At 42.9% G+C, this 72,089-nt stretch overlaps 3 protein-coding genes across 4 annotated transcripts; 1 reads left to right on the top strand and 2 right to left on the bottom strand.

Annotated features, from left to right (window-relative positions):
* Positions 1–25,093: 25,093 nt before the first annotated feature.
* On the top strand, positions 25,094–31,066 carry ptger4b (prostaglandin E receptor 4 (subtype EP4) b). The gene is made up of 2 exons (XM_083794159.1): positions 25,094–26,265; positions 29,252–31,066. The coding sequence occupies exons 1-2, from the start codon at positions 25,465–25,467 to the stop codon at positions 29,828–29,830; spliced, it is 1,380 nt and encodes a 459-aa protein (XP_083650285.1). The 5' UTR covers positions 25,094–25,464; the 3' UTR covers positions 29,831–31,066.
* Positions 31,067–34,197: 3,131 nt separating this feature from the next.
* Positions 34,198–50,821, bottom strand: ttc33 (tetratricopeptide repeat domain 33). The gene is made up of 5 exons (XM_083793472.1): positions 50,753–50,821; positions 49,209–49,453; positions 45,001–45,082; positions 41,813–41,944; positions 34,198–36,805 (listed from the first exon to the last, which is right to left on the bottom strand). Exons 2-5 carry the CDS (start codon positions 49,451–49,453, stop codon positions 36,443–36,445), a joined length of 822 nt encoding a protein of 273 aa, XP_083649598.1. The 5' UTR covers positions 50,753–50,821; the 3' UTR covers positions 34,198–36,442.
* A 2,485-nt stretch (positions 50,822–53,306) lies between these two features.
* prkaa1 (protein kinase, AMP-activated, alpha 1 catalytic subunit) lies at positions 53,307–71,830 on the bottom strand. Of its 2 annotated transcripts, XM_083794133.1 has the most exons (10): positions 71,691–71,830; positions 68,228–68,369; positions 65,991–66,084; positions 62,523–62,667; positions 60,971–61,058; positions 60,115–60,339; positions 59,320–59,833; positions 58,084–58,210; positions 57,571–57,705; positions 53,307–57,540 (listed from the first exon to the last, which is right to left on the bottom strand). In XM_083794133.1, the coding sequence occupies exons 1-10, from the start codon at positions 71,788–71,790 to the stop codon at positions 57,335–57,337; spliced, it is 1,776 nt and encodes a 591-aa protein (XP_083650259.1). In that variant the 5' UTR covers positions 71,791–71,830; the 3' UTR covers positions 53,307–57,334. The 2 variants fall into 2 exon arrangements, with proteins under 2 accessions (XP_083650259.1, XP_083650258.1); XM_083794132.1 differs by having other exon boundaries at positions 53,307–57,705.
* Positions 71,831–72,089: the final 259 nt, after the last annotated feature.

Genomic DNA, 72,089 nt, shown 5'->3' with positions numbered 1-72,089 from the left:
TATCAGCACAGAAGGGCTGCAACTATCCATTTTCTTAGCAATTATTATTGATAACTCTATAGTATATTTCAACTGTTAACGAGATTACACTTAAGACGGAGGGTGAAGGCGAGATTTATTGCAGATAGATTGATTACAGTATGGAGCTGGGATTGAGTGAATGGACAGAACTTGTGACTGATGCATGATAAACAGAATGATGAGGAGGAGACATGGTGAAGGAGCTTTGGCGTGAGCCCCGTGGGGACGGGCCGGAGCCTCGGCTCGAATCCTGCCTGGCGAAGGCAGGGGGGCTCTTAAGCCTGCCCCCCAAAAGGAATTAAAGAGTACACGCCTGGAGGAATGGTGCAAACTTCTGGAGGAAGGAGTAAATTAAGGTTTACCTAGAAGGGACTATACAAACGATGTTGGCGAGATTCCCTCGACGAGCCGGGGCCTTTAGCGAGAAGGGATCCATGGGAGAGTGAGGAAGGCCCCGCGCCATTGGAGCCTCACGATGGCTGGTGCTGCCGACATGGGAGCCTTCGCGGAAGGGGCTCGTGGGAGAATGGTTAGTAGGTATGGTTGGTAGGCGAACAGCCCGATGGTTAGCGAGCCTCTGGATGGTTAGCCGGAAATCGTTTGCCGGCTGAGTCTGTTGGGATGAGAGTAAGGTTGATTAGCATGGCATGAATGAAACGTGAATGGAATGATTATTTAGCAGGCGTAGGAGCAGGCGTCCTCTCGACAGAGGGTTGCGCAAGAAGGCAATTTCGCCTGACGGAACAGGGGAGCTCCCGGCGGAGAAGGCCGACGAGGCCGGAGGACGGGCGTAGGAGCGGGCGACCTCTCGGCAGAGGGTTGCGAGATGGAGGCAATGAGTGAGAAGTTGTTTCACCTGATGAGACGGGGAACTCCCGACGGAGGAGGCCAGCGAGGCCGGAGGACGGGACGGGCGGCGTTTGGTAGGAGAGAGTGAGCGTCCGCGCTAGTGGGCGCCATGGACTTCTGGGCATCAGGCACAGATGCGGCAGAGGGTCTGACGTAGGAGAGGTAGGCAGAGGACGACCCGCGGCCCATAGATTGCAGGGTGAGGGCAGGAACGCCACTGGCAGCAGCGGTGGTGGCAGCTCCGATTCTCGGGGAGTGGTTGGAGCAGTGGTCAGGAGGGAGACCACGTCTTACGAGCAGTGAGCGGAGATGGGAGGCGAACTCTCTACGTCGACCTCAGACGAGCCCTCCAACGACGTCTCCAGTCATCTCGGTTCTTCGTACATCTGGCCAGCTCCTTTGTGCTTTCCGCACCGGTATCTTTCTTTAGTGCGTCCACGTAGGTAGGTGTGGGACGTCCTCTCGATCGACGCCTGTGCGTTGGTTCCCGCGGTGCGGCCTTGGCCGGGAGTTCTTGATGGAGGTGGCAGTGACCAGCTAGTCTCATTCTCCTCACTGCTATCTTCTCTGTTATACTTGGTAATGCCCCGTACGGACGCTTGTTGGTGATGTGCTCATCCTGGTTGATGTTAAGTACCACGCGTGACATTCTGGTGCAGCACCCGTCCAGGGATTTCTGTGGGGCTTGTGTAAGTGTCCAGCATTCACGGCCGAGGAGGAGGACGGTCTCCGCGGTAGCAGGGAAGAAACTGCTCTTAACATGGAGGGGGAGGAGCACAGAGGAGAGGTACCCGACCACCCGACACGACCACCAGTCGTTGAAACGGACCACACGGTCAAGTGCCGGACTAGTAGACGCCATGGATCTCTGGGCATCGAGCGAGACCTGGGCGTCGTGTTGTTTGACGAACGCGGCAGACCCAAGGGGAATGGTTTGACGAACATAGGTTTCTTGGGCTATGGCTGACGCAGTGGACGTGGAACTGAAATTATTAATAATGTTATGACCGACTGCGGGAAACTATTCCGCTTGGAATTCCCCCCCAAAACTGAAGTGGGAGCGTAGCACGGTGGCCTGAGCTCTCCGAGCAACGGAGGCTGCGAATAGGTTATGGCTTAAGGTGAGTGGTTTGAGACGTTGAGTGGGTGGTTGCCTATGAGTTTAGACATTACGGCGCGGTTGAGACGTTGCGGTGCGTGGCTGTCGAGCTTAGCTGGTGCAGTGCATGGCTGCCGAAGAGTTTAGCTGTTGCAGTGCGTGGCTGCCGACTGAGTTTAGCTGCTGCAGTGCATGGCTGCTGATGGGATTACGTAGATTGCGGTGGATGGCTGAGGAGTTCAGCTCGGTGGGGGTCCGTGTTGAGAGAACCGGTGGACAAAGAGGCCTAGCCGAGAACCTGGCCTTCCCGGCATGCGTGAACGGTGCTCGTTTCCCTGATGATCGCCGAGCAGGTAGCTGGACAGGAGGAGCACAAGCATAGAGTTAGTATGGACGGACCGACGTGGCAGTTGGAGTGAGAGTAGAATCTTAAGACTTAATTGACGCTGGAGCAGGAGAAACAATGCAGTTGACGGGTGAGTAACAGAGAAAATCTTAATTAGGTACAGACTCGGTGAGCACGGTCTCGCCATCGAGAAGGTCGTCATAGGCGGACCTGAATCCTGAGAGAAGACCCCACTGCGCGCGAATGAAGTGGAAAGCGAGCTACGCTTCCTAACCATGTGTCCATTGTACCGAGACATCAGAGACACGTACTTCCCACGGATTACAACCGCGTGGAGATTGAGAACGTGACCCGTGGCGAAAACTCCCATATCTGCTGGGCGAGGTACGACAATGTGCACACGCGGCAGCAGATTTGAGATTTGCTGTGAAAGGAGAGGAATACCAGACGGAACACGACCACCCTGAAGACAAGCCATTTGTATGTTTCTGCACTATACCTGCATCGAGTTAGCGTGACTGTCGTGTTGAAAGCGGAAAGCGGAAAGCGGTCGGAGAGGGTGAGTGGAGTGATGCGTGCTGCGGTTTAGTCATGTCGTGACCATGAGAGATGACTGCCTGCGTAGCATTAACTGAAGCTGGGATGCGACGGACGTGTGAATGGCAAATCAAATCTCGCGTTTGAGTGAAATGTGATGAGTCCTAAATGAGCGATTTAGGGAGACAGCGGGAAGCCGCTCCGCGCACTTGAGCCGATTCCTTCCTTCTCTTTCTTTGTTGTCTCCACCAGCCGAAGGCATGGGGGAGAGTATGTTTTGCACTCCGTCCGTCCGTGTGTCCGTCCGTCCGTGTGTCCGTCCGTCCGTGAGCAGCTAATCTCGGCCACCGTTAACCCGGTCGATGCCAAATTTTGCACACACACTCCCTGGATGCCAACCATGAACCTCTGCCCCAAACTTTCCAGAACGGCCTGTTATAGCGCCACCAGGAGGCCGCTTTGTGCAAAACAAGTTTTTGCACAGTACACCTACAGATTGTGTCCAAACATCACGCAAATTGGTACACAGTCTCTCTAGAGCCATTCAACCAAACCGGTCTTTCAGATTTCTCAGACTCCATCCTGATTGGTTAAGATTGGCTTCCAAAATTCACAGGAGTGCTCAGTTTCAAACAAAATGCTGCAAATCATGAACACATCGCGTGATTTCCGTGAAATTGTGCACCCACATTCCCACTAGGCCGAGGACGAAATGCCACATGAACAATTTCAACTCAGCCTCAAGGTGGCGCTATAACTGGCCCAAAAGTGTTTTTACCTCTAACTGCACGGATCTGTGGATAACTTTGTATGCCAACTCCCTAGAGGCCAAGGAAAAACCTTTGCCTGGAATTTTTCACATCTGCTCTTTATAGCGCCACCAGGAGGCCCACATATGTAAAACACATTTTCTATTATTACTCCTTCACATTTTATCCAAATTTCACGCAAATCGGTAAACATGATCTCCATAGTCATGTGATCAAGACAGGTTTGTTTGATTTCTCATATTCCACGATTGGCTCCTACAGTTTTCAGGAGTAGCAAATGGCCACAACTCCTCAACGCAGCGTCCGATTGCGATGAAACTGTGCACGCATATTCCCACTAGGCTGAGGAAGAATCCTGGTGGAGACCTGTGCCGATTGGCACTTTATCTAGTTTTTCTCTTTTTCTTCTTCCCTTCTCCTTTTCTTTCCTCTTTTTCTTTTTTTTCTTTTTATTTTTGAGCAAATGGCAAAGTGATAATCACGCCCGTGAGAAGTGAGGGGCGCTGGTGAAAAAGGGCTAGCTCAAGTTGACTAGGTGATGGAGGGTCAAGTGAACGAACGGTGCCGGCATGAACAAAAAATGCCGTGAATGATAGGAGACGGAGTGGCGTAAAGAGGGACAATATGGCAAGCATTTTCCATTTTTACATTGACAGTTGTCAATGTAATAATGGAGCGTTCTTTCTTGGCCACTACAGAGCTACGAGCTCACGACGTGAGGGTCTAACGTCGATCAGGGGGTTAGACATAATATGAAAACCCGGAAATAAACCACAGCAAAATGTGACTTATTGAACTGATGGTGGGAGCTCCGACCTGTGAAGCTCACACGGCTTGTAGATCAGCTAATTCAACGTGTTCACGCTCGGCGGCGTCAACTCCGCGGGTGCGCAGGAGCAGAAGCACCCGCGGGCCACTGGCAAAATAATGAGCCAATATCAATATGCAGTATATGCACCCACTGTCCACTGAAAGGAGAAACACTTTCCTCGTACGTTAAAGGGTACGTCAATAAGCGACCGCCACAAAGCGACTGCTTTACTGTTTATCGTTGATCAAGGTACCAACCGAAAAACAGGACTACGATTACGATCACATCTCATTCTCACCACAATCCGCATGATTGAAGCATGAAATTGAGCAGTTGCAGATTGCCGTGGCAAGAATGAATGGGGCACCGAGTTGCCATGTTGGAGGAGACGAGCGGCCAGGTCCGCGAAAACAAGCCACAAAAACAAACTTGAATCATTATGAAAACAATCCGACAGCGTCAGATAGTTTACCATCATGTAAAACTGAGGGTGCTTCGAATGAACCGTGGGTTTAAACAACGGCGTTCACCCGGCAAGTGATTAAATAAAACAAGCCTGAGACGCTTATAATGAGCAGACATGGCAACATGCCTGACGGGCACCGGACATACTCAGAGTAGTCTAGTGATAGTGGCGACGCTAGTGTTGACTCCCGTGGCAACAATGGAATGCGGAAAATTATGTTTTGTGGCCACACCTTAGCACCGTTTTGAGGGCCTTCTGACTCAAAGGCTTTCAGGAAGAAACAAAGAATACACAGGGTAGACATATTTGCATTATAACCACACCTGGGGGTCTACAATCTTAACTCCATAGACACTACAAAACAGAAAAAGTACAAAACTATGGCAGCCCATCTTAAACTTTTGCACCCTGCCCTGGTAGTGAATGGCCGCATCTTGCAGCTCCAGTGCTGTGGTGTATTGTATTGAACCGAGACTAGTGGCTGACTAATGTTCCTCTCTGGTCCAAAGTAAATCTTCTGTCTGTAAATTTCTCCTTTGCAAGAGCACAGCAAGTACAATTCAGACAGATGAGTTGTCTTTTTTTTTCATTTGCACTCGTCTCCATCTCGCTCCTTTCTTTATTCTCTGCCGTAGCTTTTATGTGCATGGACTAGTAATATATTGTCAAAGCAGAGTCTATCCGTTTTTTTTTGTTTTTTTTTAAAGAACAGCTTATTTTTCACTCGTCATCAGTAAAGTATAAATTCTCCCATGAAAAACTCCAGAGTTTAAAATGCACTTGAGTAAATACTACTAAGTACTAAAGTATAAGTAAGTTTCTAATTGTAGCCTACCTAAAGTATCAAAAATAGAAAGTACTCATATGCAGAATGTCCCATTTCCCAAGTTGTACAGTATAAAAATCTTTTACATCCGCTATTTTAACATAGGAAGTATACCATTCATTGAAACAAAACAAAAACTAATTTCATGGTATATTTAAAAAAAGATTAGCCTATAGCGATGAGTTATATTACAAGTATGTTAGACTGCAAGTAATACATTGTGCATTAAACACAGTCTTATCTGTTGTCTCATGGCCGACGGGCAAGGTGGCAATTGTAGCATTCTTACTTACCCAACATCACCATACTCGTACTGAAGGTCAGAAGGTCACCTCTTAGATGTCTGCTCACCGCAACCATCTGGACAACAGCCATCATCTGGAATTCCCCCCCTGGAACTAATAATGGAATATCAAAATCAAAGATGGGTGTGTTTGAATCACCATGACAGCGAGGTGTGACATGCATTTTGTATTGCTGCCAAACACAATAGAAGGAGATATGCTGTATATTAGAGAAGAGTAGACCCTTAATTAACAGTGAGTGAGAACAGGTGAGAATGGGTGGATCCTTGTGCATAGGGGGAGGGTTGCTGAATGAATAGAATGGCAAAACTGCAAAAAAGTAATTTATTTAAACTTAGTAGTAACAAAATGAACGAAGCACAACTAAAGGAATATCGGTGTGGATAAACAGTAGGCATCAGTTGAGTGTCTGCAATGTATGGATGAGTGGAGTGTGGTGTTGCAGAAATGAAAATAAAGGCAGGAACCAGAGAGTTTGTCAGGTACCTCAGTGTTGTTATATAGCAGGAGGGTGAAATCACCCCTCAGCGTCTTCTGACAGAAATGGTCCGCCCATTCAGAGCCCATCCCCCTGCAGTCCAGAGTGCTACCCCAATCAGCCCCAGGTGAGAAAGATGACGGACGACCACTCTGTAAAGCACGCAGGACATGCATGTAGCCTCGGTCCCAGCCTTAATCATCTGGACATATAGCCTCGGTCCCAGCCTTAATCATCTGGACATGTAGCCTCGGTCCCAGCCTTAATCATCTGGACATGTAGCCTCGGTCCCAGCCTTAATCATCTGGACATATAGCCTCGGTCCTTAATCATCCTCATCAGCCTTAATCATCTGTGAAGAGAAAAAAAAGCCTGGTCACAATAAGGCAGAGACTGCATAGCCATTGTCGGGACGGAACATCCGTCAGATGTATTTCCCCTGGGTACGATATTGTTCGATCACAACACTTGAGCGGTACTTCCGCCACATTCCAACACTTCTATTTATGCACTCTACAGCGTAGGTCTTGTCCAGCGTGCTTTGGGACCTTATCAGTATAGCCCTTGTCGAGTGAATTCTCCATTCTGCATCTGTCAATCACTTCCCCTGATGTGATGATGTGAAAGACATCATTCCCAAACAGGCAACAAATCAATGTTGATCTTGTGACAATGAATTCCAATATATTTCTTTGAATGAATTAATATGCAGTATTTACAAACATGCATAAGCAGGGCTATCCTATCTAGAAGTTTTTCATCAGTAGGCAGAGAAAATAGTTAAGACAACAACCCTTTTTTTGGCTTATTATAGCTTGTGTTATGAAGACTGAACATTATACGGCAGTTGATTTTTAGTCCGGTTGACGGGTGGGAAATTTGGTATATATAGTCTTTTTTTATTGGCCTTGAAGCTTGTAGATGAGGCCAGAATACGCTCTGATTGAAGAATGGTTGCTGATACAACAAGTCAGGTTTTGCTGGGTAATGAGTGTGCAATAGAAATGCAAGAACCTGAGGCAACGTGCAGGGGAGAAAAGTGCAACTGGAATGAGTATGATTGAAGAGGCAGTTGGCATGCAGATTGGCCTGGACTTGTTGATTTGGACAACAGTGTTATTGTATCCTAGGCTAGCGCTGCTGCCTCCAAGTTGTGTTTTGATCCATTCTTTGTACACAGAATGATTGAGGGGCATGCCGACATTGAGGAAAGAGATGATAGCAAGTGTAAGTGGATATAATTAAGTGACAGACACAGAGAGAAAGAGAAAGAGCATCCTTTTGTACGTGTCTGAGTGCATCTGTAGGCTATGGAAGAGGAGCATGAAATTAATACTGTGTTATAATGTGTAGACAGGCTATTTTTTGTAGATTGTTGAGTGGCTATTTTTTGGTGTGTGACACCGTGGTATGAATCATATGCATCTTTGAGCAGGAGTGTCTGACAGCTGCTCAGTGGAATGCAACAGAATTGTACTCGATTGAAATGATAGTAGGCTACTGATTAGATCTCTGTTTGTGCGGTCTATTAAAGATGTTTCTCTGAAGTTTGGTTAGAACTCACTGGTTACTGTGAAAATATGTGTGTGCGTGTGCGTGTGTGCGCGCGTATGTGCGTGCACACAGATGTCTCATCGGGCTTCTTTTTCTTTAACGTTGCTTGAAAATGTATTGGTAGTAAGTAGTAACCCCCATCTAAACATGTTTTCTGCCAGATTTGCAATTTGCATTGTTATTATGTTTCAAAAACCTTCCAAATATTCCACATTTTATTTCAAGATTTTTTTTTTTAAATAGCAGATCTACAAGCTCACAAATCGTGTCATTGTGACGCGCTGTGAGCTTGTAGATTCATCATCACGGCACTGTGCTGTTCAGGAATGCATTAAAGAACACACAGGTGTGGTATTGTGGTATCTGCGAGGGATGCCAGGACACATGAGACCAATCCTTAAACTTTGCCTCTTCAAATATCTATATAAAAAAATAAAATAAACACATCATCTCATTTGTGAGAAGAGATGACAACTGTTGCTCAATTTTCTCACCGTTCTTTCATTCCTTTCAGGTAAGCTGGCTGTCTGTGCTGTGCTGCCATCACCATTTCATAACACCGACATGCAGCTTTGCCCATGCAGCCACGTGCAGTGTACCATGCGTGTACTACAGTATGTGTACCGTGCGTACACATACCGTGTACCGTGCGTATGCCGTGCATTACAGTGTACCGTGCGTGTATGATGTGGGTGTATGAAGCCTACACCCTACGGCCTCAAACACACATATCAAACGCATGTCCTGTGTTCTGTCTGTGTTTGATGGCCGCCTCAATGTGTATCCAATGGAAGTCACATGGTTTGACCAATCAATGTTTGACCAATCAATGTTTGACCAATCAATGTTTGACCAATCAATGTTTGATGGCAGTGTTCTGCCCATCAAACAAAAATGTTTGGTCAAACCATGAACAGAATACAGACCATGCGTTTGATACGTGTGTATGAGGTCTGTGGCCTAATGCATACTACACTGGGGGGGTCCTTGAAATTAATATGTTTGCGAATCCAACTGAGCTACTACACATGGCCAGAAGGGCAATACACATCAAGCTAAACTGTAACCTATATCCTAGTTTATTTCAGTATGATTCATGTACTGAATGCATCTCCCTAGGACATGATGGCTATATAACGTACACTACACCCCTCTCTCACTCTCACTCTCTCTGTCTCACACACACACACACACACACACACACACACACACACACACACACACACACACACAAACATATTGGGCAAGCTGAACGCCTTCTACTTGTTCTCCAAGCCCCCTGAGGGGGAAATAGTTTTGCAATTGTTGAGACTTGTTCCTCTAAAGCTTATGTTAAACTCAAACAACTGAAGGTGTAAAAAATAAAAACCCTGACGAGCATAATTAGAGCCATAAATGTCTCATCATCTCATCACCTTTACGAGTGTGTACATTTCGCGCAAAATGTTTAAGACCGCATGTTTAAAAATAACGTCCCGAAAAACACACTTGGAGATGTGTATGTTAGTGGCCATTCAATTACAAGAAGGAATGCCAGCACTCATTGAATGTCCTTTTTGAAAAAGGAGTATCTTTGAGCCTCGCATCTATAAGAATTCACCCTTCTAAATTGGAGTGTTGCAGGTTTTCTGATTCGGCAGTCTTTGTTTCTGTTAGTGGACATGCAAACACATGCACAATGCACATTGATTGCAAACACACGCATGTGAACACATGCACGTGTGTGCACGCACAACGCACGTAAATACACACACAGTTCCTACATTACAGTAGTAGTTGCTAACGGCCAAATAATGCAAGACTCTGCTTGAGAGGGAGGCCAGACACTAGACAGTTTCAAGACATGCTTGCATGGTTCCTCTTATCTCTGTTACTCACACACACACAGTGGCACGGGCACGCTTACAAACAAGTTTAGTGGCCCCAATGGAGGCAAAGATTAAAAGTCTGCTGTGATCATTTTAAACATGAAGCAGTGTGATAACGGCACTATCTTCCACCTACTGTACCACTGCCTACCATTGGGGCCCACTATAACTTCACTGCTGCTGGTGAACCATACAGTACACGTCAGTCAATCATTGCAGGCGCTGTTTATTTGCAGGTTTCTTTGCTTCTTTGTTTGTTTGTTATTAATGGGTGTGTGCTCCACAATCAAGGTTGGTTTGATTTGTATCAACTTAATTTTGGTTGCAAATTGCAATGTCAAACGCAGGACACGTACAGGATACACCTCCCGCCCTCCACAACACCTCACACATCGACACGTGGATCAGGGCCTTTTTTGTGCAGTGATATCGCTCCTCCTGCACCTCCTCAAAGTCTTGTAGAATTTCAGGCCAGTTGTCCTTCAGGCACTTTAAAGTTGAAGAACCAGGTCAGGCAGGAATGCATTCTCGGGTCCAAAGCAGTCAACCTTCTGGCTCGTTTTGACTATAAGGGTCAATGAAGGGACTTGCATACTTCAGCTAGGGGCATGCATTTCTCTACTAAACACATCTTGTTTACATCTTGAATACATACAAGGGTAACTCTAACCCTAATCCTTCTGTGATGGGTTTTTTTGTCCATAATTTCTTGTCATAACCAAAACCACCCCTGAAAGGGGAGATACAAAATAAACTCATAACAAAAAGTGAAAATAGCAGCACTTATACGTGTATCTGATTCGTTTCTATTTTAGAAACAAATTTAAAAAAATGATTAGAACTCAGAACACACAACCCTCTGATCCCATTAGCTCACGCAGCCAGTAGTAGTTTGTTTTAAGCCCGGTTCAAGGAGCAGTTGTCTTATTAGGCGACCACTCTTCCTCATAGCACTGCGCCCCGGGCCTCCATTGCTGGCGTCGATGTCCACAGTCCAGGACAAATGGTTTGTTTAGGTCAGGATACGCCAGAACCAATGCAGCGAACGCCTCCCGTATACTGATGATAGGCGATGCAGCGCGCCTCATTCCAAAGGAATGCGTGTCCCTCATGTATTAGCTGGTGAAAGGGGCCAGCAAACATCGCAAAGTCCTGTACAAACCTAGACATTTCAATCAAGACCATCGTAGATGTATTTTATTTGAATCTTTTACTTTTGTATGTCAAATTGATTAAAAAAAAAACATCTAGTCTTGAACTAGAGGCTAGTACTATTACTAGCCATAATAGGATGACAGGTCCAGGGAGCTGTGCAGATTTCTAAAGTTCCAGGGGACTGGTCAGTCTTTTACAGTGGCAACTTTAGTTGCGTCAGTCGTGACCATATGCCCCTACTCACACAACGTGACCCAGGAATGCCGGCTCTATGTGCAGGAGGTTACATTTCAGTGGAGATGGACGCCTGCCTGGCCAACAGCCTTGAACACTTCACTCAGGCCGGTCAGGCCAAGCCTCCAGGGATAGTTCGACCTGCTAGCATCCGCAGGGAAGACCCAGCGACCAGCGTGAGCTGAACCAGCTGGAGGCGGCTGCTATGTGGTGTTGTCATTGTTGTCAACAGCGGGTAAAAGTCTATCGTCACTGCTGGCTGGAAACCTTGTATGTCCACAATGGTTACTTTTCAGGAAATGGAAAAAAGAACCTGCGTTCCAGATCCAATATAGATCAGTGTTCATTTTGACAGCAAATTCTGATTCAGTCTTAGTCTTTTGAATAACATTCAATTTAGTCTTAGTCCTATATAGTCATCTGAAATTGTTTAGTCTTAGTCTTATAGTCGACTAAATATCAAAAACCTTAGTCTTTTAGTCTTGCACCAACTCCTTGTAACTGCCATTGGGAATAATGGTTTCATGAAACTACATGCAATCGTTTGGTTGCAGCAACTAGCAAGCAGTTGCATGGGAAATCATGGTGCGATTTCGGCCATAATCTTAGAATAGACTGATACACTGATAGTTATTAATCACAAGCTTTCCATTGATTCGATGTTTATGAAAACCCACCACATTCACTTTCACAGTTTCACTACACAAGCCTGTTTGTAGATCGGTACTTTGCTACTTTTGTTTGACACTGTAGTATCGCATTAATTTCAGAAGGAAACATGAAAAGGTCAGTAATCCATGCAGAAGCACCTGTTGTTGTCCTGTTTGTGCAGCAGAATGATACTGCTGGAGGTTCTAACATCCCTGTAGCTTCTGCTCCGCAACCGTCCTTCTGGCCAGTAGCAAAGGCAAATTGGACAGATGGTTTGAGTATCTCATGTTGGTCCAGCTTGGTCTAGTACACACAGTCCTTATAGTGGGCAGTGGACATGTAGAAGCCTCAAGGGACAGTAGGTCCCTCTGCATGCAGGGCAGTTTGCCTAAACCCCGGACTGATAACACGTAGTATGGGGATTTTGGGAATATCTGTGGGCAGGACACACGGATATGCTCTTGATTGAACAAAGGACGCAGTACCACCTACTCCTGTGCATGATGCAGCAATGCAGGATAACTGTGCTGAATTAATTTGTGCAGCTCTGCAGCAAAGGCTCCTCTGCTCTCCTTCTTTCTCCTCTCCATCTGGTAGACAGTTGTTCCCTGACTTCATCCTTGAAGGCAGGCCGGCCAAATGGCTGTTCCAGAGCTCCCACGAGGGTGCCATGCTGTTAGCTCAACCGTTTCCCCCGCTGGATGCCCATCAGTGTCTATGTGCCCGACCGTTACATACCATGCCAATGCAAGGTGAGCAGCTGTTTCGCTGTCGGACGAGCCGTTGAGTTGAGCCGCTGATTTAACCTGGACTGCACGGCAGGCGCCAATAGGCCAGCGATTCTCAACCTGTGGATGTTTTTGCTGTTGAACGGTGATTCAGCAATAGTTAGTCAATCTCAGAGAAGACCTACTCGTGGGTGTGACAACTGCAAAAATGTTGTTGGTTGTAAGATGAAAACCTCCACATGAACTTGCAGTTTCACAATGGATCCTCTCATTATCGGACACTATTGTCAGTGCCTTATCCTTTTGCCTAAACTTCTTTGACTTTTACTATTTTGAATATTTGATTATTTTACAATTGTTCAACTATAGCTGATCTACAATGACATGTGAGCTTGTAGATTGGCTATTTGAGCTATTTTCAAAATAGTAATACAAAAAAAAGAAAAGAAAAAAAAGTCAAGAAGTTTAGGGATGAGGGATAAGGCACAGGTGAAAATAGGGTCCATCTCTCTAGAACTCTGTATACAGCTGCTCAAACCAATGGGGCGAAAGAAATAAAATTGATGCTCTGTCCAAAGCACTGGAGAACGTTAAATTATTCTAGCCTACAGTTTTGACTGATTTATTCTCAAATACAGTATACTTCTTTATGATTTATTTATGTGCATATGAACAAACGTATAGGCCTATGCAATGTAATGAAAATGTGTGGGCAATGGGCATACATGTATGTATACTTACAGAATTTGAGCATTTGTATGGGTATTTATTATGCATCTCTTATCATTTTTCTCCTTTTTATCTGCATAGTTTGATGGAGCTTCCTTTGCTTGTGCCATTTAGGGTGCGGGAAGGGAGGAGGGGAAGCTTCCTTTAACCACGTAAACCCGTCTAGTACATTGGTTATCAAAGTGGTGTCTGGGGACGCCCAGGGGTCCTTGAGGGAGGGGTTCCATGGGATCAGCACTTTGGAAATGCTTTACATAGATTGTGCATTACATTCACACACTCACATTCATATACAGATGGCGGCGGAAACCATGCAAGGCACCAACCTGCACAATGGGAGCAATCCGATGCTATAAATCGGATTGGATAGGGATCTACAAGCTTACTGCGACCTTGTTGTACGTCTGATTTTTTTTTAAATATTTGAACAATATAGAAAATGTTTGGAACATTAAATCTTCTCTTCTGAGGGTCCCTCCTTGGCACAAAACCTTTTCGATTTAACCATACCCTGATGGAAAATGCTGTTTGACTTTTTTCACTTTTTCTTCTTCTTACTTTGTTCATTAGTTTACTAATTACTTTTACTGTCTTGTACTGTCTGTCTTTGTTTGTTTTATTTGTCTTGTTCTGACCTTGATTGGGGGGAGGGGGGATATTTACATACAGCAAAATGTACATGTATGTATGTTTATTCATTGCTGCATCAATATAAATATAAATAAAGTGTTTAAAGAATTTGGGGTCGATAGACACAAATGTTTTGAGACCCACTGCTCTAGTATCAGTGCAATGGATTTGGGTTACAGCTGTATTCACATCGCTGGACTGAGATGTTTTATCTGCATTTTTAGGTGACATCCTGCATTGCTATGATGAACATTGACTTCCTATTACAGGCCTATCTGTGGCCATCATTAATGATACATTCATTCAACAAAGCCACATACAGCATGCTTCTTTTCTTCTATCAGAGGGAGAGAGCACTATCATTGGATTGTTCCATTATGTCAAGAAATCATGGGGTCAACATGATATTTACAAGCATAAGTCACTATAAGAGTCAATCACATCTTGACAGGTTATTTTTATGTGAACAATGAATCAATTTCAGCACCAATGGTGTGTTGAACGTGAACTATTTATGATGATCTATCTTTCCAGTGAGGTCATAACTGTTATATTTTCAGACAAAGGGTTTGACTCCGACTCTCATCATCATCAAGCAGCTAGACATATATATCACTGTTTACATCTTCTAACATATTCTATTCAACCTTTAACCCCTACCACAATCACACTTAACCAGTGGCGTAAAATCAAGAAGTAATCTCTCTTTCCTGTCTGTCAATAAAGGCATGGAAAGCCGTGTGTGAGAACTACTGATTTAGAAGGCTTTTGAAGTATCGGTCTTGAAGTAAGGTATTAATGGGTTAAAGGATTTACTGATGATGAAATATAGGCAGGAAGTGTGACCAGCAAGGCTTTCCTCAGAAAACGACATGCTGTATATCACACCCTCCCACTCCCCACTCCCCCACAACAATCCTGATATTATCACCTTATCAGCATAACATCACACTGACTGTGCTGTAATCAATCCTCTTTATCTGTATAGGCTACAGGTTCAGACCAGAAACTATTTTTTTTTAACCAGAGAAACCCCCATACCAGGTTTGTGTTGTAAAAATGTTACAAAAATATGCCAAGAAAATATTTTTTCTCTCTTACTGGAAATGTTGCATGATTAATGCATTTTGCATCATTAAAACAAGAACAATTACTCAGTCATATTATACCAGCTGCAGCTCTCTCTCTCTCTCTCTCTCTCTCTCTCTCTCTCTCTCTCTCTCTCTCTCTCTCTCTCTCTCTCTCTCTCTCTCTCTCTCTCTCTCTCTCTCTCTCTCTCTCTCTCTCTCTCTCTCTCTCTCTCTCTCTCTCTCTCTCTCTCTCTCTCTCTCTCTCTCTCTCTCTCTCTCTCTCTCTCTCTCTCTCTCTCTCTCTCTCTCTCTCTCTCTCTCTCTCTCTCTCTCTCTCTCTCTCTCTCTCTCTCTCTCTCTCTCTCTCTCTCTTTCTCTCTCATTCATTCTGACCTCATACTCAGTAAAACAAATACAAGAACCGCTTGGGGCGAGTGCGTTTTGGAGAGAGCATTGCAGTTACCGCCCTGCAGCGCCCACATCAGCCCTCGTCTGAAACTGAACAGAAATGGTTCCATCTTAAAAAGAGCATTAATTAGGAGCCATTATATGAAAATATGTTGAAAATAGACAAAGTTGTCCTTCAACAACACACATGTTGTATGGGGGTGCATGACGCAACATAGAGATTCAGGTCCGCTGCCTAGTAAAAGCATATCCATTTGGGGTTCCTTGACATGAAAAAGTTTGAGAACCACTGCTGTAATGGACTCTGTTTATTTGTAGTGTTAGTAGGCCCTACAGATTGAAAGTCTGAGGCGTGTTTTATAGATTAATTCATTCCAGTGATTGAAAGGAGAGCAGGAAATGGAAAGGGGAAGATGCCTGTCATGCAGTGACTCACACTCGCTTGCATCTTGGAGATTTAGAACAAGAACAGCTAGTGTTTATCGTTTAACTATCTAAAGCACAGAACATTGTGTATAGTTATATGTACATCCGTAAATATTGCACCGTTACTAACAGATTACAGATCCATAGTAAAGGCACTAAGGCACAGAGATAAACAGAAAGAGACATTCACATACTTTGATTGATTGACTGACTGAAATTTGAATTGTGTACAGTAGTGCAGTCAAAGGGGGAGGGGGGGGCACTCTCTTACTTATTGCCGTCATGGGTAGGGTTGCCACCCGTCCCTTAAAATACAGAATCGTCCCTTATTTGAGAATTAAATGATGCGTCCCATATTGAATCAATAAGGAACGCAGTTTGCTAAATAGCCCCTACACGTCAACCGTGAATTTAACAATAATGAACAAAACAAAACACAGGAAATATTAAAGTCAGCACAATTGTTCTAGCGGGAGGTGCAAGGTGCTGTACTCTGTCGTCAACCCTAAGCCATTCCAGCCTGTCAAAGTGGGCAGGGGTGAGGTGGGTTCGGGGAGTGAGGCCAAGTAGTAGCCTGCCCAGTTTGTTTTGGGAAGTCTGGAGCCTTGTGTTAAGGGCCTTAGAGGTGCTGTGGTACCGTCCAGGAGGTGCATTCATAGTCGAAGAAAACATGTACAGGGGCTCCTGTTAGGGTCTTCAAGGTGTTTTTGTTGACCAGTGAGTAGATCCTGTAGGAATCTTGTTCTTTGGTTGACTTTTTTTATTACGTTGGTGGCCATTGTATCACCGGAAAGATTTGCCTCCAGGATGGAACCTAGGTAGGTAGGTAATTTCATCTTTTCGTGTTCTTCATGTTCAGTTCATTTTCAGTTCTTCATGACCCAAACATCTCCTGAGATCGATTCGGTATGGGACCTTATATTATTGATCATCTTATTTATCCGTGTGTTTACAAGATGTCATGTCAGTATAGTATTTATAATACCTGCCCAATAGCCCACATGATGTGGGGATAGGTTAGCCTGCTATTTCAGTAGACTATTATAGTTTATTGTTTAATAATGTTGAGTTTTTAAAGTCTAATATAAATATAAATCAATATAATTAAATATTGTGCCCATTTAAAGAACCACTCGGATCCACAATCAGAACTCTTTATGTTGTGGAAAACAAAATTCTACTTCAAAGGTTGTGGATAGCATACCATATACAATAAGTTGAAGGGAAACTTCAACTTATTGCTTCAACTTATTGCCGGCTTTGCCGCACACGCCTGCGCTGCCTGTCCGTTAGTTCAAGATCTCAAAGGTGGCAATTAACCCTAGTGATAATTACAGAAGAGCAGAAAGTACTGTAGAAGATTATAGCCAGTATAAGCTCACAATGTGACACTTTGAGTTTTTTGATCGGATAATTTTATCTACAAGAGCTTTGAGGGGGACAAATCAGCACACCAAAAGTATACTAGAGACCTGGGGGACCCCAGTCATCTAATGTATAGGCCTATAGGGTTTAAGTGGTTACATGATCCCTATAAGCACATTGTACATTTTCATCTTAGAATTCACATAACAGAGAAGAGAAGAGAAGAACATTGTAAAGACATTCTATTCTACCAAAGTGTGGGCATCCCCGCAGACTTCATTTAGTTAATGTGTTTGTATTGTGTCCTCTGGGGATAATGCATCAGGGAATGTGAGATCGCAGGCCTCGTCACATGACCTGAGTCATACCAAATGGAAGCGCGTCCATAAAGTGGGCTGGAGGACTGGGTCAGAATTAAAGGTCGCCGAGATTACAGATCCATAGTAAAGGCACTAAGGCACAGAGACAAACAGAAAGAGACATTCACATACTTTGATTGATTGACTGACTGAAATTTGAATTGTGTACAGTAGTGCAGTCAAAGGGGGAGGGGGGGGGCACTCTCTTACTTATTGCCGTCATGGGCTAGGGTTGCCACCCGTCCCTTAAAATACAGAATCGTCCCTTATTTGAGAATTAAATGATGCGTCCCATATTGAACCAATAAGGAACGCAGTTTGTTCCTTATTTTCCTAAATAGCCCCTACACGTCAACCGTGAATTTAACAATAATGAACAAAACAAAACACAGGAAATTTTAAAGTCAGCACAATTGTTCTAGCGGGAGGTGCAAGGTGCAAGGTGCTGTACTCTGTCGTCAACCCTAAGCCATTCCAGCCTGTCAAAGTGGGCAGGGGTGAGGTGGGTTCGGGGAGTGAGGCCAAGTAGTAGCCTGCCCAGTTTGTTTTGGGAAGTCTGGAGCCTTGTGTTAAGGGCCTTAGAGGTGCTGTGGTACCGTCCAGGAGGTGCATTCATAGTCGAAGAAAACATGTACAGGGGCTCCTGTTAGGGTCTTCAAGGTGTTTTTGTTGACCAGTGAGGAGATCCTGTAGGAATCTTGTTCTTTGGTTGACTTTTTTGATTACGTTGGTGGCCATTGTATCACCGGAAAGATTTGCCTCCAGGATGGAACCTAGGTAGGTAGGTAATTTCATCTTTTCGTGTTCTTCATGTTCAGTTCATTTTCAGTTCTTCATGACCCAAACATCTCCTGAGATCGATTCGGTATGGGACCTTATATTATTTATCATCTTATTTATCTGTGTTTTTACAAGATGTCATGTCAGTAGTATTTATAATACCTGCCCAATAGCCCACATGATGTGGGGATAGGTTAGCCTGCTATTTCAGTAGACTATTATAGTTTATTGTTTAATAATGTTGAGTTTTTAAAGTCTAATATAAATATAAATCAATATAATTAAATATTGTGCCCATTTAAAGAACCACTCGGATCCACAATCAGAACTCTGTATGTTGTGGAAAACAAAATTCTACTTCAAAAGTTGTGGATAGCATACATACCATATACAATAAGTTGAAGGGAAACTTCAACTTATTGCTTCAACTTATTGTTTCAACATTGTAAAGACATTCTATTCTACCAAAGTGTGGGCATCCCCGCAGACTTCATTTAGTTAATGTGTTTGTATTGTGTCCTCTGGGGATAATGCATCAGGGAATGTGAGATCACAGGCCTCGTCACATGACCTGAGTCATACCAAATGGAAGCGCGTCCATAAAGTGGGCTGGAGGACTGGGTCAGAATTAAAGGTCGCCGCTTACACCTCCCCGGGGATCCAAAACAATTCCTTTGGCTTTCCCAGACTGGAATATAACTTCTGCCGTGTTTTCTTGCTTGTAAAGTCAGCAAAGACGTCACATATCCATGATCATTTGCTAAAGTTTATTTTGGCCAGGTCTCAAACAGTGGGAATCAAATAGGTTGAATACATAATTAGAGTAAATAAACATGACATGGCTATTTTGTCTTGCATAAGCCTTTGAATGGCTGCAGACTTTGAATGGCTGCATTGTGTCACAAATTGTGACACAATGTGTCGCAATGCGACGCATTGTGAGCTAATTGTTGCTTCTGCTATTTTCAAAAGATTAGTACAGAATTGAAAACTTTAAATGGGACATTCTGCACAATGAGTACTTTTACTTTTGGTACTTGAAGTGTATTTTGAAGCCAATACTTTTACTCAAGTACATTTTGAATATGTCTGTATTGCAGTACTGATACTTTTACTTGCGTAAAACAATTCACAATCCACTGGAAAACATGTTAGTTTAAGGAAAACTACAGAAAAGTAATTTCCCTTCAAGTGCTCCTCTTTCCTCCCCTTCACCAAAGAATGACCCCTCTCAGTCCATCCAACAAGTGTTGTCACGTCTGCTTATTATAAGCGATTTTGGGCTTGTTTTTGTTAAGTTGCTTGTAAATACTGGTTGTTGCGTGTTGTGTTTTTTGGGGGGCTTGTTTCTCAAGTATAGCTGCTTATTTGGGCTTGTTTTTACATATGTTGTTTAAAGCAGTGGAGTGGTTCTCAAACATTTTCATCTCAAGGATCCAAAAATAACATTTTAAAACAGCTGATCTACAAGCTCACAACACATTGTTGAGCTTGTAAATCATGTGGCCTATATATATATCCTTTGGACTTGTTTTCATAGACCTGGTTGCTTATTTCTCTCTGGCAACACATGCATCCAACGTCTATCTGAATCTCAGTCCCACAGGGAAGGACAAGGGAGGACTCCCCCCGGCACCCGCCACCCCCACCCCCCGCCTGGACTGACATGACAGAGTAGATTCTGCAAGGCCTGCAGGGTCAAGAGCTGACATGATGAAAGAATCATTACACTAGTTCCCTAAAACAGCATTTCTTCAATCTATTCTGGATCAGGGCCCACTTGAAGATCTCGAAAGCTATCCCCACCCATTCGATCTGACCACCCATTCTAACCGAGCGGATTCGAGTGTTATCAACCCATATCAACCAGTAGATTACTTATCAAGCATTTCCAGTCTACTGGAGCGGAGACATTGTTGTTGTTGTTGTTGTTGTTGTCAGCCATTGCCCGACCCTAATTGCAGCCAGTAGGCTCCAGTAGAGCATATACTTGTTCCATTGCATGGTCTTGATGAGTAACCTACTGGTGATGATTATGGGTTGATAGCATTCGAAGCGGGTGTTCTGAATCTGACCATTTAACACGGCAGCCGAATGGCTTTAAAAACCTATTAGCTTTAAATGCAGCGAGGGCAGTATTATATCAGCCAAAATGGAACCAAATGTACCCGTAAGGGTCCATTTGGTGGTGTAGCAAGTGGTGTAGCAGTGGTGTAGCAGCAGTCATTGTTCTGACCTCCTGTTAGTCCGAACGATTACCAACACTATTCCAAACCCTAACCCTAACTAACCTGAGTCTTAACCGGCCACATAAGGGTCGGACTAAAGGGATGTCGGACTTTCGAGCTGAGCCAACATTGACAATAACAGCACCCCGACTCTGTATGACCAGAATAGAAATTAGTATCATCTGTAACACCTGAAGGGTGAAGGTGAAGGAAGTAGGGAAGGGGCCCATGCAAGTTCTTTCCAAAATGGCGTGTGTGCATAGAGCCAATTATCAACAGATATGTTGTGACCTCACCACCCCTGGCAGTTTCCATACCAACAGGAGTCCTCAGTATTTAACCATATGAACCCTAGCGTATAGCGTCTCTATCCTAGGCATGTCCCATTAGGCAAACATTCAGAAAGAAACGAAAAAAGTACATTATAATTATTTTGTGACAGCTCTGTCATCTGTCAGCATACGTCGCATTCCACGTTGGTGGGGTGGGGAGCTGCAAGATAAGGGATGGACAAGGAGAACATGGTCTTCTTAACCTCTTGAACTCTAGCATTCCTATTCTTGGGGGGGCGTTCCCCAAAATAAGCCGGCGAATGCCCGCCACCTTCCAGATTAACTCTCAAGGTGCATGGATCAAAATTTCATGAGGGGGAGAAAATAGCCAGCACACAATCAAATGATTCAAATCACACACTGAGGAAGACCTGTTTTTGTTGAAACCAAACAGGTTTTCAACAGTTTTCAACAGTTCTGCTTGTGTGTGGTCTATTCTTCTCACTCTCAAATACAGAGCCAACTGATCAACTTAGTATTAGTTTACCAATATGGAGGGTTTCAGAAAGTGGTTGGAATGGTTTAACATGGAATAAAATCATGGAATAAAATAATGTTAATCAACATTTTTTTCCTCACTCAACCCAGGCCACATATGTCCCTGGCTGTAGTCCACTTTAATGTTGAAATATTATTATGAAAACTATTATTTAACCACTTGAGCCTGATGAGCGGAATCCCTCAGGGGTCTGTACTGTACTTGGCCTGCTCCTTTTCCCCCCCTCTATAACACCAAACATGTTCTCCAAAACATAAGCTTGTGTGTATATAAGGCCGTTAACAAACCAGGAGTGATTTGTTTTTGTCATTCTATCTTCAACAACACAATGAACAAACAGTGTCAACTCCATGACTGATTAATTAACCTACATCAAAAGGTAGATCGCGATCCACCAGACCAGTAGATCACAAAGGCTAGGGTGGAACTTCACAACGTGTTGCAACGAGATGTGTTTTCTGTCTCTCACTGACCTGTGTGTGTGTGTGTGTGTGTGTGTGTGTGTGTGTGTGTGTGTGTGTGTGTGTGTGTGTGTGTGTGTGTGTGTGTGTGTGTGTGTGTGTGTGTGTGTGTGTGTGTGTGTGTGTGTGTGTGTGTGTGTGTGTGTGTGTGTGTGTGTGTGTGCGTGCGTGCGTGCGTGCGTGCGTGCGTGCGTGCGTGCGTGCGTGCGTGCGTGCGTGCGTGCGTGCGTGCGTGCGTGCGTGCGAGAGAGTATTGCAGCTGTTATTATGTTGATAACAAGGCAATGCTTTTCACTTCAAACAGTGTGACCAGATTTGGTTAGTGACTAATAATATAGCGTGAATGTCAAGTCAGCACAGACTGCTACACACAGACTGCTACACACAGCCCACAGTTGCATTATAGGCAACGTCCATTGACGGGAGAGGTCCCGGCTTCGGATCCTGGATGAGCCTCCTAAAAAATGTTACGACCTGGCTCGTAGACCATAACAAAAAGGAGGAACCGGCCATGTGCGGCGGGTTCATCAAGTGTATAAAATGATACTTTTTTACAGCATAAACTCAAACATAATAAGAAATGGTATAGTGTGCGTTCAGTGGATGGAATCAGAAATGTCAGCAATGTATGGATGTGCGGTAAATGTAGTGTAGTGATGAAAATGATGATGATGAATGATGAGATGATGATGAATGATGAAAAACCAAGGATAAAACTAAAGGCGAGCAAATGCTGCTGCCTGCTCCGCAGCTCTCATGGAAAGAGAGGAAGTTAGAGTGACTGCAGCTGGTCTCCTTTTAAATTAAGGACTTGGGAACATTGGCCAGGCCCAGGTGCTCCCATACCCACGGTCCACCTGATTGGAACCGTAATGCCCAGCCTGAGGTCATGTGGGTACTGGGTAGACAGACACACAGTGACAGACAGACAGACATGGGAATATACAAACACACAGGCCCTGACAGGCCAGGTCAAAGGGGATGCGACAGACAAGAGTGTACAAAGGAAACCAACCTGTAAGTTCACAGAGAAGATTGTGTGCAGACATTGCCTGTATTTAGGCCAGATGCTGGATTTCAAGGCATCACAACATCAAAGAGGAGGAAGGAACATCCGCAAACTTGTTTCTATAGCTCCAAAGAGACTTACTTTATTTGAACAAATCTGCAAAGTTTTGACCCTTTAGGTCTTCATCCGGCAAACTATTTGCCTGATGATTTGCCTCATTTGCCTGATGAAGACCTAAAGCAGGGGTGCCCAAAAAGGTAGATTGTGATCTACCTGTAGATCACAAAGGCTGTGCAGGTAGATCACATGACATGCCCCTAAGAAAATATATAATTTAAATATAAATATGTATTTATTTTGCCACCCACGCCACTTGAATTAAGGTGACTTGAGTGACATAAAAAGGTGCCTGTCAGACTTTGTTTTCAAGAGTGTTGCACACAGTCATCAGTAGCATTGTACAGTTATATATATATATACATATTTTTTAAAACCATGCCAGTTAAATTCCCTCCCCTCTATTCCTCAAGTGCGCCACTAAGTACAATTAAAAATAAAATCAGCCATGGGATAATACTGTTCTTTGGTGGGTAGATCTTGTTGAGCTCCTCATTTTGAAAGTAGCTCACAAGTCAAAAAGGTGTGGGTACCCTGGACCTAAAGGGTCGAAGGTTTTGTTGCAGATTTGTTTTGGAGTCTCTTTGGAGCTATAGAAACAAGTGTGCGGAATGCGGATGGTCCTTCCGCCTCTTTGAATCAACCTGTAAGGTCATTCTGCTCGTCCCCTGGCCCCCCTATAACCGGGCTTGGTGTGTTGGGAGACCCGTTGAGGGTCCATTTGGTTCCGTTTGTACACTCTCTGAGTTACAGACCTGTAAGGATCCATTTGAACCCCCTGGTGGTCCCCAGACCCATGCATGTTGACGACAACCAGTGTGCTAGATACAGTTCACAGCTAAACTGAAAATGGAAAATGGAAAAAAACTACTATCTACAGTTCCACTATTGAAAGATTACCATAAACTTCCACTGAATCACGTAAGCACTCGTTTTAGTTCACAAACAGGAACTTGTGGTCAACAAAAGGAGCTTGGTGTGCAGACGCAGTCATCTTAATCCGAGCTGCTAAACGGTTGCGGACGTGTGAAACGCGCGTGTGTGAACTTTTGCACTTTCATGTGACGCATATATGTCATTGTTTGACATATAGGCCTATACATTGTTTGACGTATATGATCATGATGTGGTTTGTCTGCTACACAATAACATGTTCTCACCCTCTTCTAAAGATTTTGCAATCATTTTTAGTAGTGGTTCAGAATGTCCTAGCTTCTGCAGGGTTCTAAAGGGGGTCAGTGTGTTTGGAGAGAATCCACATTAAAAGGTCCTCTGATCATTAACCCATTAAGACCTGAGGCCGATTCTACGAATGTCTTCTAAATCAGTATAGTTTATTAGTTCTCAAACCTTTGTCCAATCAAGGACCCCCAAAATGATGTTATAATATATTGGGCCGGCTGCGGACACCCCATCTGAAAATGTTTGTGTGCCAGGGGACTCCCAGAAGAGAAGATTTGTGTTAATAAATTGTACTGTATACAAAAATAGCAGGCCTACAAGCTCGCATTGTGGCAAGACGCGCTGTGAGCTTATCTGGTATGTTTTTATAGCCAATGCTAAATTCTAAAATGAGACAGATGCTTTCCTGGTTTGAATAACAACTGAAGCAATTTCTCAGTACAATTAGGCCTATGACATTTCTTTATTTTAATTTAAACCAAATCATCTTATCTCCGTATAGGTTCAGTCATTGCATGGGGTCCAGAGTAGACTCCAGTCCATGGTCTAATGATAGCCAATTTGGGAGACTGTGTCATCATGACAACGTTCTAAACCCTCTGTCCTAGATATTGATACGAACACACTGCAGGATATCTGTGACATGATGTACCTGTTGTTCAGTTGTTGCACAACATGGTGTCAATCGTGTCATTAAAAACAAGATACATAAACTACTCTTTCTTGTGCGAACGTGCGTATGTCCCCCAGCTTTCTGACGTGCGCTGTGCGCCCCTGTAGGTGCGTGGCTAGTGGCTACACCTACAAAAAGACCTGCTGCTTCAGCGAGCTGGAGAGAGGAGTGGCTCCTGCTTGCACACTCTCTGAAGAGCATGCACTACTAAACTACACTTCCCCTGTCACTTTCTGTTTGGATACAACAAGTGACGTGCTGCACTGCAAAGTGCAAAATGTATCAACTCATCAAGTGGGATTTGTAACGTTTTGTAACCAGCAAACTAATCGGAATTTGGAAGCTTTATCTCCGCGTAAAATGGAAACAGAGGAAGTATCATGGATTATTTGGGCATCGCTGGGTAAATTGGAGAAGCGGAGCGGGTAAACACGAATGGAGAAGAAAAGACCACGTTAACTTTTACCGATTGAATAGCCTATTAGGAGTGAATGTGAAATGGATGCAGCCACGAGCGACAAGGTGTTGGAAATGGCACGGTCGCGGCAGCCCACGGTGCCGGTGATCATGTTCATATTCGGGGTGGTGGGGAACGTCATCGCCATAGTCGTCCTGCGCGTCTCTCGAAAGGAACAGAAAGAGACCACTTTCTACACGCTGATTTGCGGCCTGGCGGTCACGGACCTCCTGGGCACGCTGCTGGCCAGCCCCGTGACCATCGCCACGTACATGAAGGGCGCCTGGCCCGGAGGCGAGCCGCTGTGCCAGTACTCCGGGTTCATCCTCATCTTCTTCTTCCTCGTCCAGCTCGGCATCATCTTCGCCATGTCGATCGAGCGCTACCTGGCCATAAACCACGCGTATTTCTACAACCAGTACGTGAACCAGAGACTCGGCGCGCTCACCCTGCTGGCCATCTACGTGTCGTGCGGGGTGTTCTGCGCGCTGCCCAGCATGGGCCTGGGTCAGGTGAGGAAGCAGTACCCTGGTACCTGGTGCTTCATCGACTGGCGGACCAACGACACGACGCACGCCGCCTTCAACCTGATGTACGCCGGGGTGAACTCGTTCCTGGTGCTGGCCACGGTCATATGCAACGTGATGGTGTGCGGGGCTCTCATACTGATGCACCGGCGCTTCATCCGCCGCACCTCCCTGGGCACCGACCAGAGGCGCGTAGCGGACCTGGGTGGGCGCAGACGGTCGAGCTTCGGACGCCTGGCCGGCGCAGAGATCCAGATGGTAATTTTACTCATCGCGACGTCTGCCGTGGTTCTCATTTGCTCCATCCCGTTAGTGGTGAGTGCTCAACAGTGTATAATAACTAATATAGGCTACAGTCCGTGTTGCGCAACGCCTGTGCGTAAAATGCGGCTTTTATCCAACAAATTAAACAACAAGATTGCTTAAAAGCTTAAAGAGCTTAGGCTGTTAAATAAATAGTCCGTAAAAATGAACAGTAGCCTATAGGCTACTACTTGCCTCCAGTCTAATTGTATTACTCTGTAGAGTGCAAGAGAGGGATGTGGGCACAAGGGACAGCAGATGTACAATTTGCTAATTTGTCCAGTGTTAAAAAATACAATATTTGAAAAATGGTCTTAAGTGATGTAAAGTATATATGATGAAAATGCATCATTATCAGACTTAATTTTATTCTTCAATTTCTTGTTTGAGTAGGCTATATGTTCCAATCATGTTCAAATGCATATACTTTATAGGTCTCACACACACACACACACACACACACACACACACACACACACACACACACACACACACACACACACACACACACACACACACACACACACACACACACAGTATATTGGAGGGAAAAAAATAAGCTGCCCCCAAGAGAGCAAAGCAACATGGAAAGCATGCAAAGCAACATGGAGAGGACAACATTGATCTATACCAAATACTGAGCTTTGGTATATATATATATATATATATATATATATATATATATATATATATATATATATATATATATATATATATGTTTTTGGCTTTTTGCCTTTTATACAAATGAAGGTAGACAGGAACAACCCTGTCTCCCAAGCTGAACGTGACAGGAAAGAGGGGGAGAGAGAAGGGGAGAGACGCGCAGCAAAGGTTGTCATGAACGGGACTCGAACACGTGACACGCAGTCAGGCCAGAGCCTATATGTGGCATGCACCTGGATCGCTAGGCCGGCAGCGGGCGCCGAACAGGAACAAATATATTATAATACTTAAGCACACTGGACACACGCTAAACAAACTACATTTCTTCAGTCTAACCATAACAAGCATAGTTCTAGTAGACTAGTGATCGAGAGTTTTTTCCACATACACAAAGTTACACATTGTAACTATATAAGTCATTCTGACATTGTGAGCAGAGAAGAAGACAACTTTAGTTAGATGCAGCAGAGTTTTAGGAGACAGAATGAGACAGAAGTGGGTTTTAATGGCCTCTGTGCTATAGCAATTTGCTTCAGGGCTGCAGTTCGACTATCTCATGTTTACATTCTTGCATAATTGATAGATTGTACACATTCTTTTAAGCAATGGATTGCTAGAGGGGTGTAACAGTTAAAGCAGTACTATGTAACCTTTTAAACAACTATATAGCATTATTATGTCTGATAAAATTATAAAGTTACAAGCAATAACAATCATCGTTCCATAGAGGTCCCTGCTAGGGGCTTGACTGTGAGTTTAATCCTGGCATTTGCCACTGCCAGTCAAAGCTAAGATTGGCCAATCACAGCACATCCTTCCCCGGACATGCTTGCAGAGACTCTTGGGTAATGAAGTCAAAGAAGACATGGACTGCCATGTTATTTGTGTCCAAACAAAGTGGCCACTGGTGCCCTTAAACTACATAGTGCTGCTTTAATCAAAACCGATGAATAATCAATCCCTAGTTTGGGCATGACATTATTGGTGAAAAGCAAGGAATTCCTTTTGAGTGAATTTCAGAATATAGCCCTGAGGTCTTTTATTTGAGCAGTCAACCAATATTTCAACACAGGATTTGAAAATGTTCTCCTGTTAATTTAAAGCAGAGATTTATATAAGTCCTTTTGCTGCTCGAGCGGTTCACGCACCTGAGTCATGGAAACAGTCTCCTCAGTGGATTCTTTTGGGTGGCTTGACTTCTTCTCCAGGTAGTAAACCAATCCAGCTCATGGGTTTGTAGCAGGGGTGCAGTGAAGCCAATAGTGTCTGAAGAAGGTAGGGAATCCTGACTTCCTGAAAGTTCATATAATGGCCTGTTGTGGCGCTGTCATTAGACCCGAAAAACCCCATAGCTCCATAGAGGTCCATGTATTTGGGCCCAACTTCGTCTAGACTGTATTACCTTAATAAAGATGGTCATGAATACCTTCTGCTTCCAGTCACTAGTTTAAAGTCTCATTTCTCATGTCATAATATTCTTTTTGTTAAAAAAAATATTTTTTTACAGTCTATGGTTTGTACTACAGCAGAGAAATAGGGCAAAAGTGGATCCACCAAATTCACAAAACACATCCAGAACCTTTGACTGCATGCTTGTCCACTTGTCTTAGATTGACTATACGATGTCAAGTAGTGCTTGGAATTATAAACTTTTAAGACTTAAAATAAGTAGGTACAATGATAGATTAAATCAAGTGTCAGGAGCTCAAACAGCCAATTGCCAAACAGGAAGTTGCCACAGTACCTCTCGATTCTTCGTCGAATAATTGAAAAAGTGATCGGTAGAAAATAATCGATAGCTGACAAGTATTTCTTTCTTGAATTAGAAATCTATGTCACAAGTTAAAACCGGGAAAGCATCTATCATTTTTATTATTATTATTTTAAAGATATTGTTGGGGTCTTTCTCTGCCTTTATTGATAGGTACCGTGAACTGACAGGACATGGGACTCCCTTTTTCACTGAGCCTGGGAGTACGGACAGCTGCAACACCTAAAGTACAGTACAGTGTACAACAGTACAGTAGAGCAGTGCAGAACAGTAGAGCTGATTAGATTTTTGTGTCTACAGTATTTGGCTTTGTCTTTGTGAAAGTCTTGCTTGAAAAAGTGAAAGTGACAATATGTCGTGATCACTTTCACTTTTTCATGTCCGTTTTGTAAACTAAAAATGTCCAATAAACAGGTTGGGGGAAAAAAGACACTGGGGGGCCAAATGCATAATCCTGGGGGTCCTTAATGAAAAGGTTTGAGCACCACGTTTTAAAGCGTATAAAATGATTTAAAGATAATTTATTTAAAAAACAAAACCTTTGTCTTCTTCCGTGCTTTCCAGCTGAGGATTTTCGTGAACCAGCTATACCGAAAGCTGACCAGGGAGCCGGACCTGCTGGCCATTCACATGGCGTCCATTAACCCCATCCTGGACCCCTGGATTTACATCCTGCTCAGAAAGACGGTGGTCCTCAAGGTGGTGGAGAAGATCAAGTGTCTGTTCTGCCGAATGGGCGGCCGGGGGCGGGGCCACAGGGGCCAGCGGGGGAGCAGGGGCCAGTTCTGCTTCACCGACGATGGCCGCGGCACCTCCTTCGTGTCGCACGACTCGCCGTCGCTGGTGTCCCGCGCGACGAGGGACACCGTGACCACGTCGCACACCTTCCTGTACCAGCCCGAGGGGAACGAGAGGACGTTGAGTTCGGGAGAACAACAGGGCGCTGTGGAGACGGTTCTGGTACGGGATGGCCAGAGTCCAGGCGGCCATCGGAAGGAGCACAAACTGTCGGCTTTAGAGCCCAGGGCGCCGGGCAGGCTCTGTGGCAGCGTTTCTTCACAGAGAGAAGTTCCACTAGTCGACCAGACACTCTATGTCACCTTCACTGATGAGACCTCGAACCTACAAGAGAAATGCATATAATAGACATAATGTAACTGTGTGGGAGAAAACATCTATCAATATGAACTGATGGTCCCGAGGCAGAAGATGGGCATTTCAGAGTTGTCAAGTGGTGATAATGACAAAAGGGACTAAAGACTGAAAATATATGCATTTAAAAGATGTCTAGTCTGGGTGCCGTACACAACTACTGTGACAAAAATAGTATTTCATGGAAATGTTACTGAACGAACCACCCATCATCAATCTATTACTCATCAGACATATCAATGAAGGCCTTCATATAATAATAGCTGTTATGTTTATTGGCAAGTAGGGTTTTTGTTGTTGCACTTTGTTGAATCCCTAAACAATTGCAAGATTGTTTAGGGATACCAAGGTGGGTTGTTCTCTATGTTTAGCATTTGGACTCCCCCCCCCCCCCCCCCCCCACCCACCCCACACACACAGCTACTGGCTTTCTGCATAGTTGACATCAAAATCTGCACTGTCCCATACTATTAATTTATTTCCAGAATGGAAGTATCTTGTATCGTCTTCTCTGCGAGAAGGTCCACATAGTTTCTACCCATTTCAAGTTGGTACAAGATGAATAATGTTCATTTTCTGGTACCTTTTCATATTGTCAAATATTACTGATCTGGCAGCTCTTTCAATGGATGCATGTTTGCATGGACATCGTCATTCCAAAAGGCAGCTGTACTGTGAATTATTTGCCACAACACATACATCGATGGATGATAAAAGTTCCAAAGAGAAGTGTTCTATTATTACATGGTCTCCTTCTAATCTAATCAGATACTATCAGCATGCTGAGATGGTGGATGAAAATGATAGATGCATATTTCAAATAAGTGAACCGTTTCGTTTCTTGAAAATGTTCATGGTCGGATGAATTTAAAGGGTAGATTATGAGGTCAAGCTTTTTTTCTTGAAATGGATTACATGTTTCATCATGGCATTATGAAATGCTGCTGACAATATACAGTATAGGATGCCTGTTTTATGTTTATCTGGTAAAGCACAGGAAAATATTGAGTCTTAATTTAACCAGTCTTTTTCCCCTCTACAGTCTACACCAAATCTCTTCACTGAAAATAACCAATCTACAAGCTCACAGCTGCGTTGCAATGCAAGCCATTGTGTCCATAATTATGGGCTAATGTGGTTACTGTTGAAAGTGACTATATGGACCTGTGAAAGTTTTTCACTTAGTCTTTCAGTGTTGAATTAAAATTCAGGATTTTTCTGTGGCGTTAATCAACTCTCCTGTGAACAATGTACAGTATGTATTATAGAAAGAAATAATAATTTCAATGAAAATAAAACTGCAACTATTCATATCATCTATACATTTCGGTTATTTGGGCCATTGGTTCTCAAAAGTGGTCCAGGGGTCCTTGGGTGGGTTCCAGGGGGTCCCCAGCAAAAGTAGTCAATAGGGTCAAAATCATTTTAACCATTTATACATTGGCTGTTCAAAAATAGCAGATGTGCAAGCTCACAGCGCATCACCTCGTGCTGCTATTTCTTTACGACATAAATCCTCTCTTCTGGAGGTCACTGGCACAAAACCTTTTCAGACGGGGGTCCGTGGCCAAATACATTTGGGGGTCCTTGACATGAAAGAGTTGGAGAAGCACTGCTTTAGACCACTTCTCCATGTGGGTTCCAGGTAGCCTGGAAACCAGACCAATCTGCCATAAGAAAAAATAAATAAATGCAGTCTGGCCAGGCTAGACCCAGCTAATAATTTGTACACAGAGTTAACAACAGTGGACTATCAAACTAGAGGTTCTTGGAATAAATACATTTGATAATCCCTTCTATAATGTGACTATGTGAAGTTCACCATCAGACTTAGAGACTTAGAAGTGGACATACTGTAGAGATAGAAACAGTAATGATGTGGCTCTGTGTTATAGAGCATCACTAAACAACTATGGTGCATGGCTCCATTAATAACCTCATTGGTGCTTCGACACGGTTTTCATGTATAACAAATCAATCAAATATATAATAAAAGTACAGAGCAGAAGAGATAAACATGCATTTTCACATGTATGCTGACAGACAGCGGTCTCGCTGGGTCTTATGAGCAATAGGCCAACCTAACTCTGCCCAGCAGGCACTAAAAAGGCTGATTTATATTTAGTTGAACACCAGTATTGTGCAACAAAAAGAGCTGATGTAGGCCTACAAGCCACCCATATAGGAGCTTCTAGAACCACCAAGTACAAATCAGGCTTAACTGAATGGCTTGGGTGTATTATGGAATATTGATCAGATCAGCCTCGGGGTAGGGGGTTCAAATCAATACTGATTACCTGTAGTAAAAGTCAGATCACCATTAATCAGCTAAACCCATTTCTGATGGCATTAATATGTCCAACGCAGTAAAAGAGTGCTGGAAAAGATTTCCAAAACAAAAACTGAGAGAAACTAGATATAGTGCCCCTCGGGCACAGGTCTCCACCAGGGCAGGTCAGGTTGTGGCCTCCTGGTGGTGCTATAATAAGCCAATCTGAAAAGTGTGCCATGTCTTTTTACTCATTGGATGGCAATTGGATGATTTGAGGCATCTTGTTACAAAAATGTGTTTTGCAAAAATCCACCTGTTGGTAGCGCTATAACAGGCCAATGTGAAAAGGGTGGGATATATTCCTCAGCCTAGTAGGAAAGTCTGTGAAAGATTTCACGTAAATTGCACACTGCGTTCATGATTTGAGGCTTTTTGTTCAAAACGGGCCAATCCTGCAAACTTTGAAAGCCAATGTTAGCCAATTAGGATGGAATATGAAATATCGGACAGATCCGTGTTGACTATAGAGATAGTGTGTAACGATTTGCGGGATTTTTGGACAGAATCTGGAGGTTCATCGTTGGCATCCAGGGAGTGTGTGCAAAATTAGGCATCGACCGGGTTAAAGGTGCCGGAGATTAGCTGGTAACGGACGGACGGGCGTGCACGCACGCACGCACGCACGCACGCACGCACGCACGCACGCACGCACGCACGCACGCACGCACGCACACACACACACACACACACACACACACACACACACACACACACACACACACACACACACACACACACACACACACACACACACACACACACACACACACACACACACACACACACTGCACGCAAAACTGAAAAATATGAGAATATGAGTGACAGGATCGCTTGACACAAAGTAAATAATGAGATAGATAGGCTATAGCCCGCTGAGGTTATATAAGCAGGGTGTACACATGAGGTAGGCTAAGTGGGATGACTCTGAAGCAGTTAAGTAGCAGCAAATGATGTCCAGAAGCTGTATGGTTTACGGTCAAATATATCAATACAATGAGGCCCGTATAAGCAGCTGACTTAAGGATAACGTTAAACACATTCAATGGTTCTCGCAGGCAACATTATTCGTTGTTTTAATAGTGTGTCTTGTTCCCCACAGAGGTTCAGATGACACTTATCCCGTATGTTGAGCAGGGGGTCGGGTAACTCTCGTGCAATATTCAGTAATATTTTCTCTGTAGTTTTCCTGCAGGTTGCTGTGGAGACTATACAACATATACTGCACTATAAACCCATTACTTGTGTGGAGAAATACCCATCAAACAATTTGTTTTACTTTTTGTAACTATCTATGGAAAGGACAGAAGGGGGGGGGGGCATTTATGGTCACTTATTGCGACAAAAACGAGGCATGTGTTTTTTAATGAGTGACATTTTCCAATTAGAACAGGATTTCCACCATGACAAAATAATGGAGCACTGATGAATGTTTACGTGACATCTTAAGAATGTAGACCGGGCAGAAGTAAATCAGACTGCCCCGTGCCTGGTCAGAGCCAGACCGTAGGCTACTTCTATTTACACAGATGTAATAGGCCCACATTACATTACATTAAGGGAATAGTGATTTGTAAGAACATAAATGACTAAAGGGCACATATATCTTCTCTAGATACATGTCCATTAAATACAAAGTGTATGCATGGCATGTAGCTGTAAAAACAAGTTTATCTAATCCTTCCATTAATCAAGAGGGAGCATTTTCTGGTCCCCGGGGATAAGGGGAATAACTTACTTTTTCTCCCAGTAGCTGCTCAGATGGCTCTGATGAGCACATAGGGTGGAGTTCGCTCAAGGACAAGTCGACAGTGAGTGAAATCAAAACAGGCTACTAAATTCAGAATGCCATCACAGAAAACAGTAACCATTACATTATCTTCCACTGTAGTTTGCATCCATCTAGCAGTCACCTCAATCAGGTCAGGTAATATTGTCTGCCAATTAGGGTACAGTTTTACCATTTTTCTCATCATCGATTCATCTGGTATACTGGATTAGGCCTCCAAAACAGACAGATTCAGAAAAGTACTTTTAGCAAGGCTTTAATGCAGAATTAACAGTTATTATTCAACAAATGAAATTCAAAACATTGAAAACACAGGCGATCACAAAATTCCAAACTGTGATCAAAGATGATCGCTCTCAATGGACCACAAAGTCCAAGATTGTAAGTACAAATAGAAAAGTTAAAGTAAAATCTAAATTGTTGGAAGACTAACGGTGCAGGGCCAAGACAAAGGGGGGGGGGGGGGGGGGGGGAGATAAACAATAAACATTAGCAACCTCTCACAAACAAGGAAAAACATACTCCTGACAGTTGTATGGTGTTGTGCATGTTGTGAGCTTGCAGATCGGCTATTTTTTGACAAACGCTCATACTAAAATAGAGTGGTTAACTTAATGCAAATACGCGTTCCAGTAATGCTAATATGCTATGCACGAAACTAGCATACCGGTTCTTGCACAACACACCATCTGCAGTGGCGTTTGACAAATTAGCCACTAGATGTGCTCGAACATGTTTATGTTGTAGGTCACAGTGGTCAAATCTAAGGACGGTGAATTCATGTTTCATTTCAGGACACCACAGTAAGAACTGATCCTGTCCAAACGTGGCATAGCGAGTATTAGCGACACACGTGATTGTAGATCTGTTATTCCTGAAAATGTTTTTTTTTTACTTTTCGCATATGACAAGACCAAAATAGGGAGGTCAGGATCAAAGTGTTTAAGGGATATTTGATAATCCCACATGGGGTTCCCAGCTCCCACACAAATTAGACATGCGTCATTATGTGACATCTTATTAAGATAAATATGGGAAACTAAAAAACACTTGAGGGAAGCCCAAAGAGAAAAACACAACAAAAATAAAAACACACATAACTCAGAATCTTACAAGCTTTGAGAGCACTTTTCAAAAACACACCAGGTTCACATTCCTACAGCTACACACCAATATGACATGTTTGTTTTGTAGTTAGACCAGGGGAAATTCAGCTTTACGCAACTGAAAACTGCTCAGATGGTCATGAGGAGCACTTGAGGGGGAACCGGGCAGGCTGGGAGAACCATGACCTTCTGATTACCAGGCAGCCTCTCTACCCAATAAGCTGTGGTTTCAGCTCAGTTTAATATCAGAAAAGTCTCGACCATCTGAACAGCCATCCAGCTGGGTGAAGCAGAAATGGAATTTCATTTATAGAGCCAATAGACAAAATAAAGACAGGATAGTATAGTAGTAGTAAGTAGCCTACATCTATTCTATACGAGCATAGTAACTACAAATTGCATCAACTCAATCCTTCTGGAACAGCTGGTCAGGTTTCTGCTTTGGCCAAGAGAACCTATGTGGTAGTGCCATTTTAGATATATACTTTGGTGATTACAAAATAGCAGATCTACAAGCTCAAAGCCCAGCACAAAGTAGACCTGCTATTTAGAAAAATTGTGAACATCATTTAATATAATATAAATATTTATTTTAAACAATTTAAACTCAAATCTTTGCTTCTGTGGGGGTCCCTGGAACAAAATATTTTGAGATGGGGTCGGTGGTCAAATACATGTCATTTTGGGGGTCTTTCACATGAAAAAGGTAGAGAAACACTGATAGAACGAACAACATACGTTTTTCAGAAAACTCTTCAAGACATTTCTTGAATCGGTCTCAAGTCTGAATGGGAAAAAACTAAACCCACACAAAACATTGCCGAACTAGGCTACAATTGAAAACTCACAAACATGCAGATCAGCTTTTCTTTTTTTGACACTCTGTGAACTTCCAGAACAGTCATTTTCAGCTTTGTAGGACATCTGAAAAAGCATATATAGGGTTTACATGTTTAATTTACAAGAAACGGACAAATGATCTCGAGTGGGATTCTCACGCTGCAATCGATGTTCATGAAAACGATGTTCCTCCTCGAAAATAGAATCGTTCAGCCATTAATCATCTGAGACAATCTCACAGCACTGGCCCTCAACGTTCGTTTCGGGGACCAACAGGGGTCCAAATGGAACCTTATGGGTCCATTTGGATTCATTTTGTGCACTATGAGTTAAGTATTTTTGATTTTACAGTGTAGACTGGGGTGCCAGACAGTGTAGTTCAGTTCAGTTATTCTCAAACCTTTTTAATTTCACGGATCCCCAGTTCGATATTGCATTAGATTAGACCACGCCGCCACGGACACCCAATTGATACCATTTCTTGTTCTGCTCGGTGGACCCAAACCTACACTGTAAAATGCTGAGATAACGGTAGCTATTTACGGTCCTCGTGCTTTGACAAGCGTCGAGACGGAGGCCGCCGCGTCCGCGTCTTCTTCCCGGACGTTCCCGTCGGCGTCCAGTACCACGACGATGGTCCTCTCCTTCATCTCCTCGTAGCGCCTCTCCCTCTCGGCCACGGCCGTGCAGGCGGCCAGCACCTCGTCCGACTCAAAGTCGTCGTAGTCCCGCTGCAGCTCGGGGACGTCGAGCACCTGCTTGTGGGCCTCCTCCTCTCGCCGCCTCTTCTCCTGGCTGTCCCGGTGCTGCCGCTGCAGCCGCTGTGCCCATGCCAGGTCGTCCTGCCACAGTGTGCGCTCCGACGGGCACAGGTGGACCGCCACCTGGAAGGACCTCACCGCCTGCAAAGTGACAGCAGGAGGTTGTGTGTGTTGCTTTTTTCTGCTGCCAGGTGCCACCTCAGTCATGTATTGTACTATAGACACTAGACAGCATCAGTGTGCTGAACTATAGCCGACTTAATTGGTTTCACCAGTATATGGGGTGTCGGTCAGGACACAGAGGCAGAATGCAATCAAACTTTACAGAAGTCCAAGCAGGTACATGGGCACAACAAGACATTTGGGTGTGGTTTAAAAACAATCTGGAGAATATGTTAATATAATATTACAGTATATTGTGGTGGTCTCCCTACTATTCCATTGAGACATTTTGGATTCTGTGTTCAAGTACTGCAGGAACACTACTTGGTATCAAGAGTCTGAGCACGAGGGACCTTGAGCATTAATAAGTCACCTGAGTGGATCAAGTAGGGACTTAAGAGTTCCACATTCCAGACAAATTCATAAATATTTTTTGTGTTTGATCTTACATAAATATTTGTTGTGTTTGATCTTACCCTCTATGACAGGACCAGAATTCATTCGTGTAGTTAACTGAGGAATGGATTAAGCTTTTTATGTTAGGACTCTTGAATGAAATAATGTGTTTCCCTCTGTGTGTGTGTGTGTGTGTGTGTGTGTGTGTGTGCGCGCGGCACGCACATGCATCTGTTTGATGCAGACAGGAGATTATGGAACAAGAGAACAGCCATAATTCTCTGGCAGGGCAATGTATATATCCTCACACTGCACTGCACATCAGGTAGATTTACTATTTCATTAAGGAGTCAACCTCTCATTCAGCTGCCTGTGAATTTGTAGATCAATTTCAGCATTGTCCTTCGACAGGGAAGAAGTACAAATCTCCCCTTATCTCCCCCCATTAAACAGTAATGGGAACCCACTGCAAGTCATTCCTGAGCTTTGATCATTTGCAGTGAGTGAAATTATTAACTTATATTATCTCGAAATGATATTCATGATGACTAACGAGTTCACGAAACACCACTGATGGAGAATGATAAGAGATATAGGGTATCTGGCAATGGTGTAATGTTTAACAATTTGACACTGTGCTTTTATGATTTTTTCTCTCTTTTTTTGAGAGGTCTCCAGTTTCATACCTCTCCTGCACATTTTGAATACCCTTTGTAATTATTCTGCGTCTGTATACTTCATTGTGAGCACGGTCATTATTATTTGCATACACGACGAGTTGCGCTATTTTTGAGAATGTAAGAAATGTTTTTTGGAAAACTGGTTACGCACAGATGGCCTAAGATATTAACGGCTAATTTACTCTTCATGTAAAAAATACTATGTTGTAAAAGATAAAAGGAGATAAAAGTAATACAAAATAGATGATTGACATTTCTCAAGTATATTTCTTACTTGAGTGAATGTTAAAACGTAAGTAAAAGCACATCAATACAGATCAAGTGAGGGAGTAGACATGGAACCAATTCTACAGTAGAGGAAGAAAAAGGTACAGACCCCTGGGGGACACCGAGCAACAAACTATATAGGATTTAAGTGCTTAAAAGGATGTTGAACTTTGGCCCCCGTTAGCCTGTCCTCATACTGGGGAAACCATCAGGTGCTAACCATGGGAGAAAAACTTTCTGGCCAGTTTGTGGTCAAGGCGAGGCTAAGGGAGTATCACGCAATACATCAAACGAGGAGGCATTTAATGAAGGAAACTAGAGCTCTGAACATATTGCCTCCAACTCTCTATTAAGCCCTAGGCCCCAATTGCTTTAGCAGAGAGAAAAGTTATATTCCATCCTTCTTTCTTTGTCTTTGTCTTTTTTTTTTTACAGGGCTGGGCAACCATTATCGCATCCATGGCTTGAAGATCTAGCGCAACATTTTGTAGGGCTTGTCCCCGAAAAGGTTGTCCAGGGGTCGACAACCTTGGATAATTATTACATGTTTTACAGAATAGCAGTGCAACATGGGTGACGTGTCATATTTAAAAAGGTTATCTTTGAAAAACAAAGAAGGGTCCCGCACACTGTCAGAAACTTGCCAAGAATGTTGCTCTTTATTCAAGGTTTCGGCCTATTCGACCTTCATCAGGACAGACAATGGACAATAGACAATTGTCTGTCCTGATGACAGCCCCGCCATCGGACGCTTTACATCCACTCTAAAACCCACATTTTCTCCATTGCCTTCAGTTCAGTCTGAGGACAATATAAACTTATGGCCTTTTCTAGTCATTGAATGTTTTTAACCTGTGTAAATTGTACTGCTCTTATGTTGTTGCTCTTTTGATGTTGTTGTATTGTATTTGTCATTTTTAACCCATTGATGCCTGAGGCCGAATCTGGGACCTAAGGTTTCTGAAAACCTTCAAATTCTGATGATTTTCTTTTAAAATAGTTATGTTGCTACATGTATAGCAATAGCTGATGAGACGCAGAGAGCGCGCCGGCATGAAGGGTAGAACAACGTATACGTTGCACCAGGCGTCAATGGGTTAAATGGAAAGCACTTTGGGTCAACTTCTGTTGTTTTTAAATGTGCTATATAAATAAAGGTAACTTGACAAAATTGTATTGAACTTAATGCACAAGTTGCACAACATTGTACAGTGTATACAACTGTGGTAGTATGAAACACATGTTGATTTGAATGACAGATTCAAGCATACATCCTTTTATTTAGCTACTTCCCCCATTCCCCCAAAGTGAGATAGAGAAGGGAATGCAAGACAGACAAAAGAATAAAAAACATAATTGGCCCGGGAATCTCAGTGTCTCTACTTTGTACAAATAGGTACTCAAACTTGTTGATGCACACAAACTCTTGAGACTCGACGGAACACGTCTAACTAAAAATAGAATTGTCCCCGCCTCCCCCTCCAACAGCTTTATTATATACGGAGGTGTGTCTATATTTGGCTAAGCTTTAGCTCAAGTAACTTTCAACACTTCCCATTGTTGTCACAGGTAGGCCCCTGACAGCTCGGCAGCTCCGGGACATGTGGGATCTGGAGGCAGTGCCATTAGCCACGGGGTTCCTGAGTTCAGCCCTGTTTGCGCTCCTCTAAATGGGCGAGCGGTGAAGCTTGCAATCAGCCATTTTCATATATCCACACGCCCGGGCGCGTTCCAGGGCACTTTAAGCAATCTTTCCATGCCTCGGGCTGCTGGGTGTTCTTTAAAATAGAGGCACTTCAGAGGCGGAACGCTGGCGACGAGTCAAATGTGAGTCCTTCAATGACTGATATAACCCCACCATAAGAGCAGGCATCGATGATTAACTATCACAGACATTTGTAAACATCATTAGGCAATAATAACTAGAAAATTCGCAATTTTAAAAAATTGCAGAGTGTGGTTGCCGCAGTGGCTTACATATGCCCCTCCCACTAGTATTGCCAGCCAATTACAATTTCAAGTCACGCCTTAGATCATGCGTAAGTAATTCGGAGGGGATTTAACCCCCGAAATTCATGTTTTTGCGACAAACGGTTACATTTCTCGCGTTTGCGGCGCCCCCTATGGATGAAAATGGAATTGCTTTTAGAACTTGGTTGATTGAACCACCCCGGACATGTGATTGAAATTTGGGATGGATTGGACATTCCGTTCGTGATTTATGGCATTTTTTGTGATATAGGCCCCTCCTACTAACTTCGGAAGACGATTACGGCCGAACGATACGCACTTTCAAAATTCTGCGGCTCAGTTTTAATTGGATGGGTCCAGAGATCACGTGTGCCGATTTCTGTGAGATTTGGACAAAATCTGTAGGAGGAAAAGCAAAAAGTGTGTTTTGGACAGAATTCAAAATGGCGGAAAATCTATCATGGCGGAAATGGGCGTGGCCTATATGGGGAGATGCGTCATGACCCAAGGAATCCAGGGAAAAAATAATTTTGATTTTACGACCTACGGTTCAAGAGTTATAAGCCAAAAGGTAAAGTGGGCTGTTATAGCGCCACCATGAGGCCGACCGATAAAATTTTAGGGTTAAATAATTTTAGTGATAATGTTGAAATATCCCTAAAAGTTTTGTAACTATAGTGATTACAGTCTCCGAGGAACAAATACTTTTATGTGAATTTTTGCCTTTTCCCATTCATGTCAATGGGGAAATTTAATTCACTAATAAATTCATATCAATTAAACTATACAACATTTCTCTTAACAAAATACAAGCACACGATTCCCGATTTTTCCGGTCAATTTGACATATGGCTCAAGTGCGTACAGCGTACAGTGTGGGAGGTATAAAGCGTCAAAATAAAGACTACTCCAGTGAGAAAATAATAATAAAGTGTCACAGTTACAAGAGTCTGGTTGCCCATTCGGGCAACCACACTAATAATTGTGATAATTGTGTACCTTTTCAGCTGTCGTTTCTTTTGCAGTGTATTTGCATCCTCTGTACTTTCCCATCCTAACTGAGTGACCACTTTCAACTGGAGTTGTCCTGATACCATCTTTTTCAGACCGAGTACGAGTACTTCATTTTTAGTACTCGCCGAGTACTCGTAAAGATACGAGTACTTTATTTTACCCCCTTTTTCTCATAGATGCAGATAGATCTCCGATCTACACTTGGCCAGTACCGAGTACGAGTACCGGTACTTGAGGGTGGTATCGGCCCGAGGAACAACTCTACTTTCAACCTGGTGCCCCTTCATTCTTTTATTAATTGTCATGAATGTCATGAATTAATTAATTGTCATGAATTCAAAACAAATGCAATTATTATTATAATAGAAATTCCATGAAGATAATAAAAGAAGAATCTAAGAAATTCCATTAAAAACGCATCACATCTGCCATTTTCATTAGTTTGGGTCCCGGGCAAACGTCTAATTTCTCGTTTGGGTCACACCAAGCCAAGAATTGTGAGAACCGCCGATCTACAGTACGTAGGTGGCAGCAACCATCCATCCAGTACTCACCAGGTCTACCTCTCCCATGTTGACCTGGGCCAACCATCCATCCAGTACTCACCAGGTCTACCTCTCCCATGTTGACCTGGGCCAACCATCCATCCAGTACTCACCAGGTCTACCTCTCCCATGTTGACCTGGGCCCGGCCCAGCGTCTGCCAGCCTTCCCACCACACGGGCCGACACTTCACTGCCATCTCGGCTGCCTTCACGGCTGGGAACACTTCCTGGAGTATTGTCAATACCTGTAGGTTAGATTACATCATTATAAAATTCAGATCACTCCATGGTGCTCAATCAATCACCATATTTATAAACCATATGATTAGGGCTGAATTTCTTCTAGACACACAGACATGTATTCAAGTAGGGGCTCTGGGACAAGCAGCTGAAGCAATATTGGGTACAGTAATATAAAAGTACTGTATAAAAAAATAAGTTGCAAAGAGTTGCATTGGTTTGGTTGACCTTAAAACTGTATTTTTTGCAAGGAGATGCGCCGACTAGTTGCAACTGCTGTGGTTTGGGCTTTAGGTCAAAAGCAGCATCTTGAGCCATGGGTAATATGTGGGTGTGGGGTCCAGGCCCTGATGGCTAGTACACACAACAAATGTCCCAATGTGTCTCCACACCGCTGACCAGGGCTATGAAAGATACAGAGTTATTATTGAATTTGAATGCGTATGAAGTCTCTACTTCACTGACGGATTTGAGTTGACGACACACATAGGGATTGTGTGCATTTATAGTAAGGAGGTGTTGCTAAGACAGACAGACAGACAGACAGACAGACAGACAGACAGAACTAGGGAAAGGGAGACCTTTGTTTGTCCCCGTTTACAGCTGATGGCTGCTCAGGTGGTTATGATGAGCGCTTGGGGGGGAGCAGTTTTTGCTCAGGGACACATACCCAAGCCGGGAGGCGAACCTGTGCCCATCTGATTACCAGACAACCTCTCTACCCACTAAACTACGGCTGCAAGAAGTATCATTATTCATGAACAAGAAGTGAAGCATCAAAGGGATACCTTTTTCTTATTATGTAATAATCAAGAAACACAAACAAGAAATCTGCCTATATGATTCGTACGGGACTGTCGGTCTCCCTTGCAGGCAAAGCTGAAATGACTAACAAATGAAGAGTTCAGTTCCTCCAGAAGCCCTTGAACATGGTAAACATGATGGATGCCAAGGGCCGCTCTGATGAGATTCACCCGTTAGTTATCAGGCTGCTCCATGTGAAAAGCGTCCAGCACAAGAGTCTGGAGCAATCGGAACATATGTTTCAATTCCACCAAATGGACACTGTTGACACTGCGTGTAATCAAACACATTGGGACATAATCAAATGGGCACAGAGGAAACCGAGAGAGCGGATGGCTTACAAATGGCGGTTCTGGGTTTATGTTTGCGGATTTTAATTCGTGAGTCATGACAAGGAATTCCCAAATGCTCAGAAGAGAGTAGGCATTCATTATTTTTCCTGGGCAGGTTTCCTGTAATGGCTTCCTTCTCAAATGTCCTTTTACTGGATAATGTCAAGACAAAACGCTGCCAGAATGTGACATGAAAGGTTAAGGCAATAAGGGGAGATGCCACCGTGCTACAGATACAGAATGGGGAAATTGATACAGTAGATATAGCTAGATAAGACAACGGAAGTTGTCAAAAATCCCAGTTACAGGATTATTAAATGATGTTTACATCAACAGTGTATTTCCAAGGCACCGTCACTGTGCCTACATGTTATATAACTCAACCACTTAAACCCTATACATATATTGATGGGGGTCCCGTCCTACAGGGGTTTATACGCGGACCCCTCCGCTTTGCTGCTCGACACCAAATCGTTTTGTCGAAAATAACCCATCTACATGCTTGATCCGCCATTTCGTCCGGCAAATGTTTTTATTTTCACAGAATGTGCATTCTAGCCTTCTTCCAAAACCATTGGATACTCAAACTGTCTGCCAAACGTTTCGCCCTCTCCCCTGCGGCAGATCAGCTTGGAGATCCATTGTCAGCTGTTCTTATCGATGACCGATCTGGGACCAGTGCCAACGGAATGCACGAAAAAGGCAGAGAAGGAGAGCTGTGATACTGCCGTTTGAACCATTAGCGATAGAACCATTAATATGCTAACCGCTGTTACCGGGAGGTCGAATTAAGATTTTTTTAATTATGTTTTCTTAAGCTCCTAACATATATTAGAAAGAAACACATTCATCCTAAGACAAAGTTTATGCACACAGCACTATGGTTAAAAACGGCAATGCTGAAAAAATACATACTGCATTGATGTTTTTTTTGTTTCTGGCGAATTCTAAATAGTTTACTTTCGTTCACTTATTTTACTCTCCTTACTGAGCGACTGTCCCTAGTGGTCTGGACACAAGAATAAATACAAAGATTAGACTCTGTATTGAGCGAAGTATTTTGATGTCAATACAATTTTTAATCAGGACCGGACTTCTACAATATGGTATTGATACTTTAACTTAATTACAAGTATCCAGACCATCATTGTATACGCATACGCACTCTCTCTAATACTAGGTATGTTCTTAACTGGATAACCACAGAGAACATCTCTGAAATAGTTAGCTTGCAAACATTCTCTCAAAACAAGTTGCCACAAGTGAGTCATCTATGCTGGCGATGCTTTCCAATGAACATCCTGCATATAAATCAAACCTGACACATTGTCCCAGATCTGCACTTAAAAAGGACACACCAACCACAGCCAGTGTGCCCCATGTGCCAAATGGTTAGGGTACATGGGTGACTCAGCGAGTCGGCAGTTTGATTCCCATTTTGGCCAGGACTCTCTGCCTCCACTATCGCAGTCAATTACATACTAAACTAAATACTAAACTAAATACCACAAAATAATCAAAAGAAAGCAAACATGATGCAATACACCCCTTCTCAACTTGGGGTCCGTGGACCACCACTTACAGGTCTGTGACTCTGATTGAGTACAAATGGAACCAAATGGACCTTTACTGATCCATTTGGTTCCTTTTATATACTCAGAGTAAAATTAACAGTTTACATTTACAGTTTCGTACAATCTATATGGTACAGTATGTTAATACAATATACTGTATGCTATTGAGACATTTAGATCTTGACAAATATCAATTTTGACCAATGTGGATTGGGGTATCAAATCATTAGACTCTAATGTGGGGGACTCAAACTGGGGGTCATGGACAAAACATTTTGAGAGTCATTGATCTAATGTTGCAGTGGAACAGGCAGATGTTATAAAAGGCATTAGCATAGATAGAGAATGTACCTGAGACTTCATTTCATACAGCGAGGCGTTCTCTGGAGTCAGCTGAATGGCCTCGTCCCACTTCTTAATGGCCTCCCAGTGTCTATGGACGCACACACGCACGCACGCACGCGGACACACACACACACACACACACACACACACACACACACACACACACACACACACTTCTTTAATATGTACATATTTGGGCAACGATAGAATAATCACGCCAAATTAAACCCATTAATGATTAACCGATTCCATGACACCATTGACTCCAGCGCTGTGGTCAGCAGTCGGCAGAATGCACGAAAAAGGTCGCGAAGAAGATCCCGGTAATCAGCCATTTTTGTGCTAATATGCTAACCGGAAGATCGCGATAATTATGTATTTATTTAGTGCCGGCTAACATCGTCCCACACCTCAATCTGAGCCTCAATTCAGAGACAACGCAGCTAAAGATGAAGTGTTTGGAATACGATGATGTCACACCATGGAAGCAAGCGTTGCCTAGCGAAGCTAAAATACATCTTTTACTCAAATATTTTCTTCTGGTGGTCCCTGGAGCAAAATATTTTGAGATGGGATGGTCGAAGGTCAAATACATATGATTGTGGGGGATACTTGACATGAAAACATTTGAGAACCACTGAAATAGAAATGTATGTTTTTCAGAAAACTGTATTTTAGAATACGGCCTCAGATCTAAATGGGTCGTTAAGCGATAGTTGCAGCCATATAGAGGGTATGCGCGTGACATCATCATCATCATACCCGGAAGTTATGCAGGAACGCCTACTGAGTGGCCAAAATCTACTTTCTGGACTTCACAGCCCTTACATCCAAACAGAAAAGTCCTATCTGATTGTATTAAAATTAGTTAAATGACATTAAACTCACTTTGCCACTGGATTTGCCATTGACTTTATGCATGCGCATATACCCTCTATTACTGGATGCGGTCTCTAGACCTAGTAGACCGGATCCCATTGGTCGAGTGGGACGTGACCCGAGCTGAGGTTATGCTGGGACATTGTCCCACTGAGCACTTTAGTGATGTGATTATATAAACACTATCTGGCTCATCCTACCTGGAAACTCCTCCAGTCAATATTTATTTTTGTTATCAAATGTTTTTTATTTTAAGACAAAAATCACAATAATACACGTATATACATACATAACATGAATGACTTAAAGAAAACAAAACACATATAAAACTCCATATTTATGATGACGGATATCCTGATTCAGTGTCCAACTAGGGCTGTGATAGCCTAGCCCAGCCAGCATGCTTTCTGGTCTAGAGGGGTGGGCGCGCAATGGAGCAAGCGCTGGAGAATAGCGCTGGTAGAAAACAGCGCTATCACCATTATTTCGAGCGACGCCCTTCTGCACTGTAGTTCACCCCCACTCCTAGACCAGGGAATGTATCTCGTTCCCCCAGGCTTTCACTTTTTGAGCGGATGCGAACGGAAATAAAAGCCTGGGTACCGAGGCTAGGGCTGTCATGATCAAATAACTGTGCTTAATGATGTGATTGTATGCCTTGCTTGTGCATGCTTTAAGGCAGTTTCCGAAATCACTACTGCTACTATCGCCTACTAAATAGCGAGTCATCAACCAATTTTTATCCCACAACACGAAAGTAGGGTGAGATTACTTACAAAACTATCACAAAACCTACAAACCATTATGCATTGTGCTAAAAGAAAAATGCCAACATTGATCTGGCAATTTCTTTTTATTGTGCAACAGCAATGACGTGTGTGTGTAGTGTCCGAAACGTGTTATTTATTTCACTGATGACTTCACTATAGTCTCCTACATATGATTGAGTGAGTGATCTCGGACACAGCCTTGGACTAATGTGTGACCCACCCACATATCCCAGGGGAATGAATCATGGTAGAAATCGGTTAACAAACATGAGGGGGTCGTTTCTATACATTGTTTGTTAATAATGAATTGCATTTTAATTTTATAGCGCTTTTCCAAGTGCTCAAAGCGCTTTACAATGGTTCATTCATTCATACATTGGGAGGTAAAGTGGCGAACAGTCGACGCCAGCGTCCTCACTTCCCACATTCACACACCAATGGTGGCAAGCTCACACCGACCGACTCATTGGAGGCAATGTAGGGTTCAGGGATTCAAACCGCCGACCCAGGGATGATTGGACAACCTGCTCTACCTCCTGAGCCACAGCCGCCCAACAGGGGACAACTGTTGTGTTGTCCCCTGTATTGTCTTTTTTATGGACCTATTAGGGTCTGAAATAAAGATTGATTCTATTCTAACCTGTAGTAACAGCGAAATGTCACAGGGGTCAATGTGGTTACAGGAGAGGAAAAGGCATTGTCCAGACATCGTTTCAAATCCCTAAGCAGTCATTCTGCAACAGGAACACATCATTTCCACAGCAGAATCCACTTACTCGTCACAAACACAATTACAGACAGTTAATGTGGGCTGCAATTCTGTGTCCACAAGACTAGGGCCTTCACAAACTGATTGAAAAAAAAAGATCAATTGTAATGGGATAAATATCCAAGAACAGTCTAGTATTTCCTGAGCCAAATCTTTTTTTGTCCATGAGTCAGACTATTAATTATTACCACGTGGCTGTACTAGGAGGTGAGCTGAAATTGTCTGTCTGTCTGTGGATAATCTCCCAAACTGTTGAACGGATCACCTGACGAAGATGTTGTAGTGACATCGAAACGTTGTCGTTTTGTCTGCACCCTGTTCAGAAAGGCTTTAATCTTTAACTGTCCAAGAATGCTCCAGTGCCTTCCTTCCACCAAACAGTTATTAGACCTTGTCTTGTTTATAAGTGCAAAAGGGATGTGATAAATAGTGCCCTTTAGCAATCATCACTGTCTGCTATCCTTATTCAAAATGTACAATTAGTGCTGCCACTGGATTATATTTTGAAATATCAGCATATAAACCTAGCTCCTGTTACATACAGAGGCGTTACAATTTGTGCTGTGCAACAGCGACCTCTTTTGGGCGTTTTTGATGGTGACTGACTAGCCAAGCTTCACCTTTAATAAAAGCAACCGTTTCCTAAAGCTTCCTAATTATTGGCATCGGCAGCTACGAGTGTTTAGCGCCTCGTTGATGTGTTGCTCTCTCTAAAGACCAAACCGCACCAATGCAACAAAACAGTGTTAAGGTCAACCGCACCAATGCAACTCCTTGCAACTGCCATTGCGGATAATGGTGCAAGTAGTTGCATTTCGCAAGGAGTTGCATGGCAGGTCACTGCAGAGTGAGCATTAAAGGACTATGTGTTACACCTCTGTGAACTTTCCTAAAGCTTATAACTATATAGCGACTTATTTGGTGATCTAACTAATATCCTTCAGTACTTCACTTTGAAATTCTGTCTTTAGTTCATTTTTGAGTGGTGGTAGCCACAGATGCGTGTCCGAGCACTGAAAGCTGCAACACGATGTCACAGTACAGTGCAGTGCAGTGCAGTACAGCACCACTCACTTCAGACGGGTCTACTTTTTGAGCCCCTCCTATATACAGGTTTAATGTTTGTTTTGAGTTAAACAAACATTTAAAACAAATCCATTGACAATGAAGGGAAATTTACGTCATCTTGTCCCAAACACAAACATTAAATGCCATAATGCCATTTAACAATAAAGAAAGTTTAATGTTTGTTTTGTCCGTGTTTGTTTGACATCACCATTACATCACCTAATCATAGCAACATGACTCACTTGACATGACTTAATATATTAGCGCCCCTCACTTCACACAAGTGTGATTCTTTTTTTTTTATTTAAGCTCCAATCTGTCAGGTCCGCTCCTTTTTCACTTTGGTCAACTAGGTTGTTTTAAATGTGATAAACTGTGGTAACATAATAACTACATGTTATTTGTAACACACCAAACCACTTGAAGTTATGATGATTTTAATTGTGAAGAGATCTGCTGCCTCAACAGACATGCTGTATCTCTAGTCTGTACTGCATATCTGACTGCTCTGCTGTAGTATAGACTCTCTCCACTCCATATCTATCCCAACCCTATACATTACTCACAACGTAGATCTGCTATGTTTTGGCTTATGGTCCCCCCCCCCCCCCCCCCCCCCAGAATATGGATGCTGGTTAAAGTAGTCTCTCAAGACAAAGAGAGGGTGCCGTTTTCCCTTTGTTTTGCAGACGGGTTCCCAGATTGGGGTTGACATGGTTCAGTCTCACCTGCCCTGCTGGGCCAGGAAGGCTCCCTCGTCCTTCAGTCTCTTGCTCTTAACCGTACAGTCTTCTAGCAGCGTCTCCCGGCGTCTCTTTGTTGCATGGAGCCAGTCCGCCTCTTCCTTGTCATCGTCACCAACAGCCTTCGTCTTAAGACTCTTCGTCTTCTTCTCTGCCTCAGATTCAAACAGCAGCACCGTCGATTTGGACACCTTCTCGCCAACTTTCTTCTTCCAACCAAACGAAGCCATCTGAAGAGAGATCACAGTGGGTCTACATTGTGGGTCTACACAGTGGGTCTAACATTGAGGAACCGGAAACGGTCCCATAACATTTTGGAATCGTTTCCGGGAACGCATATTGTCACACTGTCAGAGCTGGCATGTGGACTTCATTACAATGCTGGTGTTTCTCAAAAGTCACAATGAGTGAATGGTAAATGCTGCATTTATATAGCGCCTTTATCCAAGGCGCTTTACATAGATTGTGCATGACATTCACCATTTCACACACATTCGTACACTGATGACAGAGGAAACCATGCAAGGCACCAACCTGCACATTAGGGGTGCAGTGTCTTGCTCAAGGACACTTGGACGTGGACACTAACTCTGGGGGAGCCCGGGTTCGAGCTGGCAACCTTGTGGTTACCATCCGGCCACTCTACCCCTGAGGCTGAGCCACCTCCGCCACCATGGACTCTTAGTCTAAGCACAGACATATTGGCAAGGAATCATGCCTTAAGAGCCTCTTCCTTCACAGATGTTACCAATGATACTAATGAAGGCTGGGCAAACACCCTGTACCTGCAGACATACGTGTCAAGAAAGCGCCTATTCCAAGCGACAGTGGCTCAGGGGTAGAGTGGCCGGATGGATTCATGGTAACCGCAAAGTTGCCAGTTCGAACCTGGGCTCCCCCAGAGTTAGTGTCGAAGTGTCCTTGAGCAATACTCTGAACCCCTAATTGCTCTCGAAGTGCAGGGTGGTGCCTTGCATGGTTTCCTCCGGCATCAGTGTGTGTGAATGTAAATGCACAAACTCTGTAAAGCGCCTTGGATGAAGCCATAAAGGCAGTATATAAATGCACCATTTTACCATTAACTGTAAGTAGTAGTAACACTAACACCAGTCCTGTGAAGGAAGAAGGCTTTCCAATATGGCTGCTGTGCATTAGACCCCCATTTACTATACTATAATATTATAACATCACGTTACACAAGTACTGCGTTACAGCAAGAGTACACCGACGTTACACATACATGTATATTAGCAGTATCACCCTTTGTCCCAGTTAAGAACCAGTGAGCCTGCGGTATATACTACAGCAGGACAACCTTATCGCCTGTGGGCTATAACTAACTAAGCTGCTAGCATGGGACGCTAAGTAGCAAGTAAACAGTAGCATTAGCAATGATTATCAGGTCTATTTAGCGTGAACCACAAACAGTAGGTGTTGTTACATAGACTGGTGGTACAGTCTATGTACAGTAATACATTGTTTAACATATTGTCAAAACGTTGCAATTAACACAACCACACACTACACACCAGATAATGTGTTGTTTTGTTGACATCTGACGTCGTCGTTTCTTCTTCAGCTTAATCTTGTAGTGTTTTGGTCAGTTGTCATAATTCAAACAGCGTTGGGGGGGTGCATTACCGCCACCCACTGGCCTGGAGCAGTGGTGTAGCGTGAACTAAAAAGATTCACAGCAAGTCAGCAACATTTTCTTTGTAAATAGATATTTTTGCTCTACAACCTTTCATTCTTTTAAAAACGATGATCTCCCTGATGAATTCCTGTTCTGTTCTTTGACTACCGGTATATAGAAGTGTCTATTTGTACGTCTCTAAATGTTTTGATGAATTGACCAAGGTGGACCCTCTTGTAAACAAGTGTAATGCTTAATTGGGTCGTCCACTCACAGTTAACAGTCTTTGTATTGAGTTTGTGCTTGAAATGTACTGTAATTCTGCAAACAGTTAATAAATAATTCAATCAATCAATCAAAACATATAGGCTACTCCATATCCGTCATTAATCCTAGATTGATTGATGATTGATTCATTATTCTCTCATTCAATCATGCTCATGCATTTTTTTATTACGAGAATAATTTTGTAATAAAATGTTTATTTTTCCAAGTGTCGCTTTCAGATACCTTTTCCCACCACTGTTGAAGTAACCCTCCCTCCATCTGAGTATATTTACAGCTAAACCTGCTTATTATTTTGATAACAACTTAACTATTAAGAAAAGTATAGCACCAGTGGTGGAAAGTAACTAAGTACCTTTACTTTTATACTTAGGCTATGTACAATTTTGAGTATTTCAACATTTTAATAATTTTACTTTTCCTTTACTTGCAAAATGTAGGTAGGCTATAAATACATTTTGATGCAAGTAAAATTTGAATAGCTAAACTTGTACAGATTATTTCTACAACATGGTATTGATACTTTTACTTAAATTGAGTTGAATATGCAACACTGGAATTAGTGTTATAGCAACTTACTTGCAAGTTACTATTGGTGTGTACTGTACTGATTCCTTAATTCCTTTACAGGATCTCCTCACTGGTCAACAAAAACACCTTGAAGACCTTAACAGGTTACAACAAGGTTTCTTTGACTATGCATGCACCCCTTGGTACCACAGCACCTCAAAGGCCCTTAAAACAAGGCTCCAGACCTCCCAAAAAAAACTGGTCAGGCTCCTACTTGGCCTCACCCCCGAACCCACCTCACCCCTGCCCACTTTGACAGGCTGGGATGGCTTAGGGTCGACGACAGAGTACAGCATCTTGCAATGGGTCTGGTCCACAAGATTCGATACACCACCAAAATACCCATCTACCTGTCTAAATACTTCCTTAATATAAACAAAGTCCACACCCACAACACCAGAGGGAGTGCAACAAACCATGTACAACCCAGATTCGGCACAAACAAGGGACTAAATTATTTTCGCTCCTATGCCACCAAAATGTGGAACGCCCTACCAACAGTCATTAAGACATGTGAATCCCTTGACTCCTTCAAAACCGCTCTCAAAGGGCACCTACGGACGGCTGCAATTCGAAACGGGCCCCAGTAAATCGGAATCCGCCCCCCCACCTTTTCCCCCTCAATGTATGTTTCTTATCCCTTTTTGCTTCCTTTATGAATTCCTGTTCTGTTCTTTAACAATATATAAGTGTCTATTTGTACGTCTCTAAATGTTTTGATGAATTGAACATGGTGGACCCTGTTGTAAACAAGTGTAATGCTTAATTGGGTCGTCCACTCACAGTTAACAGTCTTTGTATTGAGTTTGTGCTTGAAATTCTGCAAACTGTTAATAAATATTTCAATCAATCAATGAAACAGATAGCGAAAGTGTGGCTGGCTTCGCTTATCTTGCATTTCACCTTCTCACAATATTTTAGTCAGTCACACACATATATGATCCAAGGTCAATTCACATGACTTCCACTCCATGGACTTAATATGATTACCAGGCAGTCCACTTATGATTTTGTTTAACAAAAACAATACGTTTGTTCCCAACCATTATCCAAGATAAGATTTACATATGAAAGCAGATCACAGATACAAGACAATTGCCTGGTAAAAACATCCCGGCCGTGTGAATTCACGACATTATCACGTGTCTTCTGCAGTGCAGACCGGCCTGGCCTCAAGCGCTGGGTGGGCGTTTTGCAGAAACCAAAAAGTGGAAGATCCAATCAGTCTCTGTCTGCGCTCACACCCTGTGATTGACAGCTGCTGATTTAGGCTCATCCACTTTTTGAGCGGTGCCTCCGCTCCATTACGCAGCTATGCGTGTCGCTCCCTGTGTACTGTGTGCCTGTGTCTGTCCGAGCACGGACAACTGAAACACCTCAGCAATACCACTAGATGGCACTGTTGCGCAGCGTCACACATACTGTGCGAGGGAGGAGGGCTTGTACAGTACAGTAGAGTACAGTACTGGCACCACTGGTGTGATTTGTGGTTTCTAGAAAACTCCCACACATCGCTTGGGCTAGACAAGACGCATGCGTTTACCAGGCCACAAGAGAAAAGCAATAGGTCTACAACATCACTGAAATGTGTGCAATTTAGCTGTTTATTAGGCAGTTGTGTATATAAATGATTTAAACACTGTCCATTGAAATTTACATGATAGGTAATTCTTGGTAATAGGGTCCCTTTTACACACCAAACAAAAATAGAACAATGTTTCTTTAGAAGCAGTTCAGACTGTTAAAATAAAATGTCCTATAAATGGTCCACTTTAAGGACTAGCCACTCGTAATACCAGAAGTTGTTTAAACATCATGGTTTCACACATACCAAAATAAAAAAACTTAAACCCTATATGGTAGACCCTCAGGGCTCTATACAATTATTTGCAGATGTTTTTATGGGTTTGGATGAAAATAGATTAACAAGCTCACGTCACTGTCGACGCACGGCAAGTTATTCGATCTGCCACTTTCTGCGAAAGCTTTTTCCCCCACAATACAGATAGTGGGGTTTATGTGGTCCAAGTCCTGCTAATATTTAAAAAAACACACAAAGTGTTTCTTTGCCATGATCAATATAGTACTTCAAAGACCACACAGTAAAAACAAATTGGCCAAATATTGATCCATAAGATTTCAGTCAAATGGTCCCAGACAGGACAGCTGAAAAAGCTACTCATGATCACAATTTCTGGCTCCCCTTGCATTTTTGACAAATAATTTCTGTGAATTACAAAAGCACGGACACCCTCGTCTTCAGCAGCTGCTAAAAGCTATAAATGGCGGGGACAGAAATTATGCTGTTCAGTCTCAAATATTTCTGTAAGAAATGTATCCATAAAACTTTATTTCCCACTTAGTTATCAACACTCATTAAATACCATGCATGCATCAAACTACGTCGTACAAATCTGTGTTAATTCATCTCACCGACTCAAATTACCAGATTTGTACCGAGATAGGGTTCTCCTTTCTAGACTAGAGCCGCTCGCTGCACATTCATTAAATTGACCTGATTACAACCGTTCCATGCCTCCGAATCTTAATCAATTTGGATCAATTTGAAGGGTTTTTGGACCGAGTAGACAGGGCAGGACAACTATCACTAGATCAGTGGTTCTCAAACGTTTCCATGTCTCTCTTGCACAGCGACCCTGTACAAGATTAATGTTGTGAAAATGTTTAAAAGATATTCCAAATTGTTCCAATTTCTCTTCCAAGAGTTTTTGGACAATCGTCAATCCTCAAGCTCACAGAGTGCATTGCATCGCGACGTGTTGTGAGCCTGTAAGATCAGCTACTTTCAAAAAGCCTGTTGAAGTGGTTGAACTGATTTTGATGCTATATGAAACCATTTTTCTGGACCCCCACTTCGAGAACCACTGACTAAGAACATGCATCCTTGTGATAGAGCCTTCATTAAACTACAGTAACTAATTCCCAGATTGTAATTCATCAACAATTGCAAGGAGGTGCCAATTGTTTGGCAGACCAGAATACTAACAGTACTGATAACAAGGCAGCCAAATGACAGACTACTTAAGAGTTAAAAATCTAATCATCTGGATAACAGATTGGGGATACAACTCAGATTGTGTAAAAATAAAAAAAGCACTTCTCCAAGGGTGTTTCAGGTTTATGTAAACCTTCATTTAAAGTTGTCCCTCAAGGGAATGAGGACAAAAATACCCCCTTAAAAATACAAAAATGAACTAGCACATCCATAGCATTTGTAACGACGACATTAGGGATGTAGGCTATTCCTTGCCAAAAACGCATTGTCTACGTAGCTACTAATCACCTTGAAATTGGTCATGACTCCTGAGCCCCAGATATTCGTTATGGATTGGCGGGTAAAAACTGAACATGGCAGGAACAAACAAGCTTCAATGTAGGCAGAAGGCATGTCATTCGCCAATGATCCTAAATTTCCTATTAATCTGAACAATGCAGATAAAAGTAATGCAACCGAGTAATAATAATGTCATGACATAATTCTGACATGACAACTCTTGTGAGTAGTGAATGTTAACTTTCATCTGAAAAGACAATCAAGGATATCAGAATAATTGTGGTTAAATTAAACACAAATGTGATAATGATTTGAAACGCAGTAACAAAAAAGCAAGATCATCCAGCAATAGTCCTTAACGCAGGCAGTGGGGGGGGAAATATGTTCATAATTCTGTTTCCAATATAACGTTCACTACCCCCACTTAAAGCACTGATAAATATATTCAATTCTTTATATATATATAAAAAAATGTAGGGGACAGACAAATTCAGACAAATCTTTACAACAATGACAAAAAAAAACCCATGGAACTCTCATCTTTAAAAACTCAATCAAATTCACAAAAGGAAAAACAATTCTGACAATGCACTCTTCTTTTCCCCTGACAGTGGAGAGAATTACGGGGGGGTCATTGCACTTCTTCAGAGTCCAATGGGCATCGCCGTCATCGACGTGCCGATGCTCATTAAAAGCCAGTGCAGGGCCCTGAGAGTGACGTCTGCACTGCTCCTCTGGTCTCTAAAGCCTGAGTTATACTTGGCTGCACGCTGTGTCGCACACCGGAAACGGCTGATCTACAAGCCCTAGATAATAGCGACAAGAATCTAGTATCACGTCTCTCCCCTCCCCTACCAAGCTTTTATTTCGAATTTGTTGTCCATTCGTTTTGTTCAAATGCATTTGTGCAATGCCGTACAATGGCATAATTCTGGATGTTTATAGTATTTTGCACTATGCAGTATTTTTGGTTCAAATTTTGAGAATGTCATTTTTTGTTTTATTCAGTCACCCTAGAAATAAGAGGAAAGGGGACGAATATACTTTGTAAAAAAAATACTGCAATAAGTGTTCTTTTCTTTGTCACTTGTCTTAAAGTGTTAGTAGTCTGATCTTTTAATTTCAAAATAGCTGTAGAACAGAGGTTTTCAACTGGTGGCCCGTGGTGATATTGCATGTGGTCTCTGAAAATGCATTCAGCAATGTAAGTGAAGAATATTTCAAAAGGGGAGGGGGGGGGGGTATTATTAACAGTTGGCATCTGTGTGATAAGACAGTGGCATTAAAGATTATCATTATCAGTTGTGATTTGAGGAGGCTTGTGCTCCAATTCCAAAAGTACTTCAAGTTCAATAATAAATTGAATAAGTATAGGGCTAGGTTGAGGCTGGCTTGGAGCCAAAACATTTGAGACTCTGTCCCTGTCCACCAAATAATGGTGGCAAATAATGGTAGCAAATAATATACAGTATACTCTGTGCAACTCAAGACAAGTGGCCCCCAGGTTGATTCTTGGTCAGGACGGTAGTCCCTGCATGCCTCCATCGTTCACAATCAGCTGAAAACCCCTGCAGTACAACATATAAATCTTACTGGTATTACTTATTGTACCAGTAACCAAGCCAGACGATGTCTAGTGTCATAACACTATATCGATGTAACATCGATATCTATAGCCTAGCTCTAGCAGAGCAGCTATTGGCGGTGTGCGGCACGGCATGCAACGAAGCCACGTCAAGCCCTTAATGAGAGGAAAACAGAGCAGCAAGATCAAAAAAGAAAAATGTGCAAAAGTGCGTCCTGCATCCTTTACCGTGAGGCCACCAACGTCCGTACACTAACCTCAAACTGTGGCTTCCTTCTTTGTGACTGCAGGCCAAAACTTGGTATTTTTTTTGTTCTCTGTACCGAGATGAACAGTGGCGCTCACTGACCACAGTACAGAAAATTCAGTGTAATCACTCAAAACTTAATAATGTACATTATTATTTGTGGGACGTGATCAAATCGGGGAGGTGTTTCATCCTCTAGAAATATTGATCGTGAAAATGTAAAACCTTCTCGTAAAAGTCACTCTGTCAATATCGAAGGAGCTTGCCGTTCGCTAGAACCCCTTAACCCCCCAAACTCCTCTGACATCCCCCAGCCAGCCGGCTTCGTATACATCCCAGCGGCTTAAGGAGGAATGCCCAACCTTGCATCAGTGCCATGGCAACAACCATCTCATCCCGTGCTCAGAGATGAACTTGAGCCATGAATCAGTTGCATGCTTATTGCTTATAAAGACACTCAGAGAGGAAAACAAAGGCTAGCGATTGTGTTTGAGAGCTATCGTGCGAGAAGTTTGATAAGATTTGCACACATCTCGAAGAACTCTATGGTGTGGCTACCCGGCCGGGGGTACGGGGCGTTGTCCCCCCCACCAGTCGAGTCTACGGACGAGGTCAAAGATGACGCTATGGAGCCTTCTGCGGCCTTGGCGGGATGTGAAGGGGTGGCGATGCCTGGGGTGGCCATGCCTGGGGTGGCGAGGCCTGGGGTGGCGAGGCCTGGGGTGGCAATGCCTGGGGTGGCAATGCCTGGGGCGTCGCCCTTTCCTTCTTCCCCGTCCCCATCGTTCTTAATGGCGGCACGGTTGTTTCCCACTGAACCAGAGCGGTGCGGGGTAGCTGTCCCAGATTTAGTCTCTAGCATATCATCTGAAAAACAGAGAGACGTTAGGTAATAAATAATACATTTCATTTGTTACGCACTTTATACTTGAAGCAAATCTTAAAGTGCTCCATTGAAGAAAAAAAGTACACCATAACATGAAAGCAACTCAGTCACTCAGGTACAAATTCTTGCCAAAGCAAATTAATTTCGGCGTCTCCCCGGGACCCAAACACCCTGTAAATTAAAAATGTATGTCCCATTTAATTAATTTTAAGTTTTCTGTATAATGCTTTGTGAAAATCGTAAAAAAAAAAGGAAGCAATATTCATTTGCATTGTTTGGGAAACACTGATCTAGTACATGATGCATTATGATTTGAAGTTGCAATAAATGACAGATCATCAAGCGTAGCTTCAGCATACCATCTATACTACGAAAGTCCAGGAGGTACGTTCTGCTGTCCACCTGGTAGAGCTGAAGGCTCATCTTGGCTTGCAAGCTAGTGATGGGGTTCTTCCTCCTCACACGCATGTGGTACGGATTCACAACCTGAGAGTCAACACACACATTATGAACCATTATAACGCAGCTTGGTTGAATGCTTGATGCCGATTGGTCAGTCACTGAATTCGGCATGTGTTTTATTTCTGGATAATGACCGCTGAGCTCAATAACAGAACTCGGTCACCATTTACAGCTAAAAACATTGATCTCAAGAATGTTTTTGGAAAACATTTGAGGTGAGAAATTGACAATGCAGTAACCAAAATGTATTCTTGTTCAACACTGCACTGGATGGGCCTTTCTGTGGGGAGTTTGCATGTTCTCCCTGTGTCCCCTAGGGTAGGTACCCTCACAAAAACATGCAGTAATCCTGGTCTCTAAACTACCTCCCCCTGGCCAGCCAGGGCACCTGATGGAGGGGAAAGGAACTGGTCGGAATAACGTGTTCCTTCCACGCGCTACGTCCGGCCAGGGAAACTCTCGTCTCCCCTGTCAGGTGAAAAGAAGCAGCTTGGCAGGTGACATGCTCAAGTGGCAGCAACTTTACGCGAGGGCCACAATGTCAGCCAATGACAATGAGAGAATGATTGAGAACGTCTGGGTTTAGCATAGTCTAATCAACGTTGTAATCAATGTATGGTCCTTGAAGGGGTTCCATGGGGTCACGTCACTCACTAGCTAAACGATTTCCATTTAATCCAAATGAGGACGTGGCTAAATGCATATCAAAATGGGGGTCCTTCTTAATTTGCAAAAAAGGAAATGCATTTCCCTTGTAAATTGCCCATCACAAGCTAATTCAAATATGTGGGCCAACGCGTCTAGTAAGTTCACTTGTTATCTAAAGATTACGGACGATAACGTGCAATGACAACATTCCATTCTAGGTCAGGTGGAATTATACCTGTGACAAAACAGGACAACAACCAATATTTACTTTTTGTCCATTGAGGCAGCTACAGTACTTAATTTATCCTGTGTGGCAGTGACACACACACGTCAACAAGCTTACAACACGTCACAAAGTGACACATTGTGAGCTTGTAGACTGGCTATTTTCAGTGTGTGACACAATACTCGACCCGAAGTACACATCAGGCATAATAGGCCCTTATTACATAGTTTAGGTTCTCCGTCTTATCAACTGATCTCACCTTCCATTCGTAGTCCAGCTGCTTCATGGCACGGCACACTTCCGACATAATGTCATTGGGTCTACTCTGACTGCGGATGCCAAGGTGCCACTTGGCCCGTCTGACACCCGAGTGCTTGGCCTTCTGGGGGTTCAGCTCGTCCAGTGTGTGGCGTGGCCTGGGAGGGGTCTCCGCAAACAGGAAGGGCACTCGTTCGGGGTGGGGCTTGATGGGGATGGCAGCGCCGGAGGCCGTTAGGTGCTGGTCGTCCAGGAAGGAGTCGGGCGGGCTGGAGGCCAGGTAGAAGTCCTTGGCTTCGTTCATGATGCGACGGTTGTCTATGATGAGGTGGTAGGCGACGGCCAGCGGGTCCTGGTGGTTGCGGCTGTACAGGCAGGTTAGCACCTCCTCTTCGGTGCATTCAAACTTATCGCAGACTTCCTTCAAGGCCTCGTCGTCGATGACGTTGTTGGTGTATGAAGGGTCCTCGGGGAAGAGGTACTTGGGTTGGTCCTCTTTGAACCATTCGTCCTCCCTGCGGGACGAAAAGTTAGACAAGCTCTTAATAATGACACGAGTACCGGTAAATAGCAGGCCAGGACTAGAACATGTTAGGAGTTACAGTATACTGAATTCACATTTGGAATCTAGAAGAAGTTTTGAAAATGTTCAAACTGCTACATTTTGCAATTATAAAAATAATATATATTGTACTTTTATTGCATCAAGTCGTTTATAAAAATGACCAGGAAAAATCATCAATAGTTCTATTCAACTGAAATATCCAATGATCAACATTGAATAGGACCCACTGACCGGATCTCTCTGATGGTGGCTCTTTTCATGGGGTCCACCTGCAGCATGTGTTTAAGGAGACTGATTACGCTGGGGTTCAGGTACTGTGGCGTGAAGAAGATGCCGTCACAGATCTTTTTAAAGAGGGTTGGCACGTGGTCGTCATCAAACGGGAGCGTCCCACACAGCAAGGCATAGAGGATCACTCCACTGCTCCATATATCCACTTCTGGACCGGCATAGAGCCTAGTGGAGACATTGTTCACGTTAAAGCCAAATAAAATCTCACAGATGAAAATAATGTGTATTATTATGTCCCATTACGTGACTTTACGTTTTTGTACACAATATGTAAAATTATGTTCTAGTAATATTGTTCCTGCTGTTCTACATACTGCCAACAAAGTGAATAAATGAGAATGAAGCTTTAATCGTTTTTTTAAATTTATATTTTTTATGGGGAGAGAGAGATGGAGGGTGACATGCAGTAAAGGCCGTCGGGATCGGGAGTCGAACCTGTGGCACACTGCCAGACTGGATTACCACCAGCCAAGGTGCCTGGACCGCTGAGCCACAGCCCACGCCTAATCATTGCTGGAATCCTGGCACCGATTGTGTTAATGGTCCATTTCAAATGGTCTACTCATGGAAAGGGTGGGGCTACCAAAATAACCAATTGCGCTATTTTGTGCCTGTGTTAATAACGATTACAAACGTAGTACTTTCTTCATATATATTTTTTTATTATTAAACTTTTTGTAGTCATGGCAGATGTACTGGGACACTCGAGAACTGCACACATATAGATGTTTGTTTTGATGGCCCTGCAATAGCCCATTTTATTCAATATAGTGAATAAAAAAAAAAAGAACATTACCTTCCCGAGATAACCTCTGGAGCAGCATAATTCGGAGAACCACAGCTGGTTCGCAAGAACTCTCCATCCGACATCATGTTTGATAAACCTGCACAACATTATACAATACATTACACAACTTTAGTCATCTCCATGTCCTGTGACCACAATAAAGAAGGGTGAGACTCAAAAGTCAGATAGCTTGGGGGAACTTTTAAAGAGGCTATGACATGGCCCGAAATATCATACGATACTGTATATCACTTGGTCTCGGTGAAAAAAGTCTGAAAACGGCCTAAGACTTTCTAGGACACACTCGCTACTGATTAGCAATGTTTGGCTATCAGTTTGCATTTGTCGTCGTAGTGGCTAAATATAGCATTAGAAGAAATTTATGAATATCTTAGTTATAATGAAATTGAGTTGACGTGTTGTTTTTTAATGGCAACTGTTGCATAATTGCAATATCACACTCGAGCCCCCAGTCTCCCGGCAAGTCTGTGTCCCCACTGAGATGCTCTAAACCCCAGCTAAAAGACGAATAGTAGGAGGAGGAGTATTATAAAAGTGGGGAGTTATTGTATAATATACCAGTAAGACGCCTGAGGTCGCGTGCACTGGCCAAACATGGAGCGTATCTTGAGTGTACAGGGTGTGATGAGGTCAGATCAAGATATGGAATGTCAGAACAGGTCAGCTCCATATATGGAGATCTAAGGGTGGCAGCGGGGGCAGTGTATTGAATGTACAGGGTTTGATGAGGGCTCAGGTAAGGCCGGCCCTTAATTATCGGGCCTGTTTGAACTTTGAACTCTAGTTTTGACTGGACGGCGGTGCCGCTCGTCGGCAGTGTCCTCCGGGAGAGTGTGGAGGTTGTACTGCTGGGGCAGAGCGGCGTGTGCACGCATCCGCCTGGGTGACGTCAGACTGCTGGGCGAGTGTGGTCGCTTTGGCATGGGAAATCACAATGACCTGGGGGCTTGCCTGGGGTGAGCGACAGGGATTTGAGTTAGGCGACGTGACAGAGTGACATGAATTGTGGGTTAGTTGTCAAAAACTCAAGGTTTCATAGTTAAATGTGAACTATAAGTCGCAAGAATGCACCCCAGGCCTGCAATGTGACGTCATCATAACATTTATTTAACCAGATTTAATAACCCCTATTTTGCATGTCATAAGGAATTTAAAGGTATATTCAGTGATTTCACTTAATTCAAATATCACTTATTTTTTTGTTTTGTTGTGATAATCCTCCCTACTATAGAGTGTGCTGGCCATATAAGGAGTTCCTCCCTGTCCCCAGTTGACCCTGGGGGTCAAAAAACCTTAGGTTTCGTTTTTGACTCTATCCTGATTGGACGAAAGGCTGGGTCCCACAGCCGAAAACGAAACCTAAGGTTTTTCGAGTGAAATCACTGAATATACCTTTAATTAATAAGGTGTTAACATCAATGCCACATAACCTACACCAGTGGCTCTCAAACCTTTTATTTTCAAGGACCCCCACAACTCTGAGCGTACAAAAGGAACCAAATGGCCCCTCACGGGTCCATTTGTCAAAGTCGGGACTTGCCAAAGTCTGCAATCTTGGCGTTCATCTGGGCATCGAGCAGGACATTCTCTGGTTTGAGGTCTCGGTGCACGACCATGTGTCGGTGGCAGTAGTCTACCGCCGAGATGATTTGCTGAAACAGCCGACGGCTCTCCTTCTCATCAAGCTGTCGTAGCAGAGACACAAACGTATAACAATAGATGAGATATCACCCACTGCCAGTGCATAGTGTGCGCTGGACTTGACACTAAATAAAATCACCCACTGCCAGTGCATATTGTGCACTGGACTTGACACTAAATAAAATCACCCACTGCCAGTGCATAGTGTGCGCTGGACTTGACACTAAATACAATCACCCACTGCCAGTGCATAGTGTGTGCTAGGGCTGGGCGATATGACAAAATCTCATATCACGATATAGAATTTATTTTATCACGATAACGATATACTCACGATATAGCATATTTTTTACGATACCTATTTTTTTATCTAAAAGAATTGATTTTTGTTCAGGTCGAGTACTTTACTGTACTTGGGCTGTACTGTACTGTACTGTACTGTACTGTACTGTACTGTACTGTACTGTACTGTACTGTACTGTACAAGCTCTCCTCCCTGGCCTCTGTCTGTGTTAGGCTGCACAACAGTGACACTTGGTGGTGACAATAGTTATGCTATTTCGTGCTCGGATACAGGGACAGGGACACACATAGCTGTCTATAATGGTTGCACCACTCAAAAAACAATTAAATTCACATTATCCAGTCTACTTATATGAATATAATACTGATGCCCTTCCCATGCACAGACAGGCCCAAAGCAAGTACAAAAATATTACAAAATAAAATGTATATAATAATAATTAGAGGCTGAACTCAATTGTTCAGCCTCTGTAGACATTTTTAAAGCACAGCTCAAGACCCACTTCTACAACATTGCTTTTAATTGATCTTTTATTTTTTGTTATTCATGTCCTCACTGTATTGCATCACTGCTTGTTTTTTAATGTCGTTGCCTTGCTTTTCTTTTTTTCTCCATTGCTCTGTAAAGCACTTTGAGAGCTGCATTTCATGTCATGAAAGGTGCTATACAAATAAAGTTTTATTAGTATTATTAATAATTATTATTATTATGACAATTAAAAAGAAAAAATAAAGAAATAAGACGTTGCCTTCAGACACAGAAGTACAGGCCTGTGTCTGCATTAAATTGGCTTAAGGAAAAAATAAATATCTCATGTCACAGTTTGTCACTACAGTTGTTTCAGTTCATTTAAGCTCTGTATAGGGAATCAACATGTTCTGTTGTAGTTATAGTTTAGTTTGTTAAAGACGTTGGGCAGCTTAACGATGTTTAATTGACTACAGGCGATAGAGTGAGAGAGAACGCGATCTTGTCGTCAACTCTCCATGCCCACAGCTGTGCGTATATGGGAGTCTAGGACGAGTGGGGCTTTTTCTTTTCCTTTTTTTTTGATGATCACAACAAAGTCAGCGTCTTGTGTTGTTGTTGTAAGCTGTTGCTGAATTAAAGACTTTTCAAATGGAATAATTTATTTGGAACAATAAAACAAGACAGACGCAGCAGGAGGACTGCACAGGTAAGAGGAACGTCTTCGTCTTGGAAGAAGTTTGCAGTGCACCCGACGACGGACAAGCTTATTGTTCAACTGTGTAAAACATGCGTGGCTCACGCAATTTATCAATTTGACCCAACATGAAACCTGCATTTATAACAGTGAATGACCGGTTACTTTAGGGCGCGTTCGGAAATAGCGCACTAGGCGCACTGTGCAATGCAAACTGATAGATGAGTTCGCTCCGGTGTGGTATTTCCGAACGTGCCCCTTACCGCTCTGAATCTCGTCAGCCATCATCATCATCTCCCTCTTTTAGGTGCAAGCACCACCTCGGCTTGTGTTGTGGTCGTGTTGGCCTTAGAGTATATAATAGAGAAGACATCCGAAAGGTGTTGGCTCACTGTTTTCAGTGCGCGCGGTGGGCTGCTGGGCATGCCGTATATAAGCGCTGTGACGTAAAATACTGCCGTAAAGCGAAACGGCGATATAAGCGATATAGCTTTTTTTTCGTGATAGACATTTTCTATCGAAAATACGATATATATCGTCATATCGCCCAGCCCTAGTGTGTGCTGGACTTGACGCTAAATAAAATCACCCACTGCCAGTGCATAGTGTGTGCTGGACTTGACGCTAAATAAAATCTACACGACTTTCTGTGGCCAACAACTTAACAAGACTAATGTGCGATTTGTGAAACAGTATGAAAGGAGCTCCCCCCCCCCCCCCTTTTCTCTGCAAGTTATTATTGCCCGATTCATACTTGGCTGCATTCCAGTCTCAGGCACTGTAAACAGCAGATGTACAAGCTCACAACAAGTCACAACAAGCACAACACAATTTGAAAACCCGTCGGTGGACTTTATACATTTACGGAGACACTTTTAATTCACAAAGTACCTAATTCCTAAAGATTGTTGTATTGTTTATTTAGACAATAGCGGATTTAAATCCGTTGATGCCACTGTGAGGAATGACTCGCATCTCATCCATTGCCTCACAAAAAAGCGTATCGTTTTTCTCCACTGAAAGTAACGGCATTGTTTTTTACGGATCAGGTCGGATCGGGTTGTGAAAATGTCTTTTATTTGTTTATTTCAGCAACTTGCAGACTTGAAAGTTGAGATGCATAATTCAACACAATGCAAATTAATTCTGTCCTTGCCGTTTGTCGAGGTTACACTAGGTAAGACCATGTTAGGTAAGGCCTTAATTATCATTCGTCTAAGGCCGTCTTAAGTTTGTCTTGTTGTGACTTGAATCGCCTTAAAGATGTTATCCTTCATTCTGATTGGCTTTATGATTATGTTGGTATTTATTGAGTACAGTTTCACTATATGACAACGTCCCTTCTTAGAGTATGTGTATAACCAGGATTTGAGTGGTAAAAATATATATATATTTAACTTAAATGCTTCTTTGCATGACAAATAAAGAAAAAAGCAGATCTACAAGATCACAGGTTGTCGATGAGATTTAAGATCTGCGATCAAACATAAATATGAAACATATCAGAGAATCTACATTTTCGGTACGGATTACCGTACTAATAATCATCGGTTGCAGCTCTAGGTGTATTACCCAGAGCCATTGAAGGAGAGTTGCACCAGTTTGAAATACATTGTTTTCAACGAGGTGCGGTGCAAATATCAGCAACATGACAACTGTTTTAAAGTATTGTACAGTGACAACTAAAGTCTCTGTAATGTTTATGTTGTACTATTACTAAAAATCTATCTAAAATAAAGGGATTTAAGATCATTAAAGCTAGGCTGTTTCCCGAGTCCAGTGCATTATGCCAACTTCCGGTCCAGGACTTGTCACACTTCGCCAATAGAAGTCTATGTAGAAGAGGCGCCATTGGACTGGCCCCATGAAGTGTCACAACTATGTGGCACTGGTATTACCTTTCCATTTTTGCAGATGTAGTCAAAAAGCTCTCCTCCTGAGACATATTCCATCACCATGAAGATATCTGTAGGGGTGCTGATCACCTGATACCTGCAGAGATAAACACATCACATGATGAGCAGTACATATCACCACAGACTACTCTTTGCAAATCAAGTTAAGAATCTTATCATGATTCAAGTCAAAATAAAAAAGTATGCATTTATATGTATATTTATATTGTATTATGTCCAACACGACATAGCAATCAATTAAGCTTTCTCAGATTCTAGGTTATAAACAAACAGTAACGCCACAGAATAATGAGTTTTTAGTTCAAACAAGGACAGATTTAATTAAACTAGTCTGACCTGTGTTAAATCAGGTTTTCTAATCAACCAACTGTTAAGATTGTATGAGTTCTGTACAGTGTCTAGCTCCACCAAGGTCACAGTCTTCAACATGGAAGACATGGGAGTTAATAAAAAGTGAACATTAACATCTTCGAGCAGGGCAAGGAGATAATCACAATGTTAATAAATAAGTGATGGAGCAATATATATATATATATAAATATATATATATGCCCAATTTACACTGTCCGACAGTGCCCGGAAATTGTAAACCTCAAGCTCACAACGCACCATGCTGCCATAGGTCAAAGTATAAATATACAGTAATTTAAGTGAACGTAAACGTCAGCATAGGTTTTGGTTATCGCAAGGATGAATAACCTTTGCATCGGCGTGTGGAGCACAAGTCACATTTCTGCCTATTACAACAGCTGACATTCCAAATGCACCTAAGCTAATCTGACAGTCTGCACTTCACTGACCTCAAACCAACACAGACTAATTACTCCAGATGTCTAAAATAGCCAGCCTGCACAACAGAGTACACTACAAGCCTTCACAATGTGAATGACAACTGCAATTGATCACACACTGCACTTCAGGCCACAAAGTACACAACAGCCGTTTCTGTCAACACATGACAACCAATGACCGTCCGTGTATTCACAACATGTTTGTAGCGGACGCGGTTATGCAATGGCCTTATATGGTGACTATCGTCATACCACAACTTCAGCCACACTGCACATTGAACAGCATAGTATCTATTCATCTCTATGACTGCCAGGCTGGGACTCAGTTAAGACTAGGTTTGAGATCCTTTAGGATTTTAATGATTTGATTCCTTTGCGGTTCCCGTTAACGATTCTTAATAGGGTGTTCCAAATGGACCCTTACAGGTTTTTGTGAAAGTGTACAAATGGGTCCATAATTTGGTTACATTTGTACACTGTTAGTGATACTTGAAATTTAAAAAAAATCACACTCATGTGAAGTAAGGGGCGTTCTCATCATACATCAAATTCCGTGCTTTCTCAGCCAATCAAATCATCACATTCCATGCTCATACACACAAAGCTGTGCATAGTAGAGGCTAGCGCCCCTCAAAGAAGTTTCAGAACCACTGGTATTGTATAGTAGACATGAAGTCCACATACCAGTGGACAGTGTGATAAACCTGTCAGTGAGACCCTGGCAAAGACCTTTTGGTCGAAACGCGTAGGTCCTGTCATTTATTTTCCTTGCTCATCAATATATTTGAACCTTTTTCACCTTGGATTCCTTTTTTCTTTTCAAGTCTGCAATTTACACCAATTTAAACTCACTTTGACACCCCATTTGCCATTCACTTTATGCATGCGTATACCCTATGCCGTATGTGGCAACGGTTAGTCCCGTGTGATCCACCATTTCATTTTGAACACAATGTTACAAGGCAAGTCCAATCTGTATTACCATACCTGTAGTTAAATTGGGGGTCTGATTCCAGTTACATTTTCTTTTGGTTCATAAAGTCAGCTTTGTATTATGTTATTTGCCCCAGGTCTGGTGCAACAGATAAAAAAAAAAAAAAAGGAAACAAAAAGAAAAGGAAATGCTAGTCACGTTTTGGAAAGAAAACACAAAATCTGCCCATAAAGCACTATTGCAAACACCAGAGGTCATCATCCAAGGAGATTAACAATAATGAAAAACAAATAACGGAGAAAGTGCAGGAGACTGGGTCAACCACAAAATACACCATTATAGATTTCAGACAGAAGAGACTGGGTCAACCACAAAATACACCATTATAACCTCGAAATAGCTCAGTAAGTGGCACCAATGAGTCAGCAGTGGGATTAAAGGGGCAAATAAGGCCCCTGTAAATAAGGCTGTGAGTGAATGAATGGAGGACTTACAGTTTAATTATGTGAGGGTGTCTGAAAAGCTTGAGGTTTTGGATCTCCCGGCGGATCTTTCCCACCACGTCCAGACTGCGGATCTTCTGCCTGTTCAGGATCTTCACGGCCACTTGGTGCTTGGTCAACTCATGCAGGCCCACTGCGGGAAAAGTTCCAAGAATTATACTAGCTCATTTTTGGTGTTAGCATCATGTCATGCTTTAGCTATTGAAAAATAGCAGATCTACAAGCTCATAGCGCGCCACCGAGTGGCGCGCCACGAGCTTGTAGGTCTGCTTTTTTTGAAAAATCGAAGAACGACTGACATAGAAACATAGCTTTTTCAGAAAACTGTCAGGATGTAGGCGACATTTTTTGAATCTGGTCTCAGGTCAAAATGGGCTAGACCACTGGCTCTCAAACTAGGGGGAGGGGGGTGTGATATGGTGATAAATATCCTATCGTGATACGATATTCATCAGAGATACCGTGATACAGTGAATGCAATATCTATGATTTGCAGTTCTATACCTTAATTTATACTTTTGTAGAACGACTAGCCAACATTTATATTTTGGTCTAAATAAATACTCCTTTTTCTTTTAGTTTCTGTTACCTTGTAGGTGGTTAAGTAACTTGAACAATATAACCCTAAAAACCGCATGAAAACAATATTGTGACATTATATTTTTCCATTTCGCCCTGCCCCACCCCCATCTCAAATGTCGGGTCCGGGGGCCACATGGGGACCCAAATGGACCCTTTACACACAGTCACGTTAGGTCCCATCTGTGCAGTCTTAAGAGTTAAATGAACGGTAAACACTGAGGATCTTTTTTTGAAATGTAGATAGGATTGGAGACTACCAGTAGTGATTAAAAAGCCATGGGCTCCATGGCCTAATGCAGAAGATGTTACAGTTTAGATTGGTTCCCAGTCCCAGCCAGATATTTAAAATCATCAAATGGGGCCCATGGACTAGTAGATATCAAACTGTGGAGTCCTGGACTATGAGTGCACATAGAAAACAATAATGAGAGACGAGACACAAAGACAAGACAAAGTTGGGATAGAAGGGCCGTGCAACCAACATATACAGAGATAAATATAGGCTATAGGCTATTAAGGCTAATATAGGCTAATCAAATAAAGCAACCACAGCAGCTCAAGGAGGACCACAGAGGCTTGACCACCGTTGAACACAGACAGCAAAAATTATTCAGAGCCAGCTAATCTGAAAATCCCCCGTTAAACAGAACTGGCAACTGTACACAAAGCAAGAAACACTAAGCTTGCAATGCATGCACAACACCGTGTACGTTTTATTTTACTGATGGTAAAATATTAACCCAAACTTCCGTTCCATTCCATTGAGGAAAAATGTCAATCATGCACTCATGCACGGTTTGTGGTAATCTCGGAATAGATTATTAACTCATTAGAATCTATAAATAATATGGGGTAAATAAATAAATGAAACATGCATTTATACTGCGGGAGCTAAGCCGTGGATCTGTGAGTTAAGCTATAAGCCATGACTTGGCCAACAGCAGACAGTATAAATTAGGCTTTTGTTTTCCAAGAACACTGTCTGGCAAAAGGAATGCCATTCAGTAAGCCAGGCAAACCTACAAATGAAACACTGAAGTGAGTGTCCCCAGCTAAATGATTGATAGGAAGTTAGAAAGAATACGGAATAGGAAGGAACCTAATGTATTGTACCCTACAGGTCCTCAACTCAGGGTTTTTTTACAGTGCGGAATAGATTCAGTCAAAATCGGTCCATCATGCTGTGGCTAAATGCATATGAAATAGGGGTCCTTTTAAATTACGAATGTTAAGAATCACTGGAATAGACCGATTCAGGAAGATGACACCGTGACCACACCAGTCAGTTTGTTGACATAAGGGGTGAGTGGTGCCGCCCCCCTGGACTGGGTTGGGCGGCAGTTAAGTTCAAGTCAAATTAAACCCCATAACCACTGATAGGTGCGCACGCATGCACGCACGCGCACGCACACACACACGATCAGTGCAAATAACACATAATAACCATAGTCAGTTCTAGCATCCAGACAATCATGATGCATGCAGCACCTTTCCAAAGAAAATTGAATATCATGGGAAAAGTTGGTTTATTTCCATAATTCCATTCAATTAATATAAAATAGCTGCCTCCAACTAGTGCTGGCTGTCTCGGCTAGGAGTCTAGGACCCGCTGCAGTGGTGTCTGATTAACCGGGATGTTTAATGGAGCTAATTGGAATGGTGGTCTTGGTAAAGCTATACAAGGTATGTGGGTTGTAAAGCCAGACACCTAGGTTCTAATGTGTTGAGGTGTTCTTGATCTTGTGTCTTAAGTGTGGTGTCTTGAGTCTTGTATCCTGTATCTTGCTTGGGTCCTGTAGATTCTGAGGATTTGAGATTGGTGGAGATACCATGTGCGTGGCTTGGTATCTGAGGTTTAGAAGCTGGGATCTGCCTTTTATGATGTGCAAGTCTAGTGTCATGATGATGTCAACACTGTGTATATATATATATATATCCATCTTTGGTGTTTCTACCTTAATCTGATGTCAGTGCTGGATATCGCCGTTGTCTCCATATATGGAGCTCTAAGTGAAAGCCTTTGTAACAATTATAGATTCAGTGCACACAACAAATTTCAAGTATTTATTTGCTGTATATGTCTTCCAGAGATAATGAAACAGGACGAATGGAGTTCCTTTAGTTACTACTTAGCAATGGTAATAATTGCAACAGTCAATGGAGCTCCATTTCAGTTAGCATTAGTTAGTTAGTAACAGTCAATGGAGCTCAATTTCAGTCAGCATTAGTTAATAGTTAGTAACAGTCAATGGAGCTCAATTTCAGTCAGCATTAGTTAGTAACAGTCAATGGAGCTCGATTTCATTCAGCATTAGTTAGTAACAGTCAATGGAGCTCAATTTCAGTTAGCAATAGTTAGTAACAGGCAATGGAGCTCCATTTCAGTTAGCATTAGTTAGTAACAGGCAATGGAGCTCCATTTCAGTTAGCAATAGTTAGTAACAGTCAATGGAGCTCCAGTTCAGTTAGGAATAGTTAGTAACAGTCAATAGAGATCCAGTTCAGTTAACAACAGTCAATTTGCTTCCTGGTGGCGCTCCTGCAAAAGTGGACTTCACGCTCGTTAGCTATAGCTAGGCGATAGCCCTCCAACCAAATCAATAACAGTAAAACACTTGTAAATAAGGCGTTCTACGCGCATTTACACAACAGTTAGCGGTCGCTGGAAATCGCACGCGCGAGTTGTAAAACGCCACGACGGTTGTAAATGTGAGTTAGCTGCAGACAGACAGTCGGGCCAACAAGTGTGTTGATGTTGCGTTGTGAAAAGTTAGCTTGACAAGCATAGCTTCACTGGGTTAGCACAGTTCCAACCTTTGTCCCACCCCCCTCCTCCCTCCACGTACAGCGACACAACATTTCACCCACGTACCTTTCACCTTCCCAAAGGTCCCCACGCCAAGTGTGTCTCCGAGAATGTAATGGCCGATTTTAACATTCCCTTCGTGTTTCTTCTTCTCCATCGTCGCCATGGTTGGTCCCGCAGTGGCCTTGCCGTGGAGCTAGCTAGCTAGCTGCGGGTGGAATGGAATAAGTGCTCTGCTACAAGGAAGGCAGAAGCGTTGCCAGATTGTGTCAGTGTGAGCGAGAAATAAGCAACCAGGTCCATGAAAACAAACCCAAAAGAAGCAACTTTATATATAGGCCACATAAACCTACCTGTATTCTGTATATGCTTCGGATATTTGAAAAGCTTGTAGATCTTCTATTTTCAAAAAATCTGGAAGAAAATTTTGAATATTTGTTTTTGAAACATTTGAACAACACTGGT

This window comes from Protomyctophum parallelum (genome assembly GCF_964188405.1).
Source record: "Protomyctophum parallelum genome assembly, chromosome: 21".
In the NCBI taxonomy this organism is placed as follows: domain Eukaryota; kingdom Metazoa; phylum Chordata; class Actinopteri; order Myctophiformes; family Myctophidae; genus Protomyctophum; species Protomyctophum parallelum.
This window is presented reverse-complemented; position numbering and strand designations above follow the sequence as displayed.

What these genes read in the sequence shown, in the direction of transcription:
- ptger4b (XM_083794159.1), top strand. Translation starts at nt 25,465, where the DNA reads ATGGATGCAGCCACGAGCGACAAGGTGTTGGAAATGGCACGGTCGCGG. An exon ending in TTTGCTCCATCCCGTTAGTG is followed by an intron (nt 26,266 to 29,251) that starts GTGAGTGCTCAA and finishes CGTGCTTTCCAG; the next exon opens with CTGAGGATTTTCGTGAACCA.
- ttc33 (XM_083793472.1), bottom strand. Translation starts at nt 49,453, where the DNA reads ATGGCTTCGTTTGGTTGGAAGAAGAAAGTTGGCGAGAAGGTGTCCAAA. An exon ending in TGTATGAAATGAAGTCTCAG is followed by an intron (nt 41,945 to 45,000) that starts GTACATTCTCTA and finishes TCTAACCTACAG; the next exon opens with GTATTGACAATACTCCAGGA. An exon ending in ACATGGGAGAGGTAGACCTG is followed by an intron (nt 36,806 to 41,812) that starts GTGAGTACTGGA and finishes GTCACTTTGCAG; the next exon opens with GCGGTGAGGTCCTTCCAGGT.
- prkaa1 (XM_083794132.1), bottom strand. Translation starts at nt 71,790, where the DNA reads ATGGCGACGATGGAGAAGAAGAAACACGAAGGGAATGTTAAAATCGGC. An exon ending in GCCACCATCAGAGAGATCCG is followed by an intron (nt 59,834 to 60,114) that starts GTCAGTGGGTCC and finishes TTCGTCCCGCAG; the next exon opens with GGAGGACGAATGGTTCAAAG. An exon ending in GGACTTTCGTAGTATAGATG is followed by an intron (nt 57,706 to 58,083) that starts GTATGCTGAAGC and finishes TCTGTTTTTCAG; the next exon opens with ATGATATGCTAGAGACTAAA.